At 34.0% G+C, this 72,089-nt stretch overlaps 2 protein-coding genes and 1 pseudogene across 2 annotated transcripts; 2 read left to right on the top strand and 1 right to left on the bottom strand.

Moving 5' to 3' along the window:
- The first annotated feature begins 36,031 nt into the window (after positions 1–36,031).
- LOC120159303 (hepatocyte growth factor-regulated tyrosine kinase substrate-like) lies at positions 36,032–39,769 on the top strand. Its single transcript, XM_039169927.1, has 10 exons — positions 36,032–36,199; positions 37,051–37,107; positions 37,232–37,299; positions 37,528–37,738; positions 37,822–37,919; positions 38,454–38,532; positions 38,635–38,694; positions 38,760–38,810; positions 38,990–39,068; positions 39,418–39,769. The coding sequence occupies exons 1-10, from the start codon at positions 36,119–36,121 to the stop codon at positions 39,504–39,506; spliced, it is 873 nt and encodes a 290-aa protein (XP_039025858.1). The 5' UTR covers positions 36,032–36,118; the 3' UTR covers positions 39,507–39,769.
- Positions 39,770–40,559: 790 nt separating this feature from the next.
- Positions 40,560–41,162, top strand: LOC120159305 (probable E3 ubiquitin-protein ligase RHA1A). The gene has a single exon (XM_039169928.1). The coding sequence runs from the start codon at positions 40,615–40,617 to the stop codon at positions 41,032–41,034; it is 420 nt and encodes a 139-aa protein (XP_039025859.1). The 5' UTR covers positions 40,560–40,614; the 3' UTR covers positions 41,035–41,162.
- Positions 41,163–44,657: 3,495 nt separating this feature from the next.
- Positions 44,658–65,898, bottom strand: LOC120159301 (annotated as a pseudogene).
- Positions 65,899–72,089: the final 6,191 nt, after the last annotated feature.

Raw genomic sequence — 72,089 nt, 5'->3', positions numbered from 1 at the left:
GTGTCAACCTAAGGGAACACCTTGGGTCTATAACTTCTTAACCCTAGCCAAAGCATAGGTTCCCACCTGAGGGGTGTGCCCCCAGGTCTATAAGGAGTTACCTGAAGCATATAGTAGAGGTGTCACCCTAAGGGAGTACCTTAGGGTCTATAAGGTCTTACCATTAGGCCCATTGGGCCTAGGAGCCCACCCAAGGGTCACCTTAGATCCATAAGGAATTACCAGTTTGATCGATTTAAACCTATATAAAGAATTACCAGTTTGACCAAGCTGAACCTATAGAGACTTCATACCAGATCTCAAAGTACTCCGAAAAAATTAGTTTTTAGACAATATATTACGGTAGCGAAGAAATCAAAGTTCAGACATATCAATTCAGTAGGAACAGTATCCAGAGATCATGGATCAGACAGACAGACTTAAAACTTTCGTAACTCAGAAATCTCGGTAAATCACATTTCAAAACATATAAAACAATTATATAACACATAGGGAACACACTAGAGGATCCAGTTATTTTTCGAAGACACTTGGTAATTATCAGGATATGTAAACATGAAACTTCTTCAACTGATCGAGGCAAGAGATCCTTTTTTAAAAAAAAATTGGATTACTAACAGATTGATCAGTCATTAGGAAAATGATACATTGGTATTGTATAATATTCAGATATAACCCTAGGATGTGTCAGAAACTGCTACATCAGAATTATTTAAGATTCGAATATTTCTATGGTGATCCCGTAAAGCATACACACGTAAAGGCATTATAGCCATTTAAAATCCTGAGGATTTTGGTAATTCAGTTTAATAAATGCAAGCATTGATTTGTAGTATTTCATATTTCAAGTGTCATATCCAACTTCCAAATCCAATCGAACTGATCAGATCTCAATAATGCGGTACTATCGAGTTTACGGGTAAAGTAGTCTCACGAATATTCACTTCTTAGTACTAATTATGACATATAGTTGACTTGAGCTGAGCTAAGCACTTTTAGAATTTTCATCGAACGAACCTCGAGAAGACGAACAGGTATTCAATCATTATATAACTTGGAGTTAGCTTAGGTCATTTACACTCCAAGGGAATTTTGGTCATTTTACAATTCAAGGGTATTCAGTCATTTTCTTCTATTCAACCGTACGAATCATTCTAATAATTTATTTATCAGATGGTTTTATCCAAAAACCAAAACTTCTAAATCTTTTACCATCTTAGAGGTTAAAAATCGGTTATCCAGGATTTTCTAAGTAAAACTAACATTTTCCATGTATAACGGTAGTTTCACCTTATCAATATGTCTTTTCGGAGTTATTTTTCTATTTTCAGGGACAATTCTTGTCTTTTTACAACATAAAGGTATTTTCGTAATTTCACCCCATAAGGGTATTTTCGTAATTTTACCTAACAAAAGTATTATCATAATTTCTCATCCAAGTACGTTTGGCATTTAACCCTTAAAGAGATAAATCATAATTTACAGATCCTGAGGTTCATTGCTTTACCACTTAATCACAGAACTTGAAATTTAATTCATATTGGTCTTCCAATTTCTTATACGAGTCATCTAATTCAGATTCATTTTACTAACTTTACACCATATCTAATTCGAGTCCAATAATAATTAACTATACATAAATGATCAATAATATTTATTCATGCAGCACATACCAACGTGTTCTTTAAACCATAAGAGAAGGAAGTAATGTATTACCTCGGTTTCCTACTCCATCGATCGAACATTTAAACTCTATTTGATCACTCTCGAACTTAAATCCAACGTCCAATAATATCTCGGATACATATAAACAGAAATTACATCAGAAACATGGCTTAATTACGAAAAACGAATCGAATTGGAAGGTAAAATGTTGAAAATCATCTTACCATGTTTGAATTTAGGGAAACAAACTTCGGACTCAGGACGTCGAAAAACATAAAATTTGACTTTTCGAAAATTTTAACTTTTTGGGTCAAAGTCAGTTGTCAAAGTCAACTATCAACTCTAGTCAAAGTCAATGGGTTTGGTCAAAATCAACGGGTCAAGTCAAAGTCAACAAGTCAGGTTGAGTTGACTCGTTCGGGTTAAACAGACTCGGTTCAGGCCGGTCCAGACCGACTGGTCAGGTTCTATAAGAAACCAGAGATGGGGAACAAGCCCCACGCTCACCCGACGACACATGGCGATGCATGAAACGGCGGCAAGGGGCGGGTCGATCGATTACTCCAGTGCATCTACACATCACTACCAAGCTAAAATTAAACCCAACAATAAACCAAAACCGTGACAATTACCAAAAATTAAAACTGAGCTTACCAACGCCAGCGATCAGCGAAAACGACGACGATGGGTGACAACCCGGTCTGGTTTTGAGCACACGATGATGAGGAAACTAACAGCGTTGGTGGTGAGACGAGCTGACGTTTGAGGTGGCTGGAATTGATTAAAAATTGATGTGCAACTAGGGGTTTTCGACGGTGCTTCTTTGGCTCTTCCACGACATTTAGCAGCCGATTAGAGTTGGTGATTGGTTGGGGTAGTTTAAGCAGTGGCCTGGCGCTTCCATTGGAGGCAGTCGACGATGCCTCGGACGATCGGAGCATGGTGAATTTGCCGAAGGGAGGCGACAACTAGGGTTAAGGTAGGGAATTTGGGGATAATTTGGGGTTGATTTCTCGAACAGAAGGGGGATTTGGTTTGGGTATCTAACCCATTATATTAAAAATAAAACAAAGGTTTATTGTTTCTAATAAAAACAATAGCCTAACCTGGTGGCTAAGAAATAAGCACCCATGACCCTAGGGTTACGGGTTTAAGTCCCCTTAGCCACCAAATCCCTATTTTTATTTTTCAACTGATCAAAAAAATGGGTTAATTTAGGATTAGGTCTCTGAACTTCTTAGATTTTTGAAATTAGCCCAAAAGTTTTAAAATTTTACAATTTAGTCCTTAAAATAAAATAATTTTATTTAATAAACTTTTAAAATTAAACTGGGGTGTTACAATATGTTTAAAATCTTTTTTTAATCATTAATAATGTATATACACCCTTACACTTGGTGAACAATCTATAAAATCTTATATACCAAACCCTGACCTTAGACTAAGGGAGTCACCTTTACCCAAACTTTTTTATATAAAAAAAAACGTGTATACACTTTGAATTCATGACCTCTAAGGAAAATACTCCCTCCAACCATCAAAGCCTGTTAATGGTTCAATTTGTGCATTACGTCTAATAGTTCATGTTCTTCATATGACAATAACGTGAAAACCCCATAATTTATGTTTGATTTAACAATACCAAAAAAAGGGGCCCCATTATTTTTGTTGTTTATATAAAAAAAAAAGGGGGCTGAAACCCATTGGAAGAATGCTTAAGCCCTACGTTTATGGCCGCCGTCTTATTCACTTCTAGTCCAAATCCATTAGTTTTATATTTTAACACCTACCCCTTTTTAATGAAAATATTTAATTGATTGGTAAATTCCATAGTGAAGATAAAGAATCCTAAAAATTATGTTACGTTGGAATAAAGTTAACAGAAAAACAAATTAGGAAATCACTTGAACATCAAGTGATACTAGAAAAAAAAAAGTTAAAATTTATATATATTTTAGATTTTTTTTCTTACTATGATTGCGAAAAAGATGACACGACGGTCAGAGTTGATAAACGGCCAATGATTGAAGTGTGTAGAGAAGGCATGAGAAGCTGTGTGTATATTTGGAATTTGTTGAATATCTTTGATTCATTTAATATCTTATGATATTTGAATTCGATTCTTGCCGGCTTTTGTTGTTTTGTTTTAGTTGTTCCCTACGATTGTTACACTTTTGTTTTTGTTTGCATCCTCTAATGTGTTCGACCAAATGTTTCTTAAAGATTGTTACAGTTTTTGATGCGCATACCTCTAATGTGTTCGATTAAATGTTTTAATGATATTGTTAGTAACTGATTTATTTCATCTTCTTGTTGTGGTATGGATTCGTTTTTAAAATATTTGAATGGTTTATTCATATCAAGACTTTTGCAATGAGTTCAATTCTTTGTTGTCACTGAGACACTGATAGATCCAGTATATTTTTTAGGGTGAACACATAAATTAACAATATAACATTTTTTGTATGGGATAAGTCAGGGGCAAATACATGTGACTCTATAAGAGAGTCATTGCACACATATTATTTGAGAAAAGTGTTAAATTTAATTTAATTTGTTAATGGGAATAGAAAAAAAAATAAGGAAGTCTGCATATCCAATTTTTTAAGATTAAATTACTAAAATTTTGAATCCGTATTTTTTTAATGTCTAGATCTGCTACTGGAATAGATATCAATAAAATTTTAAGGTTGACATCATCAATAAAATGAAAAAAAAATAAAAAAAATTCAAATTTTAAAGTGAATTCTAAAATATAAAAGTGTTTTAGAATTAAGATTGTTTGATTTTTCCCATTATTTATTGAGCAAAGAAAATATTAACGGGTGATTTAAAAATAATTACTATTGAAATGTTAGACATTTATTTGAAAAGAATAATTAAGCACCTAAAATAAAATAGATGTTTCATCTGAGCATATCTTCCTTACGAATATTTTGATTAAGTTAAAATAATTATAAAGTAATATTTGTTTTAAATATTTTCAATCATTTGATAACAAACGTTCAAACATCTTTATAGTCATTGGTGTTCGAACCCGTAACCTCTAAAAATAACAATAATTTCTTTAAGCACCTATATAATTTGATTTGTGTTAATTACAAATATTTTGAATTGTACAAAACAAACATTATCATCAAATACATTGAGCCAAGCTCTTCCAATCGCATGTTTATCTGACACGTCACGGGACCTTTAAATTTGGGGCCATGCATGGATATCATTGAGGTTAGTTCATATAAATATAGATGGATTGAAGAGAGCAGGTGCGATAGTCGTCTTTTAGAATTTTAAAATTATTACATATTTTAAATTTTTTGATTTATTTTTTATTGAAAAAAATTATTTTGTCACTTGAAATTTTATAGATTCGTCCCATTCTAAAATTTTAGAGAAAATTTCACGTCCGTCCCTACATGTACAACTTTTGTGCCATAACAATATTTGCACTCAAAGAGAAAACAAATTTTCCGTTTGGTTCTCAACAAAGTGACAGATAAAGTTGCAAATGAATATTTTGACAGAATCTTTTATTATTTTCTACAATGAATTTTGGTAAAAATACCTCATAGGTCTCTTATAATTTTAAATTTTAATAAATTAATCTTGATTATAAAATATTTTAATAGCATCATTTCAATAAGTAGTACAAAATCTGTCTATCTTTTGGGACTGGCCTCCATTGACCCAACAACTACATCTTGTCTAATTACCGCATTTTATACATTACTATTATTATCAATAATATATTTTTAAAGAGTATATCTTTTTAGAGAGATACCCTTTGCATTGCAAAATCTATGGGGTGTGGGATTGAATACATGCGAAGAATGCATTTATTTATGTTTAGTGTGGTGTGATATATTCTCATGGAATTGATTACATTTCGTCGATTGAGTTGGATCGAATTTTGATTGTTTAAATGATTAATTTAATTAATATCAAAATAAGTTATAATTAACTAAAATTTGAAAAAGGTTTATGTTAATTAATGTAAACTTTTTAGAGATAATAATTTAATTAGACTTTGAAGAAATCAGTTAATTTTTTTATTAATATATTTTTCTTATATTTTATGTATAATTTGATACACCATCTTAATTTTTTTATAACAAACTAAAATATGTAGTTAAAGTATTAAATATAAACTTATTAACTATTATTTTTTATGTATAATTTTATACACCATATGATATTGTGAATGGATAAAAATTATATTAGAAGGAGTGTCTCATCATGGATCTCTACAACACTTATTAAAAACATATAAAGCATAAAATAGGAGGTTGTCGAATGGTTTTTTTTTTGGATATTTTATTTGGCTTAACTTTGAAAATAAAATAAAAAATAAGAGAAGAAAATTTTGGATTTACCACTTTGGTGGTCCCGTATATTACTCTATTCCTTCGATCTCGGGTTAGATCGGATTAGGGTGTTACAAATACTCAGAAACCAACGCACCACAAGCAGCTAAAGAATCGTAAATCTCTTTGACTTGTGGGATGTACGTACGCATATTCAGCTTCCCCTTTCTCACTAACTTTAGCTTATAATGAAGACTCATTATCGTTGTAGGAGATGAGGAAGCAACGATTAGCTCATCATTGACAAGAGCCAAGAGGTCATGGCAATATCTTGTGCAAAGAAGACCTCATACTCATTGTTGGTAACAACTACTCCATTATCAAGAGTAATAGTCGCATTTGGCGGTCGAATGCCTTCAGTGAGAAGCTTCTCCAATCGATGACTTTGTATAGTGAGGAGGATCTACTGCTTCCACATAAGGTAGTAATATTCATCCAACGTAACACTAATTTTCTTGTTCGTAAACATCCTGTTGTCGTGGAGCGAAATCAAGAATGATCCACCACTTGGTTTTCAAAGGCATGCCTCATATGTGAGGCGCAACCAGGTGATGAAGATGGCACCTGCCTGGGTTGAGGGTGTTGGGAAATAAACGAGTAATTTCCCTATAACCAGATTAGTAAGAATACGAAATAAAAGCGGAGAAATAATACCTGAAATTGATAACGGAGTTCAGCCAATTATACCTACGTCTCCGGACTGCCACAGATCTTTTACTAAGAGAGAAAATTTACAGGTGTTTACAAAACACTAACTACTCACAAGAAAGCTCTCTAGTATTGGGAGAAAGAAATGATTTGAGATGATTTTGAAGGTAAATGGGTTAGAGTATTTATAGTTGAAGCTTAGGGACTAATCTTGTAAATACCTTAAAGTGTATAAGGACTAAAAAAGTAATTAACCATATTATAAAAAAAAATCAGTAGCCCCCCACTTGTATTAGTCGCCCAGCCGCCCATGTTTTTTCAACAATCTCCCACTTGAAGACTGATTTTAATATGTCTTCACACCTCGATCGATGCAGCAGCATTTCTGGTCTTGTTATTCTAGCATGCCAACTGAAGTTAAACACAACTTCAGTTTGTCTGTGGTCACCGTCTTTGTCAACATGTCTACCGGATTTTGAGATCCACTAATCTTTTCAAGTTTCAAAATCCCATCTTCCAGAAGAGACCGGATAAAATGATACTGTAATTGTATGTGCTTTGTCCTGGAATGAAAAGATGGATTCTTCGCTAGACGGATAACACTTTGACTGCCGCAATACAAGACATTGTTTTCTTGTTTCTTGCCTAACTCTTCCAAGAAACTTTGGAGTCAAACCATCTCCTTGCTGGCTTCCGTAACAGCGACATATTTTGCTTTAGTTGTGGAGAGAGCAACTATCTTCTGTAGTTGAGAAACCCAACTCACTGCAGTACCTCCTAGAGTATAGACATACCATGTAGTTCTTCTTTTGATGTCAACATTTCCGGCTAAGTCAGCATCTACATAGCCTGTCAGTATCATATCTCCACCTTTGAAACAAAGTGCTTTGTTTGTGGTACCCCGCAGATATCTGAGAATCCATTTGACTGCTTCCCAGTGTACCTTGCCCGGATTATTCATGTACCTGCTAACAACTCTCACTACTTGAGCAATATCTGGTCTGGTACAAACCATGGCATACATCAGACTTCCAATTGCTGAGGCATAAGGAACCTTCACCATGTGTGCACATTCTTCCTCCGTCTTTGGTGATTGTTCTTTGGATAGTCTAAAATGAACACCTAAAGGTGTACTTACTAGTTTAGCATATTGCATGTTGAACCTAGAGAGTACTTTGTTGATGTACTCAGCCTGTGATAACATCAAAGTCCCCGACTTTGTGTCTCTCTTAATCCTCATCCCAAGAATTTGCTTTGCAGCGCCCAGATCCTTCATAGCAAACTGGTTCGACAAATTTTGCTTCAAGTGTATAATCTCTTGCATGTCTGAGCCTAAAACGAGCATGTCATCAACGTATAATAATAAAATAATGAAGTTGTTGTCGAACCTCTTGATGTAGCAACAATGATCTGCTTGGCATCTGGTAAAACCACTACTATTCATGAAACTATTGAACTTCTTGTACCACTGTCTAGGAGCTTGTTTTAAACCATACAAGCTCTTCTTCAACCTGCATACCAGGATTTTCTTGCCTGCCTCTATGAAGCCTTCTGGCTGCCTCATATAGATTTCTTCCTCCAAATTACCATAAAGGAAAGCTGTCTTTACATCTAACTGCTCAAGATGTAAATTCTCTGCAGCTACAATTTTCAGCACCAGTCTGATTATAGACAATTTTACGACTGGAGAGAAAATTTCATTGTAGTCAATACCTTCTTTTTGCTGAAAACCTTTGACAACCAATCTTGCTTTGTAGCGTTTGCTCCCATCGTGCTCTTCTTTGATCCTGTAAATCCACTTGTTATGGAGCACTTTCTTTCCTGGTGGTAATTCAGCTAATTCGCACGTCTGATTTAACATAAGTGAGTCCATATCATCTTTCATGGAAGACTCCCACTTGACTGAATCCTCCATCTACATTGCTTCATCATAGCACTCTGGTTCACCATTGTCAGTCAGCAACAAATAGTGCAAAGAAGGCGAATAACACCGGGTTGGTTTAGGAATTCTGGAATAGTGTCTCAGTTCCGGTGTGCCTGGTTCTTCTTGAACTGCTTCAGGAGTGATCTGAACATCATTTCTAGAAATCTCCTCAAGCTCAACAAATTCCTTTGTTTCAGCTTCGATATTGGAGCTTCTTGATTCTATAGTTGACATGTCTTTGTACATCACATTCTCATTGAAAATGACATATCTGCTTCTGATGATCTTTCGATTTTCGTAGTCCCAAAATCGGTAACCGAACTCATCACCACCATAACCAACAAAGACACATTTGTTGGACTTGGTATCAAGTTTACTTCTTTCAGCAGAATGTATGTGTACATAAGAAATACAACCAAACACTCTTAAGTGTAAAAGGTTTATTTCTTTCTTACTCCAAGCTTCCTTTGGTATTCCACTATCCAAGGGAACTGAGGGCCCACGGTTGATCAAGTAAGTTGCAGTGTTGATAGCTTCATCCCATAGCAATTTGGGCAAACCAACATGTATCCTCATGCTTCTGGAATATTCATTCAGAGTTCTGTTCATGCGCTCTGCTACGCCATTCTGCTGCGGTGTCATGGGAACTGTTGTCTCCATCTTGATCACATTATTTGCGCAGAAATCTCTGAATCTACTATTTCTGTACTCTCCTCCATTATCATACCTTAACCGCTTGACTTTCAAACCAGTCTCATTTTCCACCATGGCCTTCTATTTTCTGAAGGTATCAAAGACTTCTGATTTCTTCTTCAGAAAATAAACCCACACCTTCCTCGTAGAATCATCGATGAAGGTGACATAATATAATGAGTCTGCAAGAGATGGAACTGGAGATGGTCCCCATACATCAGTATGAACTAACTCTAACCTTTCTGCCTTGGGTGTATTGTCAATCTTTGCAAAACTGACTTTTTTTTATTTGCCAAAGATGCAATCCTCGCATAGTCTGACATCTACATTCTTTAGATCCATCAGCTTGCCTATTGACAAAAGTGTCTTCATCCCTTTCTCGCTCATATGGTCAAGCCTTTGGTGCCATAGGTTTAAATTTCCATCAGCATCTGCTATTGCAATGATATTCTCTAAATGTGAGGTTACATAGAGAGTACTAGTATTCTTACCACGAGGAGTGCTCATTTGGTAATCTTCCATTCACAGCCTGAAAAGGTTATACAATATCCTTCTTCATCAAGCTGTTCAACAGAAATCAGATTTCTATTGAGGCCTGGAATATGTCTCACTCTTGTTAGCTTCCAGGTAGTCTGGTTTGGCAACTTTAATCGGATGTCTCCTTTTCCGACAATCTTCAAGGTTTCATCATCAGCTAGATGAACCTTTCCAAAATCACCACTGGCATAGTTCTCCATGATTTATTGGCATGAGGTGGAGTGGAAAGATGCCCCTGAATCAAAGATCCATGATTTCTTCAGTGCTCGACAATCTCTTTTAAAGTGACCCTTCTTGCCACAATTATAACAGGTAAAATCTTTATTTCCCGTTCTGGATTTTCCCCTTCTGGATTTTGATCTGCCACGATTTAAATTTCTTTATGAAGTTCTCTCTCTAGACTCCATGTGCAAGGCTGAGGAGCTTGATGCTTCACCTGATTCTCTCCATCGAATTTCTTCACTCAATATCAGATCTCGAACATCGTCGAATTTTAATTTGATGTTTCCCGTCGAGCTACTGACTGCTGTAACAGTAGCATTCCAACTGTCTGGTAGAGATGATAAGAGAATTAAAGCTCAAACTTCATTATCGAATTCAATTTTCATGGAACTCAATTGGGTTGTGATTGTGTTGAGTTCATTTAGGTGTTGAGCCACTGATGCCCCTTCCACCATCCGCAAATTGAATAATCGCCTCATCAAGTGAACTTTATTTGACGCTGATAGCTTCTCATACATACTGGAGAGAGCCGCCATAAGACCTGCCATAGTCTTTTCCTTTGCTATGTTGAAAGCAACATATCGGGATAACGTTAGTCGGATAACTCCAAGGGCTTGTCTGTCGAGAAGAGACCAGTCTTCATTCTTCATACCCTCTGGTTGCTTTCCTGAGAGAGGTTGATATAAATTTTTTTGGTACAAAAAATCTTCAATCTGCATCTTCCAAAAGCCAAAATCCGCACCATCGAACTTTTCAATTTTCACATTCCCTTCGTCTGCAGCTATCGCTCCCACTCGAATCTGGCTTCGTTTGGATCGTTTCTGACAATTCTTGCGAACCACCATGTATTAGAACACCTCCTCAATAAATTCGTATCGCCGACAAAATTTTTACTATTCACGAAATTCACTATTCATGTGAATAGTAATGAATAATAACGTCGCAAAAAATTGACAAAATTCACAACCAAAAGCTCTTATATCAGTTGTTGGGAAATAAACGAGTAATTTCCCTATAATCAGATTAGTAAGAATGTGAAATAAAAGCGGATAAATAATACCCGAAATTGATAACGGAGTTCAGCCAATTATGCCTACGTCTCCGGACTGCTGCAAATCTTTTACTGTTAGGATTTTTGGAAGCTCGAATCGACAACTGGAACGGTTTGCAAAGAGGGGTCGGAACGGTTTCGTGTTTAGGGAGTAAGGAGATTGAAAGATAGAAAATTGCACAGCGATTTAGAGTGGTTCGACTTTCTCAATCAAAGTTTACGTCCACTACCGTAGCTCCTCACCAAGGATTTTCCAACAAATTCACTAATTTGTTCTTTCTTTTGAGGATAAAGAGTAACCTTACAAACTCCCTAGTTTTTCCGGGCTAAACTAGAACATTTCCCTAGCTTTTACACGGGCTAAGCTAGAACCTTTCCCCTTTACAAAAGGATAAGAAATATAAACAAGAAAACCTCTCTAAGGTAGGTGTTTACAAGATTGAGCTCTCAAGAACAAAATATTTACAAGAGAAAGATGAAATAAGATTGAAAAACTCTTCTCTTGTGTTTGATTGCATGGATAGTTGTTCTCTTTCTTCTTCAAGTGTCCTTAGCTTGTATTTATAGCTTGGAATGAGTTTGAAGTCGTATCTAGCCGTTGGGGATATTTTGGAGCCGTTTGGGAATGATTTTTCTACTCAAAAAGGCTGCCCAGAATGGGGGGAATCGGTACCCCTTCATAGGGAATCAATACCCCTTCATAATATTCAAATATTATGACCGTTGGGCTGATAAACAGTGAGGGAATCGGTACCCCCTTGGGGGGAATCGGTTCCCCTTTTACAAACTGGAATTTTTGAGCCTCGGGTTACTGTTCAAACAGTGATTTACTGTTCAAATAGTAATTAACTGTTCAAATAGTAAATTACTATTCATAAAAACATTTTTGTGCTCAATTTTAAATTAAAAGAACTTTTAATTATTTTTGTAAATTTTGAATAAATTCAATTAAGTCCAAAAACATTTTGTAAATTCAATTCAAGTCCAAAAACCATTTTGTAAATTCAATTCAAGTCCAAAAACCATTTTGCCTTAAATTGTTATATCGAAACATAGTTCAACAATCTCCCCCTTTTTGATATAACAAAACATTTGAAAAATTGTTTTTGGCAAAAACTCCCCCTTAATAAAATGTTTAATGAAAAAGATACTAGTTGTTGGAAAACATATGAAAATGTTAAGCTCCCCCTTTTTCATTAAGAAATTGAATTTTTTTTATTAAGAAATTGAATTTTTCAAACTAAACTTCTCCCCCTTTTTGTTATATCAAAAATAATTCGATCTTTGAAGTTTAAAATAACTTTGGAGAGTAAGTAGTAAATTTTACATTTAAAAATCATTTGAAAAATCAAAGCTCCCCCTCAATAAATGTATTCCAAACAAAATTAAGCTTTTAAGATCTTGACACTTAAACAAAATATTGAATTTCTAAAAAGAATAACAAACATGTTTGTAGCACATGAAATTCAATATATCCAAGTCTAAAATACTTTATGCAATATCAATTTTGAAATTTGATATTAATACCAATTGTTAAAATTAAGTGCATTTGCATAAAGTTTTCCAAAAATGTTATGCATTTTGAATAATTTGATATCAATTGTTAGAGAGATATAATTTTCATTTAAACCACACGCATAAACATTCAAATTTAGGTTAAAAATTTATATTTATAAAATCAAAGTATTTTAAAATTTGATATCAATTGTGAGAGAGATATCATTAGCATTTAAAATCAATTTTGACCAAAATTCATTATGATGAACTAAAAATTCTCAAAAATAAATGTTCATCATAATCATCTTTTCAACATACATGAGATTAAAACAATGATGCATAATCATTTAAAACCAAAACTCATGCATGCTTAAAATCAAATGAGCAACCAAATAACCAAAATTAAAAGCATTAAGCTTAGAGGTTACCCATTCCTTTTTCATGTGTGGCTAGAGCATCTTGAATATCATCACTCTCATCACCATTGCTCCCACACACCTACAAGAGACATTTAAGTAGATTTTGGTATCCAAATTGCTTTGGATCCTTGAACGTTAGTTTCAATGCCCCTTGTTCCTTTCGGAACCCATACTTGCCTAATTTTAAAACGTTTTCCTTTCTTCAAAGGACAAGTATGTTCCAAATGACCATGATAATGACAATGTGAGCATATGTCATTATTGAACTAAATGAATTATTTAAAATGATATTTTTCTTTTGTTAAGCATTCAAGCTTAACTTTTAAATCAAAATTTTGTTTTTCAAAACTATCAATTTTATTTTTGAAAGCTCTAAATCCTTTTTCAACATTTCATTTTGGCTTTCAAAATCTATTTTTGTTTTCAAAAGAAAATCGTTTTCAATTTTAAATTTTGAAATCATTTTCTTATATTTGGAGTTCATGGTCTCAAACTTCGAATATAACCTATTAAAAGCATCTTGTAACTCATCAAATGTATATGAATTAAATTCATTTGAGTTAGAAGATACCTCGGGCTCTTCATAAGCCATTAGAGACACCACCTTTGTTGGTTCTTCTTTCTTGTTTCCATGGATTTCCTTGAGCTTATTCCAAAGCTCCTTGGCACTTGAACATGAAGAAACTCCTTCATAGATTTCAGGACCAAATGCACAAAACAACATGTGCATGGCCTTGGCATTAAGTTGAGCTTTCTTCTGTTCTTTGTCACTCCACTTCTTCTCATTCTTCTTTGGAGAAGAGTAGCCATTCTCGATTATCTCCCATACATCAAGATCATTGGATTGGATGAATACCTTCATTAATTTCTTCCAATGATGATAGTTGTCTCCATTGAAGTATGGAGGCTTGTCCGTTGGTAGGGAGTCTTCCATGTGGAACGAGCCGGAGGTGGAGGCCATCTTCTCGGTTGAGTTAATCGAATGACGAAATTGGCCAAGAGGGGGGTGAATTGGCAATAAAAATTTTGTGGAAGCTTTTGCAGAAAATTGAAAGTAATTTCACAGCGATTTACAGTGGTTCGACTTTCTCAAACAAAGTCTACGTCCACTACCTTAGCTATCCACACTAAGGATTTTCCAACAAATTCACTAATTTGTTCTTTCTTTTGAGGCCAAAGAGATAACCTTACAATTCCCTCAAGAGTACACCCCAACTCTTGAGAACACTCTTTTCTCAAAGAGAAGATTACAAATTTGCAAACTTACAAGAAAACCTCACAAGGTAAGATGTTTGCACAATTCTAGAACAAAGAAAAGAACACTCAAAGATGAATACAATTGAGCACAAAAAGTGTTCTTGAAAGCAAAATGAATATTGAATGAAAATAGGCTTGAAATGCTCAAACTTGAGGTTTGATGCTTTCTCTTTGATTCTCTCTTGATTCTAGTTGCTTGATGTTTCTTGTTATTGATCAATGGCTTCTAAGCTTGCTTAAATACACCTTGGATCACTTCTGAACGTTGGGGATAATTAGAGAAGATATTATAGCCGTTTTAGTGTGAAAACATTTAATAAAACAGCTTGGAGCGTGGGGGAATCGGTTCCCTCTCATAGGGAATCGGTTCCCTAAGTGTAAAATTCAAATATTTCGACCGTTGAACAGGGGGGAATCGGTACCCCCTTGGGGGGAATCGGTTCCCTCCGAGCATTCTGGAAATCTCGGAGCCAAACCATTCAGGGGGGGAATCGGTTCCTCCTATGGGGGGAATCGGTTCCCTCTGAGCAATCTGGAATTTTTGGCTTTGAATTGGTTCGAAATACTTTGTAAAATTATTTTGAAATTGTTTTATGATTAAAACTTAATTTTACACTTAAGTAAGGATCAAAAATGATTTTTGAAATATTTGGAGTAATGTTTGATATTCGAATAGTTATATCGAATATACTTAGAAAATCATTTGGAAAATCTTAAAATCCATTTAACTTAATTTGTTATATCGAAATATTAAAATGTTTCAACAATCTCCCCCTTTTTGATATAACAAAACATTTTAGTAATTTTAAGATTTTTGAAATCAAGTTTTGAAATTACTCCCCCTTACTTTAACACTTCTTCAATTTATCATGTAAAACATTTAACACTTATTCTTCTCCCCCTTTTTGTTAAATCAAAAAGACATTGTAAAACAAGGTTTTGAAAATCATTTAGCCAATTGATTTATTAATTATACGCTTAAGCTGCTAAGATCACAATCAAAAGAGAGGTTAGCCATTAGTTTCATAAATCAATATTCATAAATAATGTGATATGGCAAAATTGGTCATATTGCTAATGATAATGTAAATGATGCAAAAATGAATAAAACACCAAACATATAAGTTCATACCATTCCAAAATCCAACAATCCAAAAAATCAAACAATTCAAAATGTTGAAACAATATTCATTTTGTTCAAAGTTTTAAAGCTAAACATAAAATCAAGCATCCGGATCGGTAGGAGGAAAACGGGCTCGCATAGCGGCCATCTCGTGTGTGAGTTCATTGATACGAGCGTTGGTTGATTCATTATTTGCACGCATCTCCCGAAGAATCTCTAATTGTTGAGCTCCCATTGTGGATAAATGAGACTCTATAGAGGAAAAGCGCGAGTCCATGGTAGCGTATCGGAAATCGAATGTCTCCATAAAGGATTGAAAATATGGAGGCATTTGATGCGTTTGTTGTGCTTGCTCCTCGGGCTGCTCTTCGGGCTGATCAGGCTCATCTTCGGCTTCATCGATATCTTGCATTAATTGCTCAAGCTCGGGATCTTCGTCAGCTTCGGGTGGAGCTTGTGAAGAACTAGCTCCCGGAGTAGAAGATCGAACCCATTCACCGGTTTCTTTGTTCTTTACCCATCCCGCTATCGTTAAGGAAAGAAGATTTATTTGTTTCTTAAGAGGAAAACGGCATCTAGACCGACTCTAAGCCCAGCTTTGGAAAACAGATTACTCAAAAAGCAACCGTAAACTAGAGATGAACAGTGTTTCTTGTTAGGAACAAGATTTACGGTTTCAACAATTTCAGCAAAAATAATCTGAGGTAGGTTAATTTTAATACGGTTTTCGAAACAATGTAACCACCAAAGATCCAAAGCTCTAAGAGTAGAATAACGACCTCCGGATGGTCGAAACCACCAAGAAATCATTAGATGAAGAAAACACTCATGTAGGTCTAAGACACTCGCACTATCTCTTCTTTTATAACGAGAACCTAATTTTTTTTTTCATTCGAAATACCATCATTATCTAATCCAAATGTATTGGCTATATATGCCGGGTCAATATATAAGAATTGTCCTAGGAGGTAGGAACGAATTCCTATGGTTTCGGTTTCAGCTTGGTTTTTAACACATACGGCATTAGAGTAGAATATACGAACAAGTTGATGGTAAACGATGGGTTCAAGATCAAATAGTTTATCAAATTTCCATTCTTGTAAAAGGGAAGATATTTAAAATCGATAGCTAACATAGCTTGACGAGAAGGAATACGTTCTTCCCGGATTTGTAAGAATCGAAATATTGATAATACCAAAATCGGTGATTTCTAGACCCAGGATGATTAAAACACGAATTTGAATAGTCAAGTTAGGATCAGTGGGATTGGGATTAGAAATTGGAATAGAAGGAGGATTTGGAGGTGGATTTGGTTGACGACTAGAACGACTAGATGAAGACCTAGGACGTTTAGGATTTGACATGGTGAAGGAAATCGGAATAGATAGAATAACCTGCAATTTTAAAACAAATGTATGCAACTCAATTAATCCCAAAACTCAAATGAGTCCTCAATATTTCAAGATTCTCTAAATCAATCCTAATGGGCAAAGTTTTTGAAAAACTTTTGAAAAATATGGTTTTGAGAAACAATATATGTATAGTTTTTCATAATAACAACATAATTTAATTAAAACACAATAATTTGAAAAATCATTTTTTTTTATTATTTCGAAAATTTAAAAAAATTGAAAAATTATTGTGTTTTTGATGAAATTAGTTGTAACATCTAGTTTCTAATCACTAAATAATCAATGCCCGATCACTATTTCAACCTAGAACTAATTGAAACTAATCCTATGTTCAAAAATAATGAATAAAGAGTTTAGAAAAATTTACCTGAAAGATGAAGATTGAGGGGATTTAGATGTTGTTTGCACGATTTTAATGATTCCAACAGGTTAGAAGATGATTTATGAAGCAAATTCCAATTAATATTGTGATTTGAGGCAAAAATGGAGATTTGAGAGATTTAGAGGGGAGAAACGGTGAAGAGAGAGGAAGAGGGTTTTTGAGATTTTGGGGTTGTTCTGCCCGATTTTAGCAGAACCCCAGGGGGGTATCGATTCCCCTATGGGGGGAATCGGTTCCCCTTCAAAGGGGGAATCGGTTCCCTCAGGGGGGATCGATTCCCTCTGCACCAAAATGCTAAAATCCGATTTTTTAAGCACAAAATGCTAAATTAATCTTTTCTAGTGGTATTGGCAACTCATATATCAAAAATTAATTATGTTCAAACAATTAAATTAATCTTTAATCGATTTTTGAACATAAAATTAATTTTCACTAAGAATCACAAACTCCCCCTAACTAATAGCAAGAATGCAATCAAAAATTATTATAAGCATTTTTCAAGATTTATTAAAAGTGCTAAAATTATTTTAAACACTAAGTGAAGATAGGTTGGTCAAACCTAATTCTCTCCTAAGTGTCCAAAATCTTTCCTTGTCTAAGGGTTTTGTAAAGATATCCGCTAATTGGTGCAAAGTATCAACAAATTCTAGAACTACATCTTCCTTAGTGACATGGTTCTAATGAAGTGATGTCTTATTTCAATGTGCTTAGTTCTAGAGTGTTGGATGGGATTTTTAGTGAGACAAATAGCACTAGTATTGTCACACTTGATAGGAATGATACCTACTCAATTCCATAATCAAAAAGTTGTTGTTTCATCCATAAAACTTTGCACAGCAACTACCGGCTGAAATGTATTCTGCTTCAGTGGTAGATAATGCAACACAATTTGTTTCTTTGAAAACCAAGAAATCAACATATTTCCAAGGAATTGACAAGTACCGGAGGTGCTTTTCCTATCTAATTTGCATCCTCCATAATCCGCATCAGAAAAAGCATGCAAGCTAAAGCTAGAGTCTCTAGGATACCAAAGTCCTAAACTAGGAGTGTCCTTAAGGTATCTAAAGATTCTCTTAACAACTAGTAAATGTGATTCTTTAGGACATGATTGAAACTAGCACACAAGCAAACACTAAAAAATATCCGGTCTACTTGCGGTCAGATAAAGCAATGAGCCAATCATGGATCTATAATTTAACATCCACATATTTACCTCCTTCATCTAGTCAAGCTTTGTTGAAGAGCTCATTGGAGTGTTATGAGGTTCCCATTTTCCAGTCCAAACTTCTTGAGCATATCTTTGACGTACTTAGCTTGATTAATGAAGATGCCATCTTTTCTTTGCTTGATTTGGAGTCCCAAGAAAAATGAGAGCTCCCCCATCATGCTCATCTCAAACTCACTTTGCATTAGCTTAGAAAATTCTTGACAAAGAACATCATTAGTAGAACCAAATATTATATCATCAACATAAATTTGAACTACTAATAAATCTTTACCTTTTCTCTTTAAAAACAATGTAGTGTCAACCTTTCCTTTTAAAAAAACCTTTTTCAATTAAAAAATTTGACAATCTTTCATACCAAGCCCTAGGAGCTTGTTTTAAACCATAAAGAGCTTTTGTCAATTTTAAAACATGATCCGGAAAATTTGAATCTTCAAAACCTGGAGGTTGTTCCACGTACACTTCTTCTTTTATAAAACCATTTAAAAATGCACTTTTAACATCCATTTGATATAATTTAAATTCATGAAACATGCAAATGCTAATAACATTCTAATGCTTCCATCCTAGCTACGGGAGCGTATGTTTCATCATAGTCTATGCCTTCTCTTGAGTATAGCCTTGAGCAACAAGCAACAAGTAGCCTTGTTCCTCACTATATTACTCAAATTGATTTAATTCTTCTTGCATAGCCATAATCTAATGTTCATCTTTAATGCTTCTTTGATGTTCTTAGGCTCTATGCATGAAATAAATGCAACATAATTACAGATATTTCTAAGAGAAGATCGAGTAGTTACCCCTTTTGATGGATCCCTATAATTTCACCATCCTTGACATAGTTGTACTCTCTTGGAAAAGATACTTCCCTTTCAATGGTTGGATTCTCGAGGGGATCATGAGTTTCCTCATCTTTTGTTTCTTTCTTTGATGATGATTCTCCAACGTCATGTCTAACGTCATTTGCTTGTACAATACCTACATCATCATTAACAGAAGAATCCTTCCTCGGAAGGGGATTATCATCGAAAACAACATGTATAGACTCTTCTACAACTAAAGTTCTTTTATTAAATACACGATAAGCTTTAGAATTTAAGGAAACCTAGAAAAATTCCTTCATCACTTTTAGCATCAAATTTACCAAGATTTTCTTTACCGTTGTTTAAAACAAACATTTACATCCAAAAGGATGAAAATAGCTAATGTTAGGCTTTTTATTTTTAAGAATTTCATATGGAGTTTTCTTTAAAATTGGCCTAATCATTACTCGATTTACAACATAACAAGCGGTATTTGTGGCTTCCGCCCAAAATATTTTGGCAATTATTTTCACAAAGCATGGTTCTAGCCATTTCTTCTAAAGTTTGATTTTTCCTCTCAACAACTCCATTTTGTTGAGGGGTTCTAGGTGCTGAAAAATTGTGGCTAATACCATTAGAATTACAAACTCATAAATCCAAGATTTTCAATTCAGTTCCATGATCACTTCTAACACTAGTGATAGAGTAACTTTTCATTTTGGATTTTTGAAATGTGATGAAATTTTCTAATGCTTTATCTTTAGTACTTAAATAGAACCCATTGTATCTAGAATAGTCATCTACCAAGACAATGAATATGTTTTCCTCCCAGCTAGTAGTTCTAGTTGGCTCAAAAGATCTAAATGGATCAATGTAATACTTACTAGTTGATACATCATTATAGATTTAAAAGAAACTCGTTTTTGTTTTCCTTTAGCACAAGCATCACAGATTTTATCATTATCAAATTTAAGCTTAGGCAACCCTCGAACCTAAATCACCTTGAATTAGCCGTTGCAAAACACTCATACTAGCATGTCCTAGTCTCCTATGCCATAACCAACTATCATGTTCATCCTTAGCAACTAGGCATAAATTAGTCATATCAATAGAATCTAAATGCACCATGTAAATGTTTCCTATTCTATGACCAATAAGCATAATCCGATTAGATGCATGTCAATAACTTTACAACCATTAATTTCAAACAAGACATTGAATCCCTTATCGCATAATTGACTAATACTTAATAGATTATGCTTTAATCCATTCACATATAAAACATTTTTAATTTGTATGGAAGAGGTATTACCTATTGTACCAATACCTCAATGTGACCTTTTGAATTATCACCAAAAGTCACTTCTCCTCCATTTTTGACGTTAAGCTCTATGAACCGGCTTTTGTCTCCGGTCATGTGTCTTGAGCATCCACTATCAAGGTACCATGAATTTGAATTTGTTTCCCGTGCCTTGTAGCAATGCTCCTTTCCCTACAAACATAGATTAATTTTTAATTTTTGGTACCCAAATTCTTTTGGGTCCATATTCATTAGTTCCAAAATCCTAGTTCCCTTAGGTATCCATTTGTGTAGGATATCTTTATCTTAGTAGTAATGAGTCCTTTAGGAACCCATATACTTCTAAAGATTTTACCATTTAAGGTTCGTTGAGGATTTCTATGATTGTAGTTTCTAAAATCTTTTCTAACAAAGTTGGATTTTGAATTTTCTCCTTTTTCAAAACGTTTTGTTCCAACTTTATCAAAAGAAGTTTTAAGATCATCAATTTTCTTTTGATGATCATCATTGACCTTTGAAATTAAATTTTGCAAATCTAAATTTTTCTTTTCAAACTCTTCTAGTTTGATTTTCAAATCTTTGATTTTACTTTCAAGATCATTGTTGGTTTTGGATATGAGTTTATTTTCATTTTTTCAACTTTGAAACATCATTTTTTATATTTTAAAAATAATTTCTCATAATCCGAAGCCAACCCATTATATTCCTCTAATAGCTCATCATAAGATAAATCATCAAAATCAGATGAGTTAGAGGTTACCTTAGAATCTTCCCCAAATGCCATTAAGCACAAGTTTGCTACTTCTTGTTCTTCTTCATCGGAACCTTCTTCATCGCTCCATGTAGCCACATGAGCCTTGTGCTTATTCTTTGATTGACCCTTCTTCTTCAATTGTGGGCAATCATATTTGACATGCCCTGGTTTTTTTGCATTCATAGCAATGATCGGTCCTTCTCTTTTGGTTCATCTTTGAGGCCTTCATTTCGTTTGAATTTTCTTTCTCGGTAAGGTCTCATCATTTTTCTGAACCGTTTGGCAAATAATGCCATTTCCTCGTCATCATCATCATCATTAGAATCACTCTCATCTTTTGTGGATTTGAGAGCAACTCCAATGTTTTTCTTCTTTTCCTTCTCCTTTGGTGTCTCTTCAACTTTAAGGTCCACCTCATCTTCAAGCATCATTTCATGAGTGAGGAGTGAACCGATAAGTTCTTCAAGAGTTAAGGACGATAGGTCCTTAGACTCGATGATTGCCGTCTTCTTTGATTGCCATGATTTTGGGAGGGAGTAGACTAACTTCCTCATAAGCTTTTCATTTGAGATGATCTCTCCATATGATTTGAGACCATTGACAATCGTTGAAAATCTATCTGTCATAGCTTTGATGTCTTCATTTGGTTTCATCCTGAAATTTTCATAGCTATGCGTTAGAATACTAATTTTGATTTCTTTACCTCATCGGTACCTTCATGTGACTTGAAGCTTGTCCCATATTTTGGCGGTTGTACACGATGAAACTCTTCCGTATTCATCTGGTCCAAGACACAAAAGTAATATGGATGGCTTTGGAGTTGAGCTGGAACATTTTTGTATCTCCTTCACTCCACAACCTTGGATGAGTGATAGGCTTAATGTATCCTTCTTCTACGGCATTCCATGCTCCCATGTCACTTGCTTGAATGAAGTACATCATTCTATTCTTCCAATAGGCGTAGTTAGCTCCATTGAAGAAATGAGGCTTGTTGGCGGGCATCGAATCGAGACCGGAGTCGAAGTTTGAAGTGGAGGCCATTGATGACTTTGTAATCGATGTAACTCTTCCCGGATCGACTCAAGAGGCGATTAAACCTTCAAATGAGTTAGGCTCTGATACCAATTGTTGAGTTAATCGAATGACGAAATTGGCCAAGAGGGGGGTGAATTGGCAATAAAAATTTTGTGGAAGCTTTTGCAGAAAATTGAAAGTAATTTCACAGCGATTTACAGTGGTTCGACTTTCTCAAACAAAGTCTACGTCCACTACCTTAGCTATCCACACTAAGGATTTTCCAACAAATTCACTAATTTGTTCTTTCTTTTGAGGCCAAAGAGATAACCTTACAATTCCCTCAAGAGTATACCCCAACTCTTGAGAACACTCTTTTCTCAAAGAGAAGATTACAATTTGCAAACTTACAAGAAAACCTCACAATGTAAGATGTTTGCACATTCTAGAACAAAGAAAAGAACACTCAAGATGAATACAATTGAGCACAAAAAGTGTTCTTGAAAGCAAAATGAATATTGAATGAAAATATGCTTGAAATGCTCAAACTTGAGGTTTGATGCTTTCTCTTTGATTCTCTCTTGATTCTAGTTGCTTGATGTTTCTTGTTATTGATCAATGGCTTCTAAGCTTGCTTAAATACACCTTGGATCACTTCTGAACGTTGGGGATAATTAGAGAAGATATTATAGCCGTTTTAGTGTGAAAACATTTAATAAAACAGCTTGGAGCGTGGGGGGAATCGGTTCCCTCTCATAGGGAATCGGTTCCCTAAGTGTAAAATTCAAATATTTCGACCGTTGAACAGGGGGAATCGGTACCCCCTTGGGGGGAATCGGTTCCCTCCGAGCATTCTGGAAATCTCGGAGCCAAACCATTCAGGGGGGAATCGGTTCCTCCTATGGGGGGAATCGGTTCCCTCTGAGCAATCTGGAATTTTTGGCTTTGAATTGGTTCGAAATACTTTGTAAAATTATTTTGAAATTGTTTTATGATTAAAACTTAATTTTACACTTAAGTAAGGATCAAAAATGATTTTTGAAATATTTGGAGTAATGTTTTGATATTCGAATAGTTATATCGAATATACTTAGAAAATCATTTGGAAAATCTTAAAATCCATTTAACTTAATTTGTTATATCGAAATATTAAAATGTTTCAACATTTACTAAGAGAGAAAATTTACAGGTGTTTACAAAACACTCACTACTCACAAGAAAACTCTCTAGTATTGGGAGAGAGAAATGATTTGGGATGATTTTGAAGCTAAATGGGTTATGGTATTTATAGTTGAAGCTTAGGGACCAATCTTGTAAATACCCTAAAGTATGCAGGTACTAAAAAAGTAATTAACCCTATTACAAAATAATAATAAAAATTCATCAGCCCCCCACTTGTATTAGCCTCCCAACCGCCCATGTTTTTTTCAACAGAGGGGAGGCGATTTACAAAAGGCGCTTGGAGGCACACGCCTCCGGGCTTTAGGCGTCAGGTGCAGTGCCTTTGTGCTTTTCAAATTTTTTAGAAAACCGAAAAAAGTCCAAATTAAATAGAAAGAAGAAGAAAATAGAGATTGAGGGAAGGAAAAGTAGAAGAATAAGAAGAAGAAGAAGAAGAAGAAGAGCAACGGAATACTCATGGTTGAAATCCATTTATTAGTTATTATACTTTTATCATTTCAACCCTAACCCTAAATTACTTATAAATAGGCCCAAATCTTTAGCCCACTTTAATATTTGTTTTATTATAACAAGCCATAGATTGTATTGATAAGTTTTATATCGGTATCGATACTTTTATTCTAGTATGTTTCTCAAATAATTTACACGCAAAACGTATCTATAAACATATATAAAGTATAAATAATTATAATTTTGAAACCTATTACTTTAAAGTAATAGGTTAATTTACAATGAAAACAGTAAAAGTCTATCGGTATAATGATATCAGACGTAAACATCAAGTATCAATGCACATATATAAAATATCGATACATGAAATTTCGAAACCTATTATTTTAAAATAATAAGTAAATTAACAATGTACACGATAAACGTTTCTACAGTAAAGATTTCTACTTTAAAGTAATAGGTAAGTTAACAATGTACACTGTAATTAACATATTTTGTTATCGTCGGATTTCTAAGGCTCCATCAGCTTAAACTTTAGTAACATTTTAGGCGCTACCTAATATATTGATAACAAATCAAGTAATTAACCTATTTTGTTATCATCGGATTTCTAAGGCACCATAAGCTTTAAAACGGCGCTACCTATTACGTTACATAAGTACTACCTGTTATGTTATTATGGTTGATAATATTTCCAGTAATGAACTAGTTATGTTAAAATAAATATTTTTTTGACTCATTTTACATATAACGATAATATTCCCAATTATTACCATTATTATTACAAAAAACAAATAACATTTCCGGTAAAAACATATAATATTTTCGATAGTACTTATAATCAGTTACCTATTTTTAACCGAATATTAATCCGCCTCACATCAGATCCTCCCAATGCATAAGTGGAGCTTCAGCAAATTGCTGGGCATGATTTGAATCTGTTCATGAAACGGAGAACTTGTACTTTTTATGAAGGTAATATCTTCAGGGGACGTTTGGTTAAAAAAATTATTATTAGGGGTGATAATTTCTTTTTAGAATCACATACGGAACATTTCCTCTTTGGGGTAATAAAGTATTCCTTATAAAAGTAATTTTTGAATCTTTTTCTAAAAATATCGTTCCCTCTATTTTTATAGGTATTAAATAATGTTCTCTCCTTAGGACAATATTTTTCTTGAAACAATATAGTTATTTCAAAATGATCTTTCCTTTGCATATAATTATACGAATATAAATATATTTTCTCAAATAAATTAAATGTAATAATTTTCAAATAAATATTCATTTTTCTTAAATAAAAAAAATGTAATATAGAGAAGAAATGGTCCACCCACATGGACTTAGAAATTTAAAATGTCATTTTGTGTTGATCCTAATCCAAGGAAATATTAAGTAAAAAAGTGGGTGATATAAAAATTCAGGAAAATGAGTTAAATAAAAAATGACGAATACGAAAAGTAAATAGTTGAAAACAATAATGATAAAAAATAGCATCAGACTTTGCTTTGCTTCAATTCATTTCGATCATCGATAGAGATATTATTTCGGGATTTATGCTAGTTACACTCTATAAGACACAATCTTTATAACTTTTTTTTCTCCGATAAACCGATATTCTCGTCCATTAAAAATATTTTTATCTTCCCTTCTTTTATCTTCAAACCATGAAATCTTCTAATATCATTTAATTAACCATTAGAAATATGATACTTGAATTTGATAAATGTGATATATTTTATAAATTAATTTTATAATTAAATTTTATAATTTTAACTTCTGATAATGTAATATTTTTATCATGTATCATAATTTTATTAATTATTAAAATAATATATATTTAGAGGTTCAAAATTTTGAATTTAGGTATTAAATATAAAAAAACTATCAAATTCATATACTAAGTTGTCCAATTTAAATAGAGAAAATCGCCTCAGTGACCAAAAAAAAGTTATAATATACGATTTTAACCAACTTTTTTTGGATTTGCCAAAATGACCAACAAAATCGCAACGCGAAATAAAAATCGCAACGCGATCCCCAGAATTGCAAATCAGTTTCCAAAATCGCAACGCGATTCTTGAAAATCGCAATGCGATAGTACAAATTCGCATTGCGATTTTCCAAAATCGCAACGCGAATATGAAAATCGCAACGCGAACACATAAATCGCAACGCGTATCCGTAAATCGCAACGTGTATCCGTATATCGCAACGCGTATCCGTAAATCGCAATGCGTATCCGTATATCGCAACGCGTATCCGTAAATCGCAACGATAATCCGTAAATCGCAACGAGAATCTGTAAATCGCAACGATAATCTGTAAATCGCAACGAGAATCTGTAAATCGCAACGATAATCCGTAAATCGCAACGAGAATCTGTAAATCACAACACTGAAATTTTGGGTATATAACACTGAAATCATAAACTAAATCCCTAAATCGCAACTCATTCCATCTCCATCTATCACTCTCTCCGGCGACATCCGTTCCTATATCCAACGACATCCTTCCCAATCCGGCAACAGGTTTAGTTTCGCAGCTCGTCTGTTTAGTAAATTAATTTACAACCATGAAATCATCTAATGTTGATCATGTTTGGATAGATTTGTGTTTTGGAGGGTCATGGGATAATGTTCATGGTGTTTTACAATATATGCCTTTACCCATGAATCTTCAACTAAAATTGTCTTTACAAAAGTTAACTTATGAAACTCTAATGCTACGTGTTTCAAATAAATTGAATTTAGAGCCCCTAAGTGGATTTAGGCTATCTTATCAGAGAAATGGTAAAGTTTATTTGTTAACCGACAATGAAGATGTTGAACGATTCATTGCTTACATTAGTGTTTCACAAGATGATGTTACATTGTATGTTGTTGAACCTAGAAGTAGTATTGTTGGGTCAGTAGCGGGTAGTAATCAACTAAGTTTTTCTCAAAACCCACAACCTTTCTCTAATCCAAATCCCAATCAACTTTCAGCACCAAATTCCGGTTTTCGTATTGACCAGTTAGACGATGATGAGCCAACAGAAAAAATTGTGAGTACTAGTCAGTATTCGAAATTTGGTCTTGGTCAATATCCGGACTTTGATATTGGTCAATACACGGATTTTGATGATGTTTCAGAAGAAGAAATAGACCCTGCGTGTAATGATTTGATATTGGTCAATACCGAATTTTGATGATGAAACAGCCGTTGCCGAAGAATGTATTGTTGATGATAATGAGGAGGAAGTTACGACTGTGAATGAACATGTTGAACATCCATTCTGTAATTCATATAATCCGAAGAAGAAAAAGAAGAAGAAAAATCCCCGAAGAAAAGAAAATGCCACGGGCGTATAACTGGAATATGCCAGAATACTTCAGATACCGGAAGAAGAGTTGGTAAAGAAAGCAGTTGATTGTTACACAAAAGTTATTCGTATCAAGAAAGATGATTGTTTTGATACAAAGGAAGACTTGAAGATAGCTTTGTATACGAAATGTGTGGAAGATGGCTATCAACTAAAAGTTAACAAATCAAGCAAAGATCGTTTCGAAACAAGGTGTATGATTGACAAAAACTGTATGTGGCGAATGATTGCAAAGAGAATAAAAGATTGCGAAATGTTTCAAGTTAGGACTTTTATTGATAAACATACATGTTCAAGAACCAAGTTTTTCCTCACCATAGACAGGCAAACAAAAGGTGTGGGTGGTTTTCTGGCTGAGTTAATGTTTTTGAATGGCAGGGTATATCGGGGACATGAAATTATGACTGACATGAATGCTCGGTTCAAGATTAGTATATCATATTCTCAAGCTTGGAGAGCCAAATGTTATGCCTTGGAATTGTTGAGGGGGTCGCCAGAAGCATCGTTGCCCAACTGCCGGCTTATTGTCACAATTTAAAGCTGAAAAATCCTGGGTCGGTAACTCATATCAAAACAGATAGAGAGGACGCTTTGAGTTGCTGTTTATCGCCATTGGTGCTACGGTTAGTAAATCAATATAATTTTGTTGACTCATTTTTGTTAGTTACATGCATTTCACATTTAAATGATTATATTTCTTGTGTATATTATTTTGTAGATTCGTTCATTTATTACTTGCATGCGCCCAGTTATTATAGTTGACGGAGCACATTTGAAAGGTCGATACCTTGGAGTAAACTTATTAGCAGTAGCCATGGATGCTAACAATGGGATATTGCCAATAGCTTACGGGGTTGGCAAATCTGAAACCTCTGATTCATGGACATGGTTTATGGGGCATCTTAGGGATTGCATAGGTCCTATTAGCAATCTGACAATCATATCCGATAGGGCAAACTCAATTGACAACGCTGTTAGAAGGTGTTTCCCAGATGCTTTTCATGGACTTTGTGGTTCATTTGTATAGAATCTAAAATCAAGGTCTGCTGGTATAAAAAAGCACAAATGGACATACTGGAAGGCTGTAAAAGCTTATCGGGAAGTGGATTTCAATAAGCATAAATTGTTTAAGACGTGTTTTGCCTCAGTGTGCTCAAACACTAGAAGATGTCGGGTTTGAAAGATGGTCAAGAGTACATCAACTTGGAGCAAGATATGGTTTCATGACGTCTAATAGTGTAGAATCAATCAACGCTCTAAGTCGTCATTCCCGGAAATTACCCATTACTATGTTAATGGAGTTTTTCGAGCCTCTATTCAACAGTGGTACTACAAGAAAAGAAACCATGCAGGTATATTTCTTTGAATTCGTAACTTATCATATATATTTTACTAAGTATTGTTTATTTAAATTTACAGGAACATTGGAACATCGTGTTACACCTGGACTGAAAAAAAGATAACAAACGTGTTGTGAAGTCAACGTCATGGAGAGTTGAACCATGTTCAAACACTTTGTTTCAAGTACTGGATAATAACTTAAATGGGCTAGTCGATCTAAATGCAAAGACGTGTAGTTGTATGAAATGGCAAACATCTGGTTATCCGTGTGGCCATGTTATAAAAGTTGCTCTTCATTTAAACCAAGATGATTCAAGCGCATACGCTATGGATTGCTACACTACAGAAGTTTATCGACAGACTTATGCCGAGATTGTCTACCCTATTCCACATCCTTCTGAGTGGGACATACCAGATGACTTACAACAGTTTTGCCACCAGCCATGGACAGAAGGCTACCTGGCCGACCAAAAAGTCACGATCGTATACCGTCTAAGGGTGAAGAGAAGAAGAGATCGACATGTAGTCGGTGCAAGGAAAGTGGTCATACAAGGTTGACATGTGGATCACCAGTGCCATCAAAATCATCTTTTCCTCTACCAAAATATGGATCCTCATCAAAATCACAATGGCTTCACCTTTTGGGACTGTTAACTTAGGTGATTTTAAATGCAAACGTTGTATTATGTGGATTTTATGTGTGAACTTTTAACATTTTCAGTTGAATTAATGACTCAGGCCAACCATTTTGACTTAACCAACTCTGTTATTCAGTTGTTATCACTATTAGGCATGCATTTGACTATCGCAACACGGAAATTACAATCGCAACGAGAGAATCGCATGCGAAATGAAAATCCCAACATGAAAATCGCAATGCGGAAATGAAAATCGCAATGCGAAATGAAAATCGCAATGCGAAATGAAAATCACAACGAGAGAATCGCAATGCGAAATGAAAATCGCAATGCGAATGAAATCGCAATGCGAAATGAAAATCGCAATGCGAAATGAAAATCGCAACGAGAGAATCGCAATGCGAAATTAAAATCGCATTGCGATTCTCCCGTTGCGATTTTCATTTCCGCATTGCGATTTCATTTCGCATTGCGATTCTCTCGTTGCGATTTTCATTTCGCATTGCGATTTTCATTTCGCATTGCGATAGTCAATTTTGCCTTCAACATAATGCAGATTGAAATCAACAAAATCAACCATTACATTTCAATCAATTAAACAAGCACAATAAGAATTATATTCGCATCAATTACACAAATCAACTTTTACAAATCATCTTTTACAAATCAATTAAACAATCAAAAAATAAGCAATAATTCTTATTTCCGATCATCTACTATTGAATCACTTTTACAAATCAATTAAACAATCAAAAAACAATCAATTAAACTATTGAATCAACTTTTGCAGCCATACATCATTTTCACGCAGTTCACTTCTGAGATTAACCTGCAGAAACCAAACATTTGCTCAAACAACACTTTCTACACATCTAAAACCTACAAACAGCAATTATTGAATTCTAGGTACTTAACCAAACATTTTCAAACCAAAAGTATATAACTTACCAATTGTTTATGGACATTTTATAACGCGGATGCAGGTAGGCAGCGTCTCGTATATATCGATTTAGCCATATAATGCCGAAACCACAAGCCTACTGCAGCTCTATCTCTATCGGTGGGAGGTAGATACTTGATGCTTCCCGTCGTCAAACGCTCCAACGCCAAGCATACGAGAGGACCACAATCTCCTCTGGCTCCGCTCGTTTGTTGTGGCGCGGTCTCGTCTCTAATAACTGTAATATTGAGCTTCTTTGGCTTCTTGTTTCCAGAACGAGTCAATAATTGATCGCATCCAAGAATTTAGCCAAATGAGAGCTCCATCCCTTAATAACATCTCTTAAATCAGCCAATGATATGTAATTTATCATGCTGTCATACACTATTGTCTTAAGGGATGGGAGCTGAAGCTCGAGAATCCAATGTTTACGTTCCAAAACAGGGATAAACACCTGCAATCATAAGTAATAATTCATTCATTTGCGCACTTATTTCATAAAACCTTTAAACTCAATCTAAAATAAATACTAACCTTATCGACCTCCCACCATGCAGGATAAAGTTTAGCTTGTCCATTGCCCAAATCAAATGATTTATCTCGTGCATTCTTCAAGTGAACGGCGTGAAAAGACGTCGGCATAATTGTATATTGTATATTTTTATTTTTCTTAAGTTTTCTTATTATTAGAAGACGTGTCACCCACGCATCGATATGCTGTTTTACAAAAAAAGACATATATTAGTGACTTACATAAATTTAAAAAAAAATTAATCAAATTGAAATATAAGAAAATATAAGACTTACCCCCCCCATCGAAATAGCCATTGTCTTCGACCCCTAATAATACGCCCCACCAAGACCGATCAAGCAACAAATAGATATCATCGGTGAGCTTGCATATGTCAGTGAAACACCCCTGGCTCTGCTCATGTAGATAAAAATCAACAGCGGTCTTAGCCCAAAGGGTGTTATCCAGAATTGTGTCCGGTAGTTGATCCCTCTCCTCTTCAGATACCGGTATGGTACTGGCCGGTAACTCATACGAGAGCCAACTTGAATCCATCATGTCCGGCACGTCAGAGGGTTTCTCAAGAAGCCTACATATGACGCCATGTGAATCGGGCTCTTGAATGGTGGGAGGGACCTCTTCAATGATGACAGTGGCCTCTTGAACGGTGGGAGGGGACTCTCGAGGAATGATAGGGGGGGCCTCTTCAACGATAGGAGTGGACTCTTGAGGGATGACAGGCGAGTCGGGCTTCTTCTTGCGGTGTCTTCGCACTATTGGGGTGTACGGAGACTTAATAGCACGTGCACGCTGTCTGATGCGTGAACTCCGTCGTGCAAGCATAACCCGACGTAAAGCATCCACTCTATCGGGCCGCTAAATAATTAAATACAAAAATCAGTAAATAAACAGACATGATATTTAAACAGTGAAAACAAAGACAAATATGTTTCAAACTTGCATTGTATTCACCCAAGTCATTATTCTATCATAGTTCACAAAATGCATCAGATAACAAAGAAAAATATGTTTCAAACTAATACCCTGAAGTTAGTATTTGTCTTTGTTTTGTCTATTGGTTGAAGTAATGCAATCCATTCAAGTTTCAATTTGCAGAAGAAGAAATAGTTTACTTTCGCAACACGAAACTTAAAATCGCAACGCGAAACCAAAATCGCAACGCGAAATGAAAATTGCAACGACAGAATCGCAATACAAAATGAAAATCGCAACGAAAGAATCGCAACGCGAAATGAAAATCGCAATGCGATTTGGTTTCGCGTTGCGATTTTGGTTCGCGTTGCGATTCTGTCGTTACGATTTTCATTTCGCGTTGCGATTTTGGTTTCGCGTTGCGATTTTAAGTTTCGTGTTGCGAAAGTAAACTATTTCTTCTTCTGCAAATTGAAACTTGAATGGATTGCATTACTTCAACCAAAAGACAAAACAAAGACAAATACTATTTCACAGTGTTAAAGAATACACAGTTTAGCAGAATTGGCAGCAACCGAACAAATTTACTTTCAAACCAAAAGACAAAACAAAGACAAATACTATTTCACAGTGTTAAAGAATACACAGTTTAGCAGAATTGGCAGCAACCGAACAAATTTACTTTCAACCAAAAGACAAAACAAAGACAATACTATTTCACAGTGTTAAAGAATACACAGTTTAGCAGAATTGGCAGCAACCGAACAAATTTACTTTCAACCAAAAGACAAAACAAAGACAAATACTATTTCACAGTGTTAAAGAATACACAGTTTAGCAGAATTGGCAGCAACCGAACAAATTTACTTTCAACCAAAAGACAAAACAAAGACAAATACTATTTCACAGTGTTAAAGAATACACAGTTTAGCAGAATTGGCAGCAACCGAACAAATTTACTTTCAACCAAAAGACAAAACAAAGACAATACTATTTCACAGTGTTAAAGAATACACAGTTTAGCAGAATTGGCAGCAACCGAATAAATTTACTAAGCAATCTAAGTGAAATGGCTAATCTAAGTGAAATTACGAGTAAATTTATCATTAAGTTAAATATGGAAAATCTTAAACTTACCTCGTTGTGTAGAGTATGAACCTCATTCTGCAACGATACTATCATCTCACGTAGAGCGGCAACCTCACCACGTAAAGTTGACACCTCCACACGCCATGCACCATCGTTATCGCGTAGAGTACCGATCTCCTCACGCAAGGCATTGACCTCATCACGTAACTCCTTGACTCATCCCGTTGAGGTGGAGGTGGAGAACAGGGAGATAGGAGTCGTGGCATCTTTGCCGGTCGCCTATCATGAGGTGATGGTGGAGAGAGGCTCGATGATGTGACGGGATAGGTGATGGCTCTCGTTCTAGAGGTGTATAGTCGGGTCGATCGGGTGATGGCTCTAGGTGAGGTGATGGCTCTCGAATTGGAGGAAGTGGATGCTGCTCATCATCCGTGCCATCAAAAAACTCTGACTAGCTTGCCACCAATCAATGGCAAGCTCTTCCTCCGTGGGTGTCAGTCTTTGTAATGGAATGTTGGCCTCCTAAAATATAAAAACTCAAACAAAGTTAAACGTCTACTATTAATAACTTGTTTATATATTATATGAAAGTATTTGTGTTAACTTACATTATTTATTGTCGCATATGGTATTAAGTCTTCCCAATCCAACAGAGTTTTCCTCTTCCAGGAAATAGCCCTGGGAATATCATTTGACGTTTTTATTGCATATGTACGCATGCTGGGGAAAGCCTCGAATATCCAAATCTACAAACAATATAATAACAAAATTAGTAATTGTTAAATAATTAATTATAATTTTTAGAAACATTATATAGAAATTCTACCTTAAAGGCCCAAACAAAGCCTGACAAAGTGTATTTGGACCCATCGCCCCGCAAACTTTTGCGGTCATCAAAGGCAGACGACAACTTAGTCCAGGTAGCTTTCCATATATACGAACCCCACGGAAACAGATTCCATGCATTCAGGTCCTCTACCAATATTATTAGCTCCCGATGAATAGGTTGTCTGGCCTCTCTGCCTAAAAAGCCGGCATACACAAGTAGTAGAAGGCTACTCGGACAACATCGACGTCATCCATCCAAGTGAAACCAGCTTTCTTATTAAACAATTTCTTCAGGTCGTCGACATGTAGGTTCGGCTTCTCCATTGACTCATCCGGAAAAACCCGGATAACCATGATGGGCGGGCGATATGACGAGTGTACCGGCCTACATCATCGTGTCCGAATCGTAGACCAGTGATTAAGCAGAACTCCTTCCGCCCAAAACAAGTATACGCTGGTGGAAAATGAAACCATATCTCTTCCTCACCACGTTGTATACTGTCGGGTAGATTTGATGTCATGGTCTGAAGCCACAAATGGGTCAAATTAGCATCTCCACCCGGATGCTGTACTCTCAGCCATGGCCCGAAGCAGGTTTCCTCAAACAATTGTCTTTGAGCAGGTGAAAGCTTCGAAGCAATTGTAGTGGCCAGGCTGACTTTATTTCTCAAGGTCAATTGAGCCGAAAAAAATTTCTACAAAACAATAAACATACCAAGTTAGATATACCAAAAACAATAAACATAAAAAGTAGTAGTTTATTCTTGAAACTAAAATTTGCAACACTGTTTTGTCTTTTGGTTGAAATGAAAATCGCAACGAGAGAATCGCAACGCGAAATGAAAATCGCAACTAGAGAATCGCAACGCGAAATGAAAATCGCAACGAGAGAATCGCAACGCGAATGAAAATCGCAATGCGATTTTGGTTTCGCGTTGCGATTCTCTAGTTGCGATTTTCATTTCGCGTTGCGATTCTCTCGTTGCGATTTTCATTTCTCTCGTTGCGACAGTCATTCTCTCGTTGCGATTTTCATTTATCTCGTTGCGACTCTTCTGCAAATTGAAACTTGAATGGATTGCATTACTTCAACCAAAGACAGAACAAAGACAAAGACAAATACTAACTCGAAAATCGCAACGAGAGAATAGCAACGCGAAATGAAAATCGCAACGACAGAATCGTAACGCGAAATGAAATCTAAGTGAAATGGTTAATCTATTATTGAAATGACCAGTAAACTTATCATCAGTTTCAATATGAAAACCTACAATAATGCAAACATTTCAAAATAAAAATAATTAAAAAAACTAACCCTCGGAGGTTGATTTTCCATTTCTGAATATTGTGAGGGATTTCTGACCGTGAATGGTTGTGAGGGATTTCGCCGGAGATGGGGACGGAAATCTTCGGAGATGGGGACAGATTTCTTCGCCGTAGAGAGTGAGAGATGGAGATGGGACTGAGTTGTGATTTTAGGTTTTAGGTTATGAGTTGCGATTACGGGATTTTGTCTTAATATTGGTTTTTGTAATTTGAAAATAAAATACGCGTAGCGATTATAATGGCGCTTTAAATATCGCGTTGCGATTTACGGATACGCGTTGCGATTTTATGTATTATCGTTGCGATTTACGGATACGCGTTGCGATATACGGATACACGTTGCGATTTACGGATACGCGTTGCGATTTATGTGTTCGCGTTGCGATTTTCATATTCGCGTTGCGATTTTGGAAAATCGCAATGCGAATTTGTACTATCGCATTGCGATTTTCAAGAATCGCGTTGCGATTTTGGAAACTGATTTGCGATTCTGGGGATCGCGTTGCGATTTTTATTTCGCGTTGCGATTTTGTTGGTCATTTTGGCAAATCCAAAAAAAGTTGGTTAAAATCGTATATTATAACTTTTTTTTGGTCACTGAGGCGATTTTCTCATTTAAATATTATATTTATAAAAGTTTTAACCTTATATATAAATTAATTAAAAAAGTGTACTAAGTGACAAAATTTTTATAAGATAAATATATAATCACTAAATTATATTAAAATAATATTTTCCACTAAAATTTTAGAAATTATAAAACATTCATTAAAACTTTTTAAATATTATAAAATGGTCATTAAAATTTATTAAATTATTATGAAATAAATATTAAAATTATTAAAAAATTATCCATAAATTTATCGATAGCTATCACTATTTTATAACATATACTGATGATTTTATAACAGTTGAATAAGTGTAATGCCTATTTTGTAATTTCAAAAACTGTAAGTGATCAAAGAAATAATGTCAGAATAGTTTAATGACCATTTGGTTGTACTTTACTCAATTTTGTAAACGGGCTGACATACCGGGTAAGTGGATCCAATTCGGGTACGATTCGCGAAAATAAGGAACCCGATCGTCGAATTTCCCCTGATAAAATAAAATCAAAAAGACAATCTGAAAATAAAAGCTCCTCGATACCCAAAAAGAAAATAAAACCAGCTGATCTTCATCTGTTTCTTTTTTTACCGCCGGACTGAGAATTAAAGAGATCGGAAATGTCATTGGAGCCCCCGCCTTTCCAGGAAGCACCACGATGCGAAGTCTGCAAATGCAGCTTTAACACTTTCAGGCGCCGGGTATATTATTATTCTAAAATCTTTTACTCTTTTACTCTTTTTTTCTTTTTAATTTTCTATTTTTTATACCAATCAATAGCCGATCGTTTTAATTTAATGCTACGAAAGCAATGAATCTTATCGTCCGGTGAAGTAAATTTTACCGATTAGGTTTTTTTGGTCATAGATCGGTAATTGTTTAAATTATACTGGAGTTCTTTCTTTTTCTTTGATCTTAGTTGTTTTACTTATTTATTCGCTCTAAAGATGAGTTTTATTATTCGTGAAATTGCTGATTCAGAGTTCCTTTTGACTCTAAGTAAGTATTTTTATGGTTTATTTTTTATTACGGTATATTGGTGCTTTGGAAGTGTTGATAGCCTTGTTAATTTCTAGGCCTACTGCTATATAAATTTGAAAGATTGAATCGGGTGTATGCCTGATCTTGTGAATATTTAAGTTCAGATTTGTGACTGTGCCTTTGTCGTTGCCTTCAAACTTGAGGAATTTGGGATCAATCGACAGAATCATTGGTTGAAGCCTGTGTATATGGTATAGAAGGCATAATTGGTTCTGGTTGTGGAAATTGTTGTGCAAGACTACACTAGTTGCTAATGATGATCTAAAGTGTTGTAATTGTAATTTGTATGTTCTACCGAAATCTATAGATGTTTATGATATTGACTATAATCAAAGTTATGTTAGTATGCTACTCGTCATGAAATAGGTGCTGTAAAAGGTTCTGATTATATTTATTGGTTATAAAGCAATACAAATGTAAATGTTCATAGTTTTTTTAGTTAGGTATGCATCTATCCTATATTGGATTGATTACTTTATGGAAAATGCATGAAACGATCTTCATTTTACAGCACCATTGCCGAAGTTGTGGAAGGACATTATGCCATGAACATTCATCTAATCAAATGGTTTGAGCTCTCAGCCCCTCTGTTTAACGGTTAACTAATCATTTCTCAAATTGTAAAAGTTTGAATAAACCAGCTTTTACTAAGGAATCTTTTGTATATTTTTTTTTCATGTGTGCATATTCAGGCTTTACCACAATTTGGCTTTCTTTCTTCCGTTCGAGTTTGTGCAGATTGTTTCAATAAATCTTCAGGGTAAATGTCTCTTGACTGAATGCACATATACATATTTAAATATCCTTGATTAGAAAGGGAAGAAAGAGGGGGGTGTAACTTGAATATGTTTTAGATTCTTGGTGTTAGTCCATGCTCCTGCTTTATTTTGATTTTCTTCTTATTGACTAGACCACAATTTAAGAGACCATTTATAAATATTTGTTTTGTTTCTTCACATAATTTTCTTTTGAATTTATTTGGGTGCAGATCTGCAAAAGCTGATCCTCAGCCTCCTTTGGGTGGAGTTGATTCTATTACAGATGAAGTCTCTAGATTAGACATTAATGCAGTTGGGGGTTCAGAAACTGATACAACTGCAAAGCAACAGTCTGTTGCAAGCACTCCAGATTGCAAGTGTGGAATGCCGTTGTGTATTTGTGAAGCTCCCACACCAAAAACAGATGCAGTTCATCTTAAGGTATGGATTCTTATGTAGATTTGACAGCACCTCATATACCGATCCAAGCTTGTCTTATCGACCCTTATTTGTTTGCGCCGCAGATAAACTCTCCATCTTCAATGGCTTCGTCAAATCCTAAATCAAAAAAGAGTGACGCTGTTCCCAAGAGTAGAGGCTCCACTTCAAACAGTAAATCTAGGTATGATATTCTGTCCTTATTGAGTTTTTGTTTTTCACTCTTTCCAAACATAATGATGTTTACTAGAGAATCTGCAATAAAACAGCAGAACTATGACTGGAAAAATGAATCGGAAAGAAGATTGGATTCTAAAAACATAGGGTTATAAAACAACATCACGTGATATTTGATTTCATTATATGTGTGGAATTTGAGCATGAGATCCTAACCCTTTCTGGCCTATTCTAGTAGCCTGAGTTATTTGGAACCTGAAGCTGGATTCTAATGAAATAATGGCCTAATGGTTTGAGGCATAAAACACTGAAATCAGCTTACTTTCTCTCTTGATCTTGCTTTCTTGTTTGTACGCCACTTTTTGATAGAAGTTATTAAAATGAATTTTATTGTAGTGGAGGATAATTGTGAGAAAAACCCTCACTATTTCCACATTTACTGCCATCGTGATTTTTAAGTCTCTAGCCTCATTTGGTGGTTAATTTTTCTCTGTTTTTCTCTGCTCTTTTAGATATTTAGATATGGTTCACATCTTTGCAGTTCGGTTTTCAATCCTGGTCTGGTGACCAATGGTACTGCAACAGATAAATCTCAGATGGATTATGATGTAAATGGAGAGGTAGAAGTAGAATTATTTTAGATATTATCTATGAGACAGTCAAATATTCATAGTATTTTTTTCATTTTTTGAATTATATTCCTCTGCATTTACTATACTCAGGGTTTAAGAGAGGCCATAAAGAATGGTGATACTGCTGCAGCCAAAAAGCTTCTAATTGAGGTATGTGATGATTTTTATTCCAGAGTTCAAATAGAATGAGTTTCCAAGTATGATTATATGTGCAGGGTGTAGATGCAAATTATCGTGACAAGCAAGGATTATCTTTACTGCATGTGGTATTATTTCTCTCTCTCTCTCTCTCTCTCCCTCCCTCTCTCTCTGATGTTTATAGTTTGTTGTACTTGACTGCAATCATTTGTATGTGTTCGTGAAGGATAACTGATCGGATGCATAATCTCAGTTTCCATTTCTTTCGAAATTTATTACACTGATGACGGTATTAACTTTTGTGTAGGCGGCATTGTTCAATCAAACTGATATAGTGTTTGCCCTCATGGACTATGGAGCGAGCATGGACTACAAGAACACACAAGGTAAAATGTATGGCGAGATTTATGCCATTGCTGATTTTAAATCTGTCTATCTTCAAATTGAAGTTTTACTGTAGAGTTTTAAGGTTGCTGAAAGTCGAAAATGTCTTTAAAAACTCAATTCTGAATAAGATCGAAGTCCTAGAAAGGGGAAAAACTGACCTTCCCTTTGAAAGATGATACTCTGGTATAGTTTTGTTGAATGCCTTGGACTCATGGAAGTCGACGATTGAGAACTCTCCATCCTTTTCATTGCTGATTTTAGTTGGTAGCGTGTCCAGCACAGATTTGTAAGGATCTGTTTGTCTTCATGATTATCCTTTTTTTCACTTTTGAACCACATCAATTCCAGGAGAAACACCATTGGATTGTGCACCAGTCACTTTGCAATACAAGATGCAAATGAAGATGAAAGAGCGCGAGCATCATGAGATCAACTAAGCGAGAATTCGAAGGCAAATATGTACTTTGCTTAGACAACCGGCATACACGAGCTTGAGGTGTCAACTTCAACGATAAATCATTGCTGTATTATAGCTGGTAGTGTTTTTATTATAGCTGGTAGACAAACTGTCAAACAAGCTAAACTCGTCAGTTATGTTACTGTTTAGGTAACATGTAACATGCGAGAGAGAATATGACGGGCCACTTTTCTCGACCGATGAACTACGCCTATTTAGTAAGGTCAAAGTGTGTTTTCAGTCCATGTTCTTTACATTTACAAAGAGATTATCTACATTTTTAATAGTTAAAAATTAAAAATTTTTACTTTTTCCGATTTAAAAACTCAGTTTAATTGATGATACAAGTATCATTTTTCCCTAAATGTATTTGTTTGTTTTTGAAGTTGGTACTATTATACGGATGTATTGATGATAAGTTAGTGGTGTCGATAATTGAATTAAAACATTTTTTAGTAGTCTAAGTTATTATAGGATAGTGTATGTTTAGAATTTTTTTATTCATTATTATCGTATATATATTCTGTAAAAGTTTGAATATAAAATATCAAGGAAGCATCAACACTTGAGTTAGAACTTTTAAATAGTAAAAAGTAAAAGGATTTATATAGACATGACACGCATACAAGGTAGCAAATTCATTGCTTGTATAAATTGTTGTGTAGCCTATAGTAGGGTCAGGGAACAAATTGTGGGTTGGGAAATGATAACATTGAGCTACCTTTCACTTGTCGGTAAAGATAAGAGGAACCAATACTCCATATATTTAGCTTTTAATCTTTATGATAAACGTTGATAATATAAATATATTCCTCTGTTAGCAAACTTATCCTTGGAGTTTCTTTAAAGGAGATATTAAAGCATCTATATTTAATCATAGATGTTTGATGGAATTGTATTTCTTCTGTGACCTAATCATCACATCACATCATATCACATCACATCACATCACATCACATCACATCACATCACATCATCTTCGTTTTTATTCAAAAGAAAGCTGCCCACTACGTTCTACCTCCCCATTCCCATTTCATTTCTTCCTCACTAATCAACAATTCCCTTTCCCTTTCTTTCCTTGGTTTTCAATGTGTTCCTTCTTGCGTTGGGCTCTTAACCTCTGCTTTAAACACTCCTCTTCTCATCATTTTTCATTGGATTCTTCTTCTCCATCGGAAATTATCAGACACAACCTGGTCCTGACAAACTTCGGAGATGCCAAGCAGAGGATGCCTTGGGTTTCCGACACGTGTGCCGTCTGCTTGTTGGAGCTCGACGAAGGCGATGATTTAAGGGAACTGAGGAACTGCAGCCACGTGTTCCATAAGGATTGCATTGATAGATGGGTTGAGTACGATGAAGGCGACGATTATAATCGTAAGAGGTGCCCCCTTTGCAGATCTCCTTTGTTACTCACTTCTTCTCAAAGCTTAGTTGGGCCTAACAGTGAACCCAGCTGGGCGGTTGATCGGCTGCTCTACTTATTTGGGGATGACCTCCTACCTTAGATTACACCCCCCCAAAAAAAAACCCACCATGTTTATCTATTTTTTGCACTCCTTTTTTTCATTTTTAATTTCATTCTAATTAAGTTAATCAGATTGATGTTACCTTGTTAAATGTTTCTTTCATTCTATTTTTCGTGTTAAACTTTTCTAATTTACTCGTACTGTCGAGGCATATATTCCATACACAATTATTTTAGCAATAATGGTTGTATTTTTTTTACAGTAAGGAAGGTAAAAAGGGTCAATTCTTCTACCCCTTCGACTTATGTTAGTTTGGTTGATTCCACCGAGTATAATCATTGGATGTGACCAGGGAATGAAATTTAACCCTATTCTATCGGCTTTCGACTGGATCGGATAGAATCATATTTTTTAAAACAAATTTAGATTCGGGTCAGGCATGGTCTAATTTTAATAGTAAGATCGGGTAAAATTCTCGACTTAACTTATTTCAAGATAATAGTATAATTTTTTTTAAAAAAATTTATTATTTTTTAAATTAAATTCTTATTTTATACATATTCAGATTAGGTTGAATTTATATTTTAAAAATTCGAGTTAGGACAGAATGTAGATATATATTTTTAGGTCATATGTCCAAAAATCTATCCTAGCCTAACCTATTACTTGACATGAGGGTGATTTTTTCTAAAAATCATCTTTTTGATATATATTTACTTGTCATACATCTTTTTAGATATATTTTTTGATCTAACATTCTTTGTATAAAAGAATTGTTCATGAATTGTGGCTTACGATGATGTAGTACATTTCAGATATATTATATAATTAACTTTTGTTATGGTGAATTTTGTGTAAAAACATTAATTTTTTAATTTTTTTGTGCATGCAAAAATTTTTTTTGTATTAAAATCTTTAAATTATTTTTTACAAATTATTTTATAACTCGACAAATTTTGAGTTTCACATTAAATTAGATAATATGTATAATATAGTATAGAAAAATTTTGAGAGTAAGTAATTTAAAGTAAGGTAAACTACACGGGAGACCATCAAACTATGATCATTAATCAATCTTGTCACCGAAATATTTTGTCTCAATTCAACTACTTAACTTTTTAATTAATTTAAACAGACCACTATCTGTTAAAAAAATAGCGCGTACGACGTGGCTGTTAATAAATTGGCATAATTATATATTTAGTCTTTAATATTTACATAATCTATCAATTTAGTCACTATTTTAATTTAATTAAATAAATTTAACTATCTAATTAGAACATAACACATGTCAATACATGATTGAAATGTTTTATTTATGAATTTTAAATTATTTAATTTAATGATTTTTTATCCAATCAGGTGGTGACACATGTCACCACCATAATTGAAATGAAAAATTGAAGAACAAAGATGCAACCAAGGAGGATCGAACCTCTGCCTTTGGGGAGAGTAACAGGCGCCCAAAACCGTTAATTCTAACTTATAACAATTTGTATTTGACTTCTAAAAATTTGTTAATGATAAAAAAAGTAACAAATTATTTGTTTAAATAAATTAAATCGATTTTTTCTTTAACATTAATCGAACCGAAATTATTTGACCGTAAATCGAACCGAAATTTATTTGAAAATTATTAACCGAACTAAATTAACCGAAATTTTTTCTTTAACTATTAATCGAACCAAAATTATTTGACCGTTAATCGAACCCAAATTTATTTGAAAATTATTAACAGAATTAACTGAATAAAATAAGTTATTTTTTTAACCGTTAATCGAACCGAAATTTATTTGAAAATTATTAACCGAACCAAATTAACCGATTTTTTTCTTTAACCATTAATCGAAACAAAATTATTTGACAATTAATCGAACCGAAATTTATTTGAAAATTATTAACCAAACCAAATCAACCGATTTTTTTCTTTAACCATTAATCGAATCGAAATTATTTGACCGTTAATCGAATCGAAATTTATTAACCGAATAAAATAAATTATTTGTTCTTTAACCGTTAATCGAACCAAAATTTATTTGAAAATTTTAACCAAATCGAATTAACCGATTTTTTTCTTTAACAATTAATCGAACCGAAATTTATTTAAACAAATAATTTGTTTAATATTTTTTATCATTAACAAACTTTTAGAAGTCAAATACAAATTGTTGTAAGTTAGAAATGTTGGGGAGCTTTAGCCTAACGGATTGGGTGCTTGGTTACTCTCCCGCAAAGGTTCGATCCTCCCTGGTTGCATCCTTGTTCTTTAATTTTCCATTTCAATCAGGGTGGTGACACGTGTCATCACCTGATTGGATAAAAAGTAATTAAATTAAATAATTTAAAATTCATAAATAAAACCTTCAAATCATGTATTGACATGTGTCATCTTCTAATTGGATAGTTAAATTTATTTAATTGAATTAAAATAGTGACTAAATTTATAGAATATGTAAATATTAATGACCAAATGTATAATTATGCCAATATTAAAGATCAAATATATAATTATGTCAATTTATTAACGGACAAGTCGGACTCTCCTTTTTTTAACGGAGAGTGGTCTGATTGAATTAATTAAAAAGTTTGATGGTCGAATTGAGACAAAAAATAGTTCGATGGCAAAATTGATTAATGATCATAGTTTGGTGGTCTCCAGTGTAGTTTACCCTTTAAAATATGAATAATTTTATAAAAGTTTTATAACTAGTATTTGTTTTACAAAATGATGATAATGATGATGATAAAAAATATTTTATAATTTAAAAAAGTATAAATTTCATATATTTTTGAAAAAATTATTGACTTTTAAAATTATTTGTTTAAAAATATAAAAAATATTTTAATAAATTTTTAATTACAATGGAGGGATTAAATGAATTATTAGTCATTAATTTATTATTTTTTAATAACAATTAATAATGTTTATTCATTTTTAATAAAATTAGAATTTAAAATTTATTTTATTGTATTTCGCTGATCCTCTGTATTTTCTGATTTTCGGTTGGTTTTTGTTTGCATGCACGAGCTGAGAGCATTACAGGGAAATTTCGTCCCTCTCTCGGGAGTCTAGCGTTGTCGCGGCAGAGAGAGATTTGCCAGGGTTGTGCGGTCGTTCGGGTACAGTATGGACCAGATCACGCGCGCGTGGAGTCTTCGGGTGAAGCCAGGCCATTAGATCCTCGACTGGATTGACGGTTATGATCGAGTGGCGGCGATAGTGGATTAATCTTAGGGTTAACCCTAATTAGAGCACCCATCTCGACCATCGGATATCTTTCTCATCCGAGGGATAGCCTTCAGCGGCGCTGGAAACTTGTGACAGAAAACCCTAGTGGGCTGCAGCACTGGGCTTCCATTCGGTCCGGGTTTGGCTACTGGGCTGCTGATGCGTGCTTCGGGCTCCCACCGATTGGGCCGGTTGGGTTGTTTGTAACTACTTTGGGGCATGTAATTCAATTTTGGACTTTGTATTGGACCTAGAAACAAAAAAATAAAAATTAAATAATTATTTTAGCCCATATATGTATTTATATATTAACCTATATATTTAAATAGCCAATATTAAGAAAACAATAATTGATGTCATTATATGTAAGTATATATAGATATATGTATTTATACAAGTAAAGCTCAAACGAAAACCCAGACAAAAAGAGCATCTACATCCCATACATATCGATCAACCTGCATTGAACGAAACCTTCGGATTCCAACCCAAGCTTGATAGCAATGGCGTGAACTTGTCGTCCGGACATCCCTTCATCGTCCATCCTAGCACATGCTTGTAGTTCACTAGTTAATAAAGCTGTTTTTCTTTATACCTTCCCTTTCCATCCCGATAAAATCATTGAACACCTGATGGAATTGATTTTTCCTGAAACTACTCACCATTTTTTGTCGTCCATGTCACGGTGTTACACTTTGAAGACCGATTAATGAGAGTGTCGTCATCATCCATGCACTTGAAGTTCCCATAATTGTTGATTAATGACCCGATTAAAGACAAATCAGGGGTAAAACCCAACTTGAGTAACCTCCCATTAACATGATTTGAGAAAGGTACACGATGAGCCAAGATAGGAATTTGAAGAAAGAATTACAATGTTCCATGAGCACGAAATAAGAAATCGCCTGTTTGGGGTCACCAGCCCGGAGGAATGCGACGATCATGATAGCCCAAGAGTTGAAGTCTCTAAGAAACATTTGATCGAACTTCTGACGTGCAATCTCCAAGTGACCACAGGTTACATGCAATGAGGAGGAGGCAGTTAAGCAAAGGCAAGGAGGGCTTGATACGGTTGTTTTGGATGTGGGAATGTAAGCGGAGAGCACTAGAGTGGCTGGAGATGGTGCATTCTTTGCTATGGGAAGCGTAGATATCAGGGGGTATAGGGAGGGAAAGGGAATCCATTAACCGCACGTAATGTTTTTCTGAAGTTTTTTGTTACTAAAGAAGAAGAAGAAGAAGTGACACGTGAATTTTATTTATTTTTTATTATCAATTCAGACTTCCGTTAATGAATTAACGTAATTTAATGACTGATGGACTTAAACCAAATGGACCAAACACGCTGAATTTTTAAACTAATGACCAAAGTCGATTAGAACAAAAATAAAAGGGACTATTCACATGGTTTACCCATAGAACAATTATCAATAATAAAAGACAATTGGACTTGTAATCATATTGTAGAATACATTTTCAAGTAAACTGAAAGTCTGAAAATAATTTAAACACAAATTGCACAGGTTAAAAATTAAAAGAATATTATGAAATTTGAAAATAATTTTATTAGAAAAAGTAAATATGAAATTATCAATATATTTATAAAATTAATTTTGAAAGTAATCACGTGTAAAAATATAAAAATTAAATTAAATTTAAATTTCAATTAAATAATTTTATTTTAAAGACTGAAGTTAACAAAATACAAAACTAGTTTAATTTGAGAATATATTAATTTGAATTAAAAATATACTAATATAATTTAATATTAATATTAATTTAAGAATATATTAATTTGTTTTAAAATATATTAAATATAAATAATTTAATATTAGTTTAACCTAAATATTAATTATATCTATAATACAACTACTTTAAAGTTCGATTTACTGGTTAAATGTTAGGTTATTCTCTTAAGAGATTCAATTTTGACTTCTTTGGATAGAATTTTTGTATTCTTATTATTTTCTCCAATAGATGACAAAACATCCTGAAAAAAATTAAAGGATAACTCGATAAAAAAAATCATACTATAAAGAATAGAAGTACCTTTTAAATCTTTATTTAATCATAAATTCACATTTTTAACGAAGCACCACTTTAGTCAATATTGTCATTTTTTTTATGTTAGTAAGATATAAAAAATTACAGTAAATGTTTACAACTATAATTCAGGGATGGATCTAGGCGGGACAGGTGGGGTAATCGCCCCCTAAAAATTTAAGATTATCATATATTTTAGATTTTTCTATATATTTTCTATTAAAAATTTGTTTTCATCATTCTAGAATTTTATAACTTCAAGTTCATCCCCTAAAACCTTACGTGCTTCACTGCACATAATCGGAACATTTTTCTATAACCATTTACACAATAAACTAGTCAGTTGAGGTCATAAAAGGACCATACAAGGAAAAAGGTTAAAATTCCATCTAAAAGAATCGAACAAAAGATAGATACGAGCATATTTGATTGCATTGTCAAATGAATTAAAACAGGGGATCAAACTATTGAAAGATTATCGACAACCACAAATCATAATTAAACATCTTAAGAAAACTATCTACGAATGCAAATCAAGTTTCTAAATCTAAGTTGAGCGTCTACAGCTGGGAAGATCAGTAGGATAAAAAATAAACGTCATCTTGATCAGTCGAGGTCATGTCAAATCCATACCCAGGAAAAAAAAACCAAACAATCGATAAAGAAGACCAAAAATGCGTCGAAACGCATATGAAACCATGCTATAAAGACAAAGGAAAGTGTGCCATAAGCCCAAGTTATTAAAAACTAAAAAAAGAGAGGCATAATGCAATAAATAACACTAACGTTTGACAGTACTGTGAAACTTGCCCGTATTGTTTTTTTTTGAACATTTGACCACTCAACCTTTAGTTTTGAGTAAAAAACAACCATATGTGGATGGAAACTGCCATTTAACTGACGATTAACGCTTGATGCTGATAGAGCACGTAGACGTATAAAAGAAAGTTGACGTGGATGTCCATCATTACAACGTCAGAATTTTTATAAAAAATTTATAATTTGTTATTTATATTTAATTAATTCTTACTAATTAGAGAGTGACACGATTTTTGTTTAATGAAATTTTAAAATGGTGAAATGAAGTTCACTTTACCACCAGACCAAACTGCTTACTTGGATACTTAATGAAACAAAACCTATGTAATAGATAATTAAGTTTGAATTTAATGAAAAAAAAATTTAAAACAGATGTTGTTATTCCCCTTATATCTTCTCACAATATGAATTCTTTATTATTCCCAAAATATTAGGGTTTAAGATTTCGTTTACCCTCTCAATTTTTTCAAAATCTTTGAAGCTATTTAACAATGTTCAAGGATTCCGAACTTATTCATAAAATATATAAAACCTATTCGAAACTTGTCATAACCATTTTTTAGGTAAAACAATTAAATATTATTTTAAAAAAACGATTACGACTTTATTTTAGAAAAATTGGCTGTCATAACCATTTTTTGTAAAACAATTAAATATTATTTTAAAAAAACGATTACGACTTTATTTTAGAAAAATTGGGCGATTTTGAATTGATTTGAATAAAATTGAAAAGAGTCGCCATCGACCTTTGGGTTAGGTAGGTTGAATACCTAAAAACGTCTTTTAAAACAATTTTAAGAAAAATCATTTTTTAAGACAAGATTCGGTCTGCGTTACCAAAGATTCATTTAAATGGATTCGGGAGTCGGTTACGTGCGGGGAAGGGTAAACATCCCCACAACGCCCAAAATTGGTACTGTGTCGCTTACACATCGTTGTAAATGGTGGAAATTATAAATCGAATATAAAGTTAAAATATGATCTATTTATCGAACATTAATTAATTTTCTTCGAATTAAATAATTAGAGAAAATTCTTTAACTCGAAAAGAAATCTCGAAATTAGCAATCCTCCATCGGGAAAGCTAACTCGACTATTTCTTATTCATAAAGAATATTTCCCTCTTGATAAAATGCGAATCGAATATAAATAAAATTGACGTTTGCATACAACAAAATAAATTGATTAACTAAAAAATGAATCGAAAATAAAATGAAAAAAATTTGAAGTTTACATAAAATAAAGTAAATTGTTACACACATTGCATCATTTAAACAAATTAATTAGTAAAATATACTCGACTTGTTGCAAGTTCCTATGTCGTTAAAATGCCGTATCGGATCGTACCACTTCGACCAAGTAGTACTTTCCACGCCCAATCTACGCATACGTGTTCTTGAAAATATAATCGAATATTTCATACATATATAAAAATAGAATGAAAATAAATGTAATTAGAAATACAAAGATTTACATTAAATTAAATTAAACACATTATTTACACAATACAAATAATTAACTAATGAGTAAAATACGCATCCATACATAAATGACTAAAAATAAAAAATAAATAACATTACAAACCAAAATAAGATACCAAAAATAAGTAATTAAGGGATTAAAATATGATTAACAGAAATTCAAAGGACTGAATAGTAAATAAATAAAAAAGTTACAGGACCAAAATAATAAAACAGAAACATAAAGAACTAAAAAGCTAAAACAGAAAGTTAGAGGACTAAAATGGAAAAACAGAAACTTAAAGGGCCAAATAGAAATTAAACCAAATACTAACAGTGACTAAAATAAAGACTTTACAAATGTCATGGCCAAATTAGGATGTCAATGAAAATGAACAATACACTAGCACAGTGACTAAAATGGAAGAATTAAAAATATCATGACCATATTCAAGCAATCACAGAAACATGTAAGATAAGTGACTAAAATAAAATTATTACAAATATGGTGACCAAATTCTAATAACGCAAATAATATAAAATACATGGAATCAATGATTAAATTGAAATATTTTTAATTTATTAAAACCATTATCAAATATAGACAAAAATGCCATAAAGCATGGATAGTGACTAATATGTAACAGTGAAAAGATAAAGGCTCAAAGTCAAATAAAATGAAACTTCATTCAATGGCTAAATCGTGAGATTACAAAGCTCAAGGACCTACAGAGTAGTTTACCCATATCACGAAAACACGGAATTCCTCCCCCTGTTAAACGTCGCCGTTTCGGTTTGGAGATATAAGCCCAAAACCGGCTTATTTCCTTCCCCATTTCTCATTTGGCTCATCTCAACAAAATAGGGAGAGAGAGAGAGAGCAGAGAACTCTCTCGCCCTTCCCTCATCAGGGAAGGAACAACCGCCCTACACCGGTGGTGGCCACGGCGGCTCACGGCGGAGCCCATGGTGGCCGGATAAAAAAAAAGTCCCAAAAGACTCCCTCACTCAACTCCAACCCGAAAAACAACCCCTCCTAGCCTAAAACCAAACCTAAACCTTTAGATTTAGGATAGATTACCTTCGAAACACTGAGACTCTGACGACCTCTCGGATTCCACGGTGACTTTGGGGCTCCCCGGCTTCGAACCTAGGTAAATCTCTCCACTCTCTTATTTTTTCGGTTGTGGTTTTTGTTTCTTTTTTTCTCTTTTTTTTTTCCTGGAAACCCGAATGGTTTTCTTCTGTCATTGCATGTATGTTTCTTATGGTGCTTGGCTGAGAATCATCATCTCTATTTGATAGGAATGATGTTCCTAGGCTCGGGTTAGTACCAAAAGCCGAATATTTAGGGATTTAGGACTTTTTTAATGGGTTTTCAGATTTGGTGAGATTTGAACTGTAGATGATATATATATATATTTTTTTGATTGGTTTTGCTGTTCTTCACTGTTAATAGATTGATGGAGGGACCTTCGGTCACTGTGGATGCAGGCAGCCGGCGTCAGAGGCTGTCGGCGAGGGGATGCTCAGCTTGAGCGGCGGCTAGAGATGAGAAGTTGAAGGCGGCGACTGAGCATTTAGGGGATTAGGGTTGAAACCCTAATATCTCCTGATCTGGACCATTGATTTAGGTCCAGATCCAACGGCTGGTGAGAGGGGCAGCTGAAGCTTGAGAGGAAACCCTAGTTGGGTTATCATATGGGCTCGGGTTTGGGCCTTGGGATTGGCCTGCACAAAATATGTAAATGTAAATTAAATAATAATGATAATAATAATAATAATAATAATAAAATATATAAATAATAATAATAAAAAAGACCCGGACAAAAACGGGTGTCTACAGCTGCCCCTCTTTGCACATTCTTGTGTTAACAAGAATAGGGCAAAGACGACAATACAACACGTTTTTGGCTGGTTCTCTTTCTTTTGACCTAAAAATTGGATCCTTGTTTGTTGGTGGGGGCGACACTGCTCATACGTGATGAAGAGTTCGGGTCGTCTAAGGGTGACACGATTCCTACGTGATGAAGACATCTGGTCGAGGGATGACACTACTCATACATGATGAAGAGTTCTTGGCCATCTCAAGGTGATAACACGGTTCCTACGTGATGAGGACTACTGGTTATCTAAGGGTGACACAGCTCCTACGTGATGAGGAGGTCTGGTCGAGGGATGACACGGTTCCTACGTGATGAGGACGGCTGGCCATCTTTAGGAGTGGTGATAACTCAGTTCCTACGTGATGAGGACTGCTGGCCATCTCTAGGGATAATGGTTTCAAGGGAGACCAACTCAAAGATGTGTTTCAATAGAAACAAACTCAAAGATTGGATTTTGATAAAAATTGTCTCAAGGGAGACAAAATTCGTTTCAAGGGAAACGATCTCAAAGATATTTGCTTTGTTTTAAGTGAAATAGACTCAAAGATAAGTTTTTCAAAAGCAACTGTCTCGAAAGAGACAAAATTCGTTTCACGGGAAATGACTCAAAGATGATTTAAAGGAAACTGTCTCAAGAAAATTTGTTTTTAAGGGAAATGTTCTCAAAGATCAGGGTTTCATTGAAAACTGTCTCAAATGAGACAAAATTCGTTTCAAGAGAAACGATCTCAAAGATGTTTGTTTTGTTTCAAGGGAACAGACTCAAAGATAGTAAATTTTGTTTCCAAAGAAACAAACTCAAAGATTTTTTCCAAAAGAAACTGTATCAAGAGATAAAACCTTGTTTCCATAGAAACAAACTCAAAGATGATCTTGTTTTAAGAGAAAACGACTCAAAGATAGCTTTATTTTAAGAGAAACAAACTTAAAGATTTTGTATTTCTAGAAAAATTGTCTCAAGGGATACAAAATTTGTTTTAATAGAAACGATCTCAAAGGTGGGTATTTTCAAAAGAAATTGTCTTGAGAGACAAAAGTTTGTTTCCAAAGAAACATGCTCAAAGATGGATTACGTCTTAAGTGAGACAAAATTTGTTTCAAAGAAAACAATCTCAAAGGTTATTTTTTTATTAGAAACTATCTCAAGAGAGACAAAATTTGTTTTTAAAGAAATATACTCAAAGATGATTTTCAAAAGAAATTGTCTCAAGAGAGACAAAATTTTGTTTCCAAAGAAACAGACTCAAAGATTTTTTTTCAAAAGAAACAACTCAAAGATTTTTTCACGGAATTGTCTCAAGAGAGACAAACTTTGTTTCAAAATAAATAGACTCAAAGATTTTTTTACGAAATTGTCTCAAGAGAGACAAAACTTTGTTTTAACAGAAATAGACTCAAAGATATTTGTTTCAAAAGAAACAACTCAAAAGGAACAGACTCAAAGATTTATCTCAAGAGAAACTGTCTCAAGAGAGACAAAATTTGTTTTAAGAGAAAAAAATTCAAAGATTGTCGATATTGTTTCTAGGGAAACAATCTCAAAGGTGTTTATTTTTAAAGGGGAAACTGTCTCACGCGAGACGAATCGATTTTGAAAAACTCAAGTGATATTAATTTTGTTTCAAGTACAACAAATTTAAATTTGTATCTCAGAGAAAAAAATGTCTCAAGCGAAACGAAATTTGTTTCGAAATAAGCAACAATCTCAAGTGAGATTAATTTTGTTTCATATGAAGCAAATTTGAAATTTGTATCTTAAAGGAAAAATATCTCAAGCGAGACGAAGTTTGTTTTAAAAGAAACAACAATCTCAAGTGATATTAACTTTGCTTAATGTGAAACAAATTCGAAATTTGTATATCCAAGGGAAAAGGTCTCAAGCGAGACGAAATTTGTTTTGAAAGAAATTATCTCAAGCGAGACAAAATTTGTTTTTAGAAAACTGTCTTAAGCGAGACAAAATTTGTTTTACCAAAGAAATTGCCTATAGTGAGACAACATTTTGTTTCGATAGAAACAATATCAAAGGATACTGATAGTCTGTTTGTTCCTGCTGGCGGATGAAATGTCCTAATTGTTGACTTCAGGAAGTCACATCTGTGGATGTCATTGTTTCTTCAAGTTAGAGACATATGGTCATTTTCGAGCTTTGATTTCCTAAGAGATCAAAATGATGTATTTTTGACTGACTATATTGGATGTTATGATGGATGTCAAGATGAAATTTATTTGATTTTTTTGTCAAATTTGTCCTCAAGTGAGGAGAAAAATGTCTTTAATATATATGATGATAAATGTTTGATGCAAATTTTATGTATTATGTATGTATGTGTATATATGTATGTATGTATGTATGTATGTATGTATGTATGTATGTATGTATATATGTATATATGTATGTATGTATGTATATATGTATGTATGTATGTTTTCTCGATCTGGAAGGAGAATAGTTGCGAGAGTATTCTTCACTCTATCATTGATTCAACTTGTCCGTATCTCCACCAGTGTATATTCTTACAAACCTTGACCTGAGACCATTTGTTTATTCCATCAAATTTTGCCCTAAAATTTAGCTTCTCTTGCCCCAGCTTCGATCTTGAGCTTCAGATAGATATTTTTTGAATTCCAAGATACGCCTCCAGAGAGATTATCTTGTTGGAAAATGTTTTTCTTCTTTTATTTTCAAAAGTCTGAAAATATCAATAGTTTTGAAAAATGTTTAATCAAAAGATTTGAAAATATTGCCGCTTTTAAGGTTTCACAATTGACAAATCATAGAACAAGAGTTCATTGGATATCAAAGAATTAATTACACTTTTAATCCTTCGATAAATTATAGCTATTTGACAAGTGTCAAGATCAATGTTATCTTTGAGAAATGGTTAAGTAAGGAAGGATAAAAAAGGTCTCAAGTGGTTATTTTTGGTCAAAGGTATGATATTCTCATTTATTTGATGTTCACTGATCTGATGGAGTAACTTTGTACTTATCTACTGGAATTGTTCTTCGACTCCCAGCTCTTATGCTCTCATTCAGGTCGTGCGATGCATCGTCAAGGGATTTGTGCGATCGTCTCCTATACAATAGTCTTCATATTCGAGCCGCCTTTTAAGGTTTTCAACTCAAATCCTTCTTTGGTTTCAAGACGTTACTCAGAATTTACGTCTTGAACCCCCCTTTGCTATTTTTCTCTATCATGCATTAAAGATTTTAGAAAACCTTTTGAGTAAAATATTAATCCTGATAGGCGGGATGAAATCTGAGGATAGTCTTTTCCGCTTAGAAATCCATGTATGATTAGAATGGTCTTTTAAGCACATAATATGGGTCATGGTTCACGGTTATGAAAGAAATGGATAAAAGGCCCAAACAAGTGTTTAAAGGTGATCGAACCAAGGATCAGTTCATTTTGATGCATTCAATCTTGTCTCGCTTAATTTGGATATATTCCTATGCATCTTTCTCTTGATGTTATATGATCTTCAAGTGAAGTGATTGTGGATCAATCTCATAGTTTGAAACTTGATGTGTCATTTGACTCGAGGGAATATTTGCATGTGCTTCTTATCCTCTTTTTTCTTCGCTTTTTCTTTGATTTTTGCTTTGATTTTTCTCTTTGCTCTTTTTTTTTTCTTTTTTTTTTCTTTTCTCTTTGGTTTGATCTTTGCACTCTGCGTCTGGTTCACCTTTCGGTATCTCATTTGGATCAATTTTCTTCACTCAGATTTCCTTCACATTGCCCCCAGTGTGGAGGGTGATCCTTGGTTAGGGTTGAATCAAAAGAAAATATCATTCAGGCTCAAAGGGGACACAAGGGATATATTTTCTCCTTTTGTGAAGGGATAAAGAAAGAAAGCCGTTCATCATCTCATACACAGAAGTCCTTGCAGAAGAGGTATCCCCAGAGGGATATATTTTCAGGATTAATTTTTATTTAAATGAAAACAATGTAATTAATGCATGATAGAATTATTTTGAATGCATTCTATTTTTTATTTTCGCTTTTTTTTGCTCTCAGCATGTCTCAATTGCTCATGCTCGTCTTCAGAAAATTGATGCGAGATGCCCCACACTGTGTCTTCTTTGTAGGAAGGTTTAAGTGAACATCTTGTACTCAGTGTCTGTAGGTTTTATTGGTAGAAAAATGTTGGTTTTACGTCTAAGAAGACGATTGTGACTTTATTGACTCAAAGAAAGGTATGGGTATGACTTTTGTGTCTCAAAAAATAAATGCAGTGTTTCAAGGTGGAAAGAATGTTTCAAGGCCTTAAAGAGAGGGAATGTTTCAAGGTCGAAAAGAATATTTCAAGGTCTCAAAGAGATAGAATGTCAAAATTTGGTTATTTGGTAGTGACCAGGAATTATTTCGGGTAAAAATCGAGATTTTATTTTGGGTTTTAGACGGGATAAGATAGGTCCAATCTTGGCATATGTCAAAGATCTATAATTCTTGAAGAATTAAGAGAATATGTAATTCATTTGATATTCAAAGAACTCAAGATTAAAATTTGTTCCATTATTCAACCTTAAAAGGTAGTATAAATTCAAGTATTAAGATTAAAAATATTTATGCAAATATAAAAGATATAACAAAACGAGTTCAAACAAAACAATCTCTCAGGTCAAGTGTTAAATGCAATGCCCCAATTTTCTTCTATTGTACATGCCCTGACTTCATCACGTTCTGGATCTTGATCTTCAGTGTCTTACAATTCTCAGCGGAATGACTGAAGCTTCCTATGTTGTAGTTGTACACGAGATCAACATCATGGACCTCCAGGAACGAGGACTCTTTTCTCATATCATCTTGGAAGACTCAATCCTACAACCAGCCGAACAAGCTCTCGTCGTAATGGTTTCAACTTCTTACTTCTATTCTCAATGTGGTTAGAACCACTTCATCGAATCCTCCACTGATTAATTCCATGTTTTCATGAATGATGCATGTGAAAATGCATAAAATAAAATACAAATGCAAAATCCAAAGATGCGAATGCAGATGCAAAAAATGTTGATCCCAACGATGAATATCATAGAATAATTTTCACCAGAAATAAAAGCCTTCACATTACAAGGCAGTCCACTTCACAGACATGTCTTCGCTTAGATGGTTGAGTCTGAAGTAGATCGCTTCTTCGTCTCAGATCTTCGTCCTTGAAATGATGCCCCTCAAGCGTTCTGTAACCTAACTCCGTTTATGCCCCAGTAATGTTGAAGTTAGTGTGTCACTCCTTGATAAATAGTGATGAAATAATTGTAGATGAGAATATACTGCTGGATTACTCTTTGTCTCAATGGATCATCTTTTTAGTCTCGAATGTTGCACAATCTTCGAGCTCACTGCTTCGTCTCAGATATATTTGGAACAGATGCCCCTCAATGCTCAGTAAAACTAACTTTGTTAATGCCTAGCCGGTGCTGAAGCCATTGTGTCGCTCTTTGATGTGTAGCGATGACATGATTATAAATAAGAATCTACTGCTGGATTACTTCTAGGATCAGTGGATCACCATTCCAGTCTCGAATTATGGACGATCTTCGAGCAAATCTCATTTTTGTGTTCTGAGCTTCTTTTAACCCTCAGTGCATGTCTGTATACGAGACTGCTTGATTGAAAACTTTTACCTCTTCTTGTGAAAATTTCTCTCTCGAATATCCCCTTGCGGAACAACACTTTTCACATTATGTCATGACGATGCAATGCCATGCAAAGAAGGATAAAAAATGACATAAACAAAATAAATAAGTTAGTGTATAAAAACAAAAGAGAAAAACGAGTTAGTATGTGTAAAATAATTTATACGGATAAAAATGTTATTCAAAGATGAATATAACACCTACCCGACATGATATCTACCCTAACATGCTTTAATAGATAACGATCCTACCTGGACATGCTTTCTACCCAAAATTATCTATTTTCAAGAAATTGGTCCTGATCGCATGGTATCTAGTTCGCATGCTTTTATTCAACAGAATATGAAACGAAAAGGAAAGGTTCAGAAACGATCCTCCTTTGTGTACACCTAAGTTGGGTACCTACTAACGGACAAAGGTTCAGTATCACTATACCTAGGATGATCGCTCTATGGTTTACTATTTGCATGGTTTCGGCTCTAACAGAAAAAGGGAACTCGAATTGTCCTTGATGTCGGTGCCCCCTTGGGCTGCCAGACCCTCAATCCTCACCCATTACAGGTTTCAAACGGAACGAGTTCAATTCGAGGGGATTCACTACCTTATACCCATACGAGGAATAAATCCCTACGAATGCATAAGGTATGTATCCCATGGGTTATTTGCTAAAACTCATACGAAGAATAAATTCTTACGAGAGTAAAGCATTCACCCCAACTAATTTGGATCAAAGCTCGTGTCTAGAGCTTATGTTATGCAAATGTATGTGATGTGTGTGAGGAGGAACGTACCTACCTTTGACTCAAAACAGAAAAGAAAAACACGACAAAAACTTGGACCGATCTGAAATAAATAAAAAAAATCAAATGTTAGTATGACAAATAAAAAATGAAGCAATTAAAAAACTTCAATAAACGGATCATATATTAACTAAAGACTCGAACTCATAAATTCGACCACAACGACAATGTGTAAGCGACTTACAGCTCGACTCTAAAAAACTTCCCCAGCAGAGTCGCCAAGCTGTCATAACCATTTTTTTAGGTAAAAAAATTAAATATTATTTTAAAAAAACGATTACGACTTTATTTTAGAAAAATTGGGCGATTTTGAATTGATTTGAATAAAATTGAAAAGAGTCGCCATCGACCTTTGGGTTAGGTAGGTTGAATACCTAAAAACGTCTTTTAAAACAATTTTAAGAAAAATCATTTTTTAAGACAAGATTCGGTCTGCGTTACCAAAGATTCATTTAAATGGATTCGGGAGTCGGTTACGTGCGGGGAAGGGTAAACATCCCCACAACGCCCAAAATTGGTACTGTGTCGCTTACACATCGTTGTAAATGGTGGAAATTATAAATCGAATATAAAGTTAAAATATGATCTATTTATCGAACATTAATTAATTTGCTTCGAATTAAATAATTAGAGAAAATTCTTTAACTCGAAAAGAAATCTCGAAATTAGCAATCCTCCATCGGGAAAGCTAACTCGACTATTTCTTATTCATAAAGAATATTTCCCTCTTGATAAAATGCGAATCGAATATAAATAAAATTGACGTTTTCATACAACAAAATAAATTGATTAACTAAAAAATGAATCGAAAATAAAATGAAAAAAATTTGAAGTTTACATAAAATAAAGTAAATTGTTACACACATTACATCATTTAAACAAATTAATTAGTAAAATATACTCGACTTGTTGCAAGTTCCTATGTCGTTAAAATGCCGTATCGGATCGTACCATTTCGACCAAGTAGTACTTTCCACGCCCAATCTACGCATACGTGTTCTTGAAAATATAATCGAATATTTCATACATATATAAAAATATAATGAAAATAAATGTAATATTTACATTAAATTAAATTAAACACATTATTTACACAATACAAATAATTAACTAATGAGTAAAATACACATCCATACATAAATGACTAAAAATAAAAAATAAATAACATTACAAACCAAAATAAGATACCAAAAATAAGTAATTAAGGGATTAAAATATGATTAACAGAAATTCAAAGGACTGAATAGTAAATAAATAAAAAAGTTACAGGACCAAAATAATAAAACAGAAACATAAAGAACTAAAAAGCTAAAACAGAAAGTTAGAGGACTAAAATGGAAAAACAGAAACTTAAAGGGCCAAATAGAAATTAAACCAAATACTAACAGTGACTAAAATAAAGACTTTACAAATGTCATGGCCAAATTAGGATGTCAATGAAAATGAACAATACACTAGCACAGTGACTAAAATGGAAGAATTAAAAATATCATGACCATATTCAAGCAATCACAGAAACATGTAAGATAAGTGACTAAAATAAAATTATTACAAATATGGTGACCAAATTCTAATAACGCAAATAATATAAAATACATGGAATCAGTGATTAAATTGAAATATTTTTAATTTATTAAAACCATTATCAAATATAGACAAAAATGCCATAAAGCATGGATAGTGACTAATATGTAACAGTGAAAAGATAAAGGCTCAAAGTCAAATAAAATGAAACTTCATTCAATGGCTAAATCGTGAGATTACAAAGCTCAAGGACCTACAGAGTAGTTTACCCATATCACGAAAACACGGAATTCCTCCCCCTGTTAAACGTCGCCGTTTCGGTTTGGAGATATAAGCCCAAAACCGGCTTATTTCCTTCCCCATTTCTCATTTGGCTCATCTCAACAAAATAGGGAGAGAGAGAGAGAGCAGAGAACTCTCTCGCCCTTCCCTCATCAGGGAAGGAACAACCGCCCTACACCGGTGGTGGCCACGGCGGCTCACGGCGGAGCCCATGGTGGCCGGATAAAAAAAAAGTCCCAAAAGACTCCCTCACTCAACCCCAACCCGAAAAACAACCCCTCCTAGCCTAAAACCAAACCTAAACCTTTAGATTTAGGATAGATTACCTTCGAAACACCGAGACTCTGACGACCTCTCGGATTCCACAGTGACTTTGGGGCTCCCCGGCTTCGAACCTAGGTAAATCTCTCCACTCTCTTATTTTTTCGGTTGTGGTTTTTGTTTCTTTTTTTCTCTTTTTTTTTTTTCTGGAAACCCGAATGGTTTTCTTCTGTCATTGCATGTATGTTTCTTATGGTGCTTGGCTGAGAATCATCATCTCTATTTGATAGGAATGATGTTCCTAGGCTCGGGTTAGTACCAAAAGCCGAATATTTAGGGATTTAGGACTTTTTTAATGGGTTTTCAGATTTGGTGAGATTTGAACTGTAGATGATATATATATATTTTTTTGATTGGTTTTGCTGTTCTTCACTGTTAATAGATTGATGGAGGGACCTTCGGTCATTGTGGATGCAGGCAGCCGGCGTCAGAGGCTGTCGGCGAGGGGATGCTCGGCTTGAGCGGCGGCTAGAGATGAGAAGTTGAAGGCGGCGACTGAGCATTTAGGGGATTAGGGTTGAAACCCTAATATCTCCTGATCTGGACCATTGATTTAGGTCCAGATCCAACGGCTGGTGAGAGGGGCAGCTGAAGCTTGAGAGGAAACCCTAGTTGGGTTATCATATGGGCTCGGGTTTGGGCCTTGGGATTGGCCTGCACAAAATATGTAAATGTAAATTAAATAATAATGATAATAATAATAATAATAATAATAATAATAATAAATATATAAATAATAATAATAAAAAAGACCTGGACAAAAACGGGTGTCTACAAAACTAATTCGAAAATAAAGAACAACCCCAAACATTATAAAAAACTAATTTAAAAACTATTTGAAAATAATCAAATAGTGCATTATTCCATTCAAAAAACAAAACTCACGTTCAAAATCTGTGTTTGTGGATCTGGATCTATGCCTTGACCGAGTTAGTCCGTTAGCTGATAACTGCACTGGATTGCAAGGGTTTATGGTGTTTAATGCTGTCGGTGGTGGAACCGGATCCGGTCTGGGTTCTTTGTTGTGGAGCGTTGGTCGGTAGATTATGGAAAGAAATCAAAGCTTGGGTACAACACCACGATACCAATTTTAAAATTGGGTAAACTATACTAGAGACCACCCAACTATAATCTCTTTTCATTTCGACCACCATTTTTAAATTCTTGTCAATCAGACTACCCAACTATTTAAATGCATCCAATCAGGCCACTAGACGTTAACAGTTAACGGAAGTGCTTACGTGACAGTTAATATTTGGAATAATTTACATTTAGTCCTTATTACTTACACAATCTATCAAAGTGGTCATAATTTTAAATTAATTCAATATATTTAATTCTCTATTTACATGATGACACGTGTCGCGATATCATTGGAAGGCTTTTATCAAATTAATTTATATTTATTAAAATAACCCATTTTTATGGTGTCCCAATATCATTGGAAGGCTTTTATCAATTTAATTTATATTTATTAAAATCACCCGTTTTTATGGTGTCCCAATCGCACCTTAAATGATTGGTGGCGACTCCTCACATTTCAAAATTCTTTTCAAAAGAAAAACTCCCGAGTTGATATTGGTCTTTCCCCGCCCGGGTGAAAAACGGTGTCGACACTGATTATATAGATAAATTATAATTTTCACTCTTATTTTATGTAGTATAATTAAATTTATATATGATATTTTTATTAAATATTTTAATAATGATGATGTATGAACTTTAAATGTGTTTAGTTTTTTGAATCATCTTAGATTAGGGAAAAAGTGAATTTTGTAGTGACTAGTCAAAGCAGCCCACGATTTTTTAATCATGTCTAATAATATTTTTCGTTTTTTCAAAAATCGTATTACCAAATTGAATCAAACCGAAAATTTCGGTTTCACATATTTAAGTTTTTATGACATTTGGTTTCAATTTCAATTTTAAAAAAACCATTTACTACGGTTGGGTTTAACTTTTATTAAAAAATTGACCTGACCAGAATACACCCCTATTTCCGTTGGTAGTTTAGTTAGATTGGTTTAAGATTTGTTTCAGATCAGCTCAAGTAGACCAGTTCATTAGCTTGAACCGACGGTTGTAAAAACAACTCGTACACGCATAGCGGTGACGCGTGTGACAACCTATAGTGGCCGGAATGACAATAAATTTTCTAGGATAACTTTTTATGGCATGGGGGTCACTTACCAATGTTGTTTTCCAAAAAGAGTGGTGAAAATGGGATTTTCAAAGAAACTCGAATGTTCGACCCTTTTTAGATTGCAAACTACAGCGACGAACGACGAACCAACTGAACAGGATGATGAGATAAATTGAGTGGTGCCAACATTGAGACCCACGACGAAACGGACGGTGGTGAATTGGGACCAAACATAAAAAAGGTAAGTTGGTTGAAAAAAACAAAGAAATAGCTAGAGAAGTTTTCAGAAAATTGGGGGAAAAGAGAGAAAGAAAGAAGAAGTGGGCATTTCAATACCCTCATTTATTTTTGGGCGAATTATACTTTTAGTTCTCACACTTCTAAAATTTACAGACAAGAAATATAATTATTCAGTACCTTAATCATTGGTATACGTCGGCTTCTCAATATTCGATCCTCAAAAGCAAGAATCTGAATAGGCTTTTCCTCATAACTAAAATTAGGTCTTAACTTAACATATTAAATAGAAATGATATGAGACATATCAGAATGGTAGCGCCTCAACATGGAAACATGAAAGACATCGTGAATGAGTTCGAGCTTAGGTGGTAACTCAAGATGATATGCAACTGGTCCTACTTGTCGTATATTCTGATAAGTTTCAATAAACATCGGGCTCAACTTGCCTTTACTCGGTCACCAATACGGAACTCAATATATCATCTTTTTGGATCGACATGCGATTTTTGTCTATCAAAAGTAGCCTTAATCTTATCTTCGGTCAACCTAACTGTATTTTTAGTCTTCTAAATAAGATCGGGTCCTATAATTCTCTTCTCAAATAAATCAATCTAATATAGTGGAGTACAACACCTATGACCACACAAGGCCTCATTCGGTTCCATTTAAATACTGGTCTAATAACTATTGTTGTAAGCTACCTCGGCCACTAACAAGTGATCCTCCCAACTGCCTTGAAAATCTATAATGCATCCTCTCAACATATCATTCAAAATATGAATAACCCGTTCAACTGTCTATCATATTGCGGGTGATAAGCCATATTGAAATTTGATCGAATACCTAGAGCCTTAGGAATAGCCTTTCAAAATCATGATGTAAACCTCAGATCTCGATTAAAAATAAAAGATAAGGGTACTTCATATATATGAAAAATCTCAGAGACATATAATCAATCCAATTTTTCCAGAGTATAAGTCGTCTAAACCAGAAGAAAATGGGAATAATTGGTAATATGATCAATAATAAAAGAGAGTGTGTCAAAGGCAATCCATTAACAAAATTCATAGTTACGCACTCTTATTTCCGTTACTTGCTGACATACCAAACACATAGCCACATAATCAGTGACATCTCTTTTTAAACCATACCAATATTACATTTCTTTAATATTCTGATACATCTTAATCCCACTGGGATGCATAGAATAACGACAATCATGAGTTTTCCACTAAATATTTTGTTGAATTTCAAAATCATTTGGCACACGGAACATCCCTGAAAGAGGAATACACCATCCTCATCGAATGTGTTCTCAAAATCAGAACTTTGCTAAGTAGTTTCACAAACAAAAGTAAGGATATATCGAGAAGTTGATTCGACTTAATCTCAACCACCAAGGTAGACTTAACTCAGAGTTCAGATAACAAATTATTATCATTGTATAAGCTCATGTTAGAAAACATAACCTTCAAATTAGTAGTCATGTTGGGATTTTGAAAGCTCAAAAGATCAACCCGAATATGCCAAGAGGGGGTGAATTGGATTTTTGAAATTTTAGAGAAATAAGGATAAAAGATAGAAAAGATTTGCAAAATGATTTATAATGGTTCAACTTCCTGAATGAAGTCTACATCCACTACCTTAGCTCCTCACTAAGGATTTCTAACAAATTCACTAATTTGTTCTTTCTTTTTCTAGGATCAAGAGTAACCTTTACAATTTCCATATCTTTTCAATTGCTAAGATAGAATCAAAACACCTTTTAAAAAGGATAAAATATTGTAAATGAGAAACCTCTCAAAGGAAGTTGTTTACACAATTAAGCTCACTAAAACACTCTATTTACAAGAGAAAAGGAAAAATAAGATTGAAAGAGCTTTTCTCTTAACGTTGATTGCTTGGATAGGTGTCGTAACCTTCTTTAAGTATCTTAAACTTGTTTTTATATGTTGGAATGAGTTTGTGGATATTTCTAGCCGTTAGGGATTAATTTTCTGTAAAGCAAAATTGTCCAGAACAGGGAGTATCGATACTCAGGCTATGAGTATTGGTATTGCTCTAGTAAAAACTAGTCGCTATATGATAGTTGGATAGGAAGTGTCGATACTGGGGTTTGGGGTATCGATAATGGTATTGATACTTGCATAGTATTGGTACCAAAAATGCATTCTAGAATCTGAACACATTTAAAACCAATGGGCAGTATCGACACTACCATGGGAATATCGATACTTTCTTTACCTTGAGTATCGATACTACAAGAACAATATTGATATTGTTCATGTGGTATCGATAATGTAGAGACAATATTAGTACTTCATTCTTTGAAAATAGTTTTGTGTTCAAATTTAAGTTTTATGGACTTTGAATTAGTTTTGATAACTTTGCATAAATTCAATTTAGTCCAAAACATTTTGCCTTTAAATTTGTTATATCAAAATAGGTTTAACAATCTCCCACTTTTTGATATAACAAAACCTTTGAAAAATGGTTTTTTTGGCAAAACTCCCCCTTAGTAAAACATTTGATGAAAAAGAGAAATATTTTGGAAAATATTAAGGCTCCTTCTTTTTTCATTCTTGAAATTGAATTTTTCAAACCCATACTTATCCCCCTTTTTTTATATAAAAAATAATTCAAAATTTAAGGTTAAAAATAACAATAGAGAGTAAGTAGAAATTTTAACTTAAAATTCATTTGAAAAATCAAAAGGTTCCCCCTCAACAAAAGCACTAAAAATGACTTTAATAACTTGACACTTAAAAACTATTGAATTTCAACAAAGATGAACAAACATGTTAGTAACAAATAAAATTCAATAAATCCAATTCTAAACTACTTTATGCAAGATTAATCATGATACATTCAAGTTCATATGCATAAAGCTATACAAAAATGTTATTCATTTGAAAAATTGACATCAATTGTTAGGGATATATTATTTGCAATAAATTACATGCATAAACATTTAGATTTAAGGTCAAAAAGTCAAAGATTGTAAAAATGAAGCATTAAAAAAAATTGTCCGAAAATCATTATGATGAACTAAAATTTATGAAAAATCATTGAAACTTAAAAAAAAATATTCATCATAATATATTTTAATATACATGAGATGAAAAACAACATATAATCATTTAAGTTTAAAACTCATGCATACATAAAACAAATAGGCAACCAATTATACAAAATTTAAAACATTTAAGTGTAGAGGTTACACATTTCTTATCAAGTGTGGCTAGAGCATTTGAATATCTTCACTTTTGTCACCATTGCTCCCACACACCTACAAGAGACATTTATTTGGATTTTGGTATCCAAATTGCTTTGGATCCTTGAACATTAGATTCAATGCCCCTTGTTCCCTTAGGAACCCATACTTGTCTAATTTTAAAACATTTTCCTTTCTTTAAAGGACAATTATGTTCCATATGACGATGAAAATAGCAATTTGAGCATTTTGTCATTTTTGAATATGATGAATTGTTGAGAAATTAATTCTTTTTCTTTTGTTAAGCTTTCAAGCTTAACTTTAAAATTAATTTTTTTTTCTAAATCATTGATTTTGGTTTTTGAAAGCTCAAAATCATTTTTCAAAATTTCATTTTGTTTTTCAAAATCAAATATTTCTTTCAAAATCAAATCATTTTCAACTTTGAATTTTGAAATTAATTTCTTATATTTGGAATTCATGATCTCAAATTATAATTACAACTCATCATAGGCATCTTGTAACTCTTTAAATGAATAAGAATTTGAATCAAAAGAGTTAGAAGTTACCATTGAATCTTCTTGAATGGCCATGAGGCATATATTTGGGCACTTCATCATCGGAGTTGTCTTCATCACTACAAGTCGCCACAAATGCCTTCTTTTTGCTAGTTCCATTCTTTTTTAGGAAAATAAATTCATACTTGACATGTCCCATCCTTTGGTACTCAAAGAACACCGGGGGACCTTTCTTCTTACTAGATTCATGCTTCACTTCTTTTTCTTTGGAAATCATGAATTTAGTGAATTGTTTAAAGAACTTGGCCATTTCTTCATCTTCCTCTTCATCCACCTCTTCACTTGAGTCTTGATTACTCTCATTGGTGGATTTGAAGAGGATTCCCACCTCTTTCGTTTTCTTGTTATTATCTTCTTCTTCTTCCTTATTTCTTTGGAGCTTCACCTCTTGAGTGAGTAAAGAACTGATGAGCTCATCAAGGGTGTATAACTCCAAGTCATTGGCTTCTTCAATGATATTGGCTTTGCCATTCCAAGATGTAGGCAATCCGGCAAACATCTTTATGACCATCTCTTCATTGGGATAGACCTTCCCAAAGTTCTTCAAGTCATTGATGATCATGGTAAACGGATCAAACATTATCTTGATGTCTTTATCAGGCTTTTTCTTGAAGTTCTCATAGTTGAGAGTGAGAATACCAATCTTGGAGTTCCTTACTTTGGCTTGTTCCTTCATGGGGCCACCTAAATCAGGGTGACTACGTTGATCGCGTAAATGATCCATGAACATTAATTATTAATAATTCATTTTGAAAACATTTACCACGTACAACATCAAAAATAAACTCATGCCACATCTTAAGAAGATTGAGAAATATATATTAAATCCCACACAATATATAATTGAGACCACATATCCAATAGCCAAACTAGTATTATATTTGTATAATCTGAAAAAGAAAGATAGAAACATATGAGCTACAAGGCTCAGTGTTTCCTCTAGACTTAATCAGGTAATGTAAAAAACACAAAAAATTCAGGCATAAAATAATAAGCAAAATAATAATTGAACAATATTATAATTCAGATATTTTACAAGCAAAATGTCCAAACAAAAATTCATAAACTTACCTTTCGTTCTGAAACATCAGATTATGAATATTACCTTACAAAGAGATATCCAAAACTGAATACAAAAATCAAACTGAGGATTTAGCCCTTCATAGAGGATCTCAACAGAAATAGAAATTAGAATAGCAATTTAGCCATCCATAGAGGATCCCAATAGAAATAGAATGGGGATATAATCTTATGCAGATATCAGAAAGAGTAGTTTATCCCATGCAGATGTCAGAAGAGGGAATTTATCCCATGCAGATGTCAGAAAGGGGAGTTTATCCCAAGCAGATGTCAGAACGGGGAGTTTATCCTATGCAGATGTCAGAACGGGGAGTTTATCCCATACAGATATCAGAACAGGGAGTTTATCCCATGCATATGTCAGAATGGGGAGTTTATCCCATGCAAATGTTAGAACAGAGAGTTTATCCCATGCAGCTGTCACAACAGGGAGTTTATCCCATGCAGAAGTCAGAATAGGGAATTTATCCCATGCAAATGTTAGAACGAGGAGTTTATCCCATGCAGATGTCTAAAATACATCAATATACAGATCATGAATGATGCCTCATAATTTAGAAATCAAGAATGCATAAGTTAATTGTAATCATTATGAGTATTCTTCCCAACAGTACATATACTTAATAGTATAATACAACAAAAGTATTGAACAGGTCTAGAGAACACACCTAAATAAGATAACCGATATTAGCTAAGTCATATGCTTCCCACGATCAGTAATACTAGGTCATGCGGATCAAAAACCTAAAACAATATTCTTCCATAAATGAGGATGCTAACCACTAAACATTTTATGCTATAAAGTCACTAATTTAATACTTACACGTATCTCGAGATGAGCGACCAAAATTGAACTAAGTAGATCGGGACTGATCGGGGTCTACTATAGAGTTATTTGAAGACGTGATGAGTTCAAAACATCACAATTTACTTAACATAATTATGACTTTAAGCAATAAATTATGTAAAAGAGGACTTTCGGGATAGAATTTGGCAAAACAGATTGCGAAATGGACTCAGGACGTCGAAAAACATAAAAATAAATGTCTTCGGAAAAAAGTTAACGGTCAAAGTCAATGGCCAAAGTCAACGATCAATGGTCAACGGGTCGGGTGACCGGTGTAGCTAGTTCAGTCCAGTAGCTAGTTCAGTCCAGCAGCTAATCGGTTCAACTGGTTTTGTAATTAAAATCACTTGGACAGTCCCATATTTACAGGACTATGCGTGAGGATGTGTGGGACCCCATTCAACGACGATTTTTGCAAGGAGATTTCTAGAAAAATAAAATGAAGTACGGGGAATAACTAATTGGGGTCAGTTCTTGACAGGGAATAGCGAAATTGAATTTCTTTGAAATCCCAAAACTAAACTCCCTCAGCCGACGCTAATGGTAACGAAAAATGACAAACCAAGGGTACAAAGCGAAAGGTGACGACGAGACAGACGTAGTGATGCCGGCAGTGAGACACACGATCGTGTTGTTGATGACAAATCGAAGAAAAAGTGAAACAAGAATAAAATATGTTTTAAGGGGAAAAGTAAAACTGGTTTTTGGGCCACAAACAGGAAAAGAAAGAAGAAATGGGAAAAAGATTTTAAACTCCCAAATTTTTGGGTAAATTAAGCAACTAGTCCCTTAACTTTTAGAAACTTAAAAATGACGTTGACTTTCAAAAACTTTCAATTTAGTTCTAATTCGGGATGTGACAACTCTCCCCGTTAAGAAAATTTCGACCTCGAAATTTTACCTAACATAAAAATATGACGGAATAACATCCTCACAGACATTAGAGTCGCTGAAATGACCTTCAGAACAACATTTACTCCACAATACCTAAACCATCGGTATTCATATGATTCACAGAACTTGACCGTAGTAGAAAAGCATTTGAATAGTTTTTTTTATTTCAAACCATACCCTAGTTAATTTCATTAGAAACAACATAAGGGGGCCAGACTGGTAACAATTAATAATAAACACACTCAAGCTCTAGCAATAACTCATGAAATGAAATTGGTCCTACTCACCACATAATCCAACAAGGAGCAAACCTCAGTCAATGGTAAATGATCCCTCTAATCATCTCAAAACCCTATAATACGACATTTCAACTTTTCTTTCAGAATCTGAATAATTTGTTCTAAACAGACCATCATACTACAGATAATAGGTTGTACCGAAGTTTTGATCGTGTACATAGAGCCTCAAGAAGAGTCTTTTAGAACCGTGCCATAAATAGGGATGGACATGAGACTCGAACCCGACGGGTTTTGACCTAACGGGTCGAGTTTTTTTTAAAAAAATTCAGGTTCGGGTCATCTCGAGTCAATTTTTTAAAGGTGATGTTCGAGTCTGGTCGCATTCGTGTTTTGGGTAAAAAATAACCGACATAACCCGACCAAAAATATAATTTTACCTTATATATTTAAGAATAATTATAATAATACCCCTTTATATATTAGTTTTTTCCAATTAAATCAATGTTTTTATTGAATAAAAATAATATTTCTTATTATTTTGGGTTAGGTCGGATCGAGTTCGGATTTTATCTAAAACGTCAGGTCGGGTTCGGGTCAGGTGAAAGGTGTATATTTTTTGGGTCAGGTCGAGTCTGGTGAATGATGTAAAATTTTGGGTCGGGCCAGGTTGGCGAAAACCCGACCCATAACCATCTCTAGCCATAAATCTCAGACCTCAATTAGTCATTATAGATTAGGGAGACTCATTAAAATGAATAATCTTATAAGCAAGCAACCAATTAGTTATCTGGAATGTAACCAGTTCAAACCAGAATAAAGTAAACGGACTTGTCGAGATGATCAATAAAACACAGACTGAATCAAGTGTCAAAGGCAATCTACTGATAAAATCTACAGCTACTCATTCACATATCCATTCTGAAGTCTGTATGGGTTGAAATAAAATGGACATATATAGAATTCTAATTTTCATACTTTCAGAATAATACCCTAAATTAACTCTCTCTCATCGAGATAGCCTGAACCAAAGTAATATAGATGTTATAACCTTTCCATTAAGAATATAAACAATATAGAGGAAATTCTTATATTCGATCCTATTCAGAATGCTTCAAAACTTATAATCATGTTTTAGAATAATTAATATCAAATATAGAGTTAATAATTCCCGGGGAAGAGGAATGATAGTGATGAAACACTTTCCCCAAGTCAGATTGAATTAGAACGATACAAATATCATATTTATTAACCGAATAAGGAAACTATTAGTAGATATCAGAATTAATATATAGAGGATTTGAAGGAATTCAAAATAGTTCATACCAAAATAATATTCCATTCTGGAATGTAAAACTTTACACAAATCTTTGGCAGATCAAGCATTTCAGATATAATGTTGATCAAAATCTATTTTTTTATTGAAAACTACGATGTGACAAAATAATAACTCGAACATGTTAGCATTATTACAGGAATACTGTTACACATAACCAAAAGTTTATTAAAATTCACAATAAAAATGAACTTGGAAGAACATTTAGTTATATGATATATAAAATTCCAACGAGTTACTTCTTAGGAAAGATTTTAGAACAAGTCTAGAGATTTCGGTCAGAGCTTCCCATATAAAACTGAACATAATGCTGAAAACCAAATATTATCACATCTTAATTTCAGGAGGAAATCCAGAATAGATTCAGAATTACTAATGAAGTTTAACTGAGGAGGACTGAAGAGTGTTAAAGGAAAATCAGGAAAATATATCCCTACCTTTCTACTTCAGGAGTTGTCTCAATCGTTTCAGTTCAGACATATGTTCAAACCTTACACCAGAAATAGCCGATTAAGGTGCCTAAAATACATTAGACATGCAAACCAGGCTCACGACTATATATTAAGTATTAAAATATCATTACAGAAAAGTAGTAACTTTCCAGAATAGCATCGGAGTCTCGATAATTTCATAAAATACTTGAAAATCCTATGGCATGATTTTTTTCAAAATCATTTTTCATACTTTTCTAAAAATTCTTTTGCAGATTTGTTTTAAATAAATTTTTAGAATTATAGCAGGCTGCAAAGTCTGATAATTTAAACCTATGCTTTGATACAAATAAATGTAAACCCCTAGACCCAGCCTTGGAGTTACAACTAAATCAGGGTGACCACGTTGATCGCGTAAACAATCCACAAACGTAAATTATTAAAAAGTCATTTTGAAAAGATTTACCGAATACAATATCAGAAATAAACTCATGTCACATCTTAAGAAGGTTGAGAAATAAATATTAAACCCCACACAATATATAATCGAGACCACACCTCTGATAGCCAAACTTGTCCTATATTTGGATAATCTAAAAAACGCAAAAAATTCAAGCAAAATAATAATTGAACAATATTAAAATTTGAATATTTACTAGCAAAATATCCCAACAAAAATTCATAATCTTATCTTTCGTTCTGAAACATTTGATTATGAATATTATCTTAGAAAGAGATATCCAAAATTTGATACAAAAATCATACTGGGGATTTAGCCCTTCGTAAAGGATCCCAACATAAATGTAAATTAGAATGGTAATTTAGCCCTCCATAGAGGATCCCAACATAAACATAAATTAAAATGGTAATTTAGCCCTCCATAGAGGATCCTAACAAAAATAAAACGGGGATATAATCCCATGTAGAAGTTAGAACTGGGAGTTTATCCCATGCAGATGTCAGAACGGGGAGTTTATCCCATGCATATGTTAGAACGGGGAGTTTATCCCATGCATATGTCAGAAATGCATCAATATGCAGATCATGAATGATGCCTCATAATTAAAAAATCAAGAATGCCTCAGTTAATTGTAACCATTATGAACATGCTTCCAAACAGTACATATAACTTAATAGTATAATACAAAAAAAGTATTAATCAGGTCAAGAGAACACACCTAAAGAAGATAACTGATATCAGCTAATTCCTATGCTTCCCATGATCAGTAGTACTAGGTCTTGTGGATCAGAAACCAAAAACAATACTCTTTCATAAATACAGATGCAACCACTAAATAGTATATACTATAAAGTCACTAATTTAATACTTACGTGTATCTCAAGATGAGTGACTAAATTTAAACTGAGTAGATTGGGAGTGATCAGGGTCTACTAAAGAGTGATCCGAACACGCGAGGGTACCTTCAGAAAATTAGATCCAAGAGCAAATTCAAAACCTCATAATTTACTTAACATGATTATGACTTTAAGCAATAAAAGATGTAAAATAGGACTTTCGGGGTCAAAATTTGGCAAAACAAATTACGAAAACGAACTCAGGACGTTGAAAAACATAAAGATAGATGTATTCCAAAAAAGTCAACGGTCAAAGTCAACAGTCAATGGTTAATGGGTAGGGTGACCGGTCTAGCCAGTTTGGTCCAGAAGCTAACCGGTTCAGCCAGTTTTGTAATTAAATCGTCTGAACAATCCCACAAGAGCACGAAGATGCGTGAGGGCACATGAGACCCCATCCGACGGTGATTTTTGCATGAAAATATCTAGAAAAATAAAATAAGCATGAGGAACAACATATCGGGGTCAGTTCGTGACGGTAATCGATGAAATTGAATTTATTTAAAAACTCAAAACTAACCTCTCTCACCCGATGCTAATGGCAACCAAAAATGACAAACCAAGGGTACTATGTGAACAATGAGTGACACCAGGGGTAAGCCACATGATGGCATTGTTGATGACAAATATGAGAAAAATTGAAACAATAATAAAATAGGTTTTAAGGGGAAAAGTAAAATAGGTTTTGGGGCCATAAATAAGAAAATAAAAAGCAAAGGGGGAAAGGATTTTAAA

Source organism: Hibiscus syriacus, unplaced genomic scaffold, assembly GCF_006381635.1.
Source record: "Hibiscus syriacus cultivar Baekdansim isolate YM2019G1 unplaced genomic scaffold, ASM638163v2 tig00111356_pilon, whole genome shotgun sequence".
NCBI classification, from domain to species: Eukaryota; Viridiplantae; Streptophyta; class Magnoliopsida; order Malvales; family Malvaceae; genus Hibiscus; species Hibiscus syriacus.
The sequence above is the reverse complement of the archived record's forward strand: the minus strand, read 5'-3'. Positions and strand labels throughout refer to the sequence as shown.

Excerpts from the sequence above, each read along its gene's own strand:
- LOC120159305 (XM_039169928.1), top strand. The coding sequence starts at position 40,615 with ATGTGTTCCTTCTTGCGTTGGGCTCTTAACCTCTGCTTTAAACACTCC.
- LOC120159303 (XM_039169927.1), top strand. The coding sequence starts at position 36,119 with ATGTCATTGGAGCCCCCGCCTTTCCAGGAAGCACCACGATGCGAAGTC. Across the intron at positions 36,200-37,050 it reads TTAACACTTTCAGGCGCCGG|CACCATTGCCGAAGTTGTGG; the intron begins GTATATTATTAT and ends TTCATTTTACAG. Across the intron at positions 37,739-37,821 it reads CAGATGCAGTTCATCTTAAG|ATAAACTCTCCATCTTCAAT; the intron begins GTATGGATTCTT and ends TTTGCGCCGCAG.